General features: G+C 35.8%; 1 protein-coding gene across 1 annotated transcript; it reads right to left on the bottom strand.

The window, feature by feature from the left end:
• Positions 1 to 6113: 6113 nt before the first annotated feature.
• On the bottom strand, positions 6114 to 54474 carry LOC131028941 (1-acyl-sn-glycerol-3-phosphate acyltransferase PLS1). Its single transcript, XM_057959319.2, has 12 exons — positions 54252 to 54474; positions 54020 to 54139; positions 32391 to 32513; positions 32073 to 32112; positions 31893 to 31966; positions 31594 to 31653; positions 11456 to 11533; positions 11202 to 11360; positions 10347 to 10472; positions 10008 to 10100; positions 9737 to 9823; positions 6114 to 6714 (listed from the first exon to the last, which is right to left on the bottom strand). The coding sequence occupies exons 2-12, from the start codon at positions 54098 to 54100 to the stop codon at positions 6475 to 6477; spliced, it is 1161 nt and encodes a 386-aa protein (XP_057815302.2). The 5' UTR covers positions 54101 to 54139; positions 54252 to 54474; the 3' UTR covers positions 6114 to 6474.
• Positions 54475 to 63201: the final 8727 nt, after the last annotated feature.

Here is a 63201-nt window from a genome sequence, read left to right as displayed (position 1 = left end):
TATAAGATCAAGGTTGCACTTGCAAAAGTCTCTTCATCATTTAAGAAGTGATTGTAAGCCCATGTACATTTGGAGAAGACTTGACTTCATTGAATCTAATGCACCTCTTTTGACCAAACTTGACTGTTAAATTATAAAATGTGTTTTGCCTCTAAGAAAAAACTATAAATAATTGTCCCTATCCAATATTTCTCATGTCTTTCAAAAATTTCAAAAAAAAACTTTAAAAAAATCTAATAATTATATCTTGTAGAAATTTTTTAATGAAAATAATAAAATCACAATAACTTGCAAAAGAATGACCACAACAACATAGTTTTTTTAATTGCGGCTTATTTAGATATATTAGTCACAACCTTGAAAATGTTATTATCGGTTTCATAATGGTGTGTAAGTTGTGGGAAAAAATAAATTACTACCCCAAATCATTTCTTTAATACCAGTTGTTATATATTTCTAATAAATAAAAGGCAAAAATCAATAAAATATCACATCATTTTGGATTGACCTCCAAAAACCAAAATATGAATTTAATCTTTCAATCGAAAGTGTTTATCTCTTCTTAATTAATAAACATACTTAGGTATAGACACACCACATTATGTTACTGTGATCTATCTAAAGAATTAACTAAAATTAATAAATAAAAATATTAAAATTAAACATATCACAAATGCTTAACCATATTACACTTTAAAAAGATGAATGTTAATAGCATTTCTCAATTCAAACCAAAACATTGAACATTATCCAATTCCTACCAGTCAAAACAAGCACACTCATCAAGCTCAAACTATCAACTAAAACTAACATATTGCTACATACCTACTTCAACAACAATGGGTAAAAAAATTGTGACATTCAATCTTCCCAAAAGTTACCAACTAGAAAATACGATCAATGTTATTCAAGACAATTTGCCAAATATGAAAGTTGTGCCCAATCTTTCAAACCAATCGAAGACCAAGGAATAGAAGACAAAAATTATTGCAATGAAAAAACAAGTGCGTTTTAAAACCATACAATAGTTTATGAGTAATTAAATACACTATCAACATCCCTACAATTTATATTGTTGTCCATTTGTATTGAAAACAATGAATAGGTTCTAAAAATTGAAGGACATGTATTCCCAATTGTTTAAGCCATTGCACACTCAAAACTATATTTCCAACAATTAATGCATTGTCCATAAATTATTAAAAAGAATACCTATAGTTTATTGCAATGAATAAACAAGTGTGTTTTAAAACCATACAATAGTGTATGATTAATTAAATACACTATTAACATCCCTACAATTTATATTGTTGTCCATTGAAAACCATGAATAGGTTCTAAAAATTGAAGGATACTTATTCCCAATTGTTTAAGCCATCACACACTCAAAACTATATTTGCTCCATCAATTGGGATGACAAATTTTTTAATCTAGTCGATAGTCTCCCATTGTGAGTCTTATATGATGGCATTTAGCACCACAAGAGAGTTTGAATCCTATCAAATATCATGTCTTCAAATTTAAGATTTTTTATACATGAAACAATTTAGATTATTAGCCAATCTTTTGTCATTGAAGTTGTTTAAGCCATTGCACACTCAAAACTATACAATAGTGTATGATTAAAAAGAATACCTATAGTTTATTGCAATGAATAAACAAGTGTGTTTTAAAACCATACAATAGTGTATGATTAAATAAATACACTATTAACATCCCTACAATTTATATTGTTGTCCATTTGTATTGAAAACCATGAATAGGTTCTAAAAATTGAAGGATACTTATTCCCAATTGTTTAAGCCATCACACACTCAAAACTATATTCGCTCCATCAATTGGGATGACAAATTTTTTAATCTAGTCGATAGTCTCCCATTGTGAGTCTTATATGATGGCATTTAGCACCACAAGAGAGTTTGAATCCTATCAAATATCATGTCTTCAAATTTAAGAGTTTTTATACATGACACAATTTAGATTATTAGCCAATCTTTTGTCATTGAAGTTGTGCATACTACCTTTATCAAGCAACACTATAACCTTCCACCTTCTCATATAACCAAAAACTTTTTGTATTTGTGGTATGCTTAGGACATTCAATCCATGTAGGAAGATTATAGAGCTTTCTTCCTCTTCAAAATCGGTGCTCAAGTTCCACATTTGGTTCTTTTATAGCTACACGCCCCCTCTTATTTATATTCATTCTTGATAATCATTAGTCCTTTCTCACTATTCACACACTTTTGACCTATATGACCATTTGTTATTATAATGCCAATATAGATCTTTTTCTTGATTATTTACATCCTATTAAGGAGAGAGCTTAATAATTTGTCTTGGGTCAAAAGAAGTTGGTCATATTTTTTCCAATAGGATTAATCACACTTCTATTTTTATTATTTGATTTGACCTTCCATGGATCTTATGGTGGCAATATTTTGTATTTAATATGAAGTACTTATTGCATAGTTTTCCTAACTATACAAGGTTTCAACAAAAGGAACGTCGTGCTAATCTAGTCAATCAACTAAGAATTATATTCATCTAAAAACTTTATTTGTTTCAATTGTCAATTGGGTAAAATAACTTACCTTTGATGGTTATTCATAGTGGAATGTTAAATCATTAGTAAATTCAGTCTAACTAAGTGCATGCCCTTGCATGTTACTCATCCAGTAGTACCACCAATAAGGTTCATATTCTAAATTTAGTGAGACTATGTCAACCAATGTTATTATTTCATGAGACTTATCCATGAAGTTACATTTGAATCATCAAACTTGCAAATGTTTATTTTGGGTATGTTTGATTTTGACTTTGAAAAGGTCATCCTATTTCTCAATTTCTTAGGGTTGTATATGCCTAGATAGTTCAATTGGGGCTTCAATTCTAGCAATACTTATTACTTAAACCTATGAAAAGCCTCATTGTAGAATTTTGCACAATAGGTCAAAATAAATTGTTGTTAATACAATTTACCACAATTTGACATCCTAGTGAAAATTTCCCCTCAACTTTAAGCGATGGACAATAAATAGTCAAATAAATATTTGTAGAAAATTTCTCTAATCCAAAAGATGACTCACTGAATTTATTGTACCTCTTTTAACAAAAATTAAGGTATTTGAGTGTTGGAATTAAACTTCAAGATCCATTAGAATATCTAACAATTTTTTTTAATAAAATGGCCAAACTAGTACAAGAGGAGATTGAAATGATGATAAAATTGAAATCAATAAAGTATTCAAGGACCAACAATATTTGTGTTCAACTATTTTTTAAAAGTCCTTTAATGGACGGTTCTATCAACTCCTTCATTAAGTAAATCCTTTGTTAGGTTTATAGTGAACCTAGAAATTCCTATGTTTGAGGAAACTTAGATCAATTTACATGTGTTAGCTAATTGGTTAGATTAGTTATAATTATATTTCTCCATTGATAAATATTTTGATGAATATAATCTATCAAGGTTGCAGTTGCAAAAGTCTCTTCATCATTCAAAAAGTGGTTGTAAGCCCATGTACATTGGGAGGAAGACCTGACTACATTGAATCTAATGCATCTATTTTGAGCAAACTTGATTGTGAAATTATAAAATGTGTTACACCTGTAATAAAGAACTATAAAGAATTGTTCCTATCCAATATTTCTCAAGCCTTTCAAAAATGTAAAAAAACTTCAAAAAATCCAAAAGTTGTCTATCTTGTGGAAAAAGTTTAAGAAAAATAATAAAATCACAATAACTTGCTAAAAAATGATCACAACAGCACAATTTTTTTCATTGTGGCTTCTTTAGATATATTTTTCAAAACCTTGTAATGTTACTATCAACTTCATAATGGTTTGTAAGTTGTGGGAAAAAATAAATTACTAACCCGAATTATTCTCCTGATACCAATGTTATATATTTATCATAAATAAAAGACAAAAATCAATAAAATACCATATCATTTTGAAGGAGTGACCTCCATAAACCAAAATATGCAAATATGGTTTTAAACTTTCAACTAGAAAAGTTTTTCTCTTCTTTGTTAATAAACATACTTAAATATAGACACACCATTTTATCTTACTTAGAACCATCTAAAGAATTATCTAAAATTAATAAGTAAAAATATCAAAATTAAACATATCACAAATGCTTAATCATATCACGCTTTAAGAATATGAATGTTAAGAACATAACACTAAATCCTCACACAATTCTCAATTCAAATCAAAACATTGAACATTATCCAATTCCTACCAATCAAAACAAACACTCTTAATCTTACTTAGAACCATCTAAAGAATTATTTAAAATTAATAAATAAAAATATCAAAATTAAACATATCACAAATGTTTAAACCATATTACACTTTAAGAAAATGAATATTAAGAATATAACACTAAATCCTCATACAAATCTCAGTTTAAGCCAAAAACATTAAACATTATCCAATTCCTACCAATCAAAACAAGCACTCTCATTGAGCTCAAACTATCAACTAAAACTAACATATTCCTACATATCTAATCTTCAACAACAATGAGAAAAAAAAAAAGTAGAAAATATGATCAAGGCTATTCAAGACAATTTCCCAAATATGAAAGTTGTGTCCAATCTTTTAAACCAAACAAAACGTTCTAGCTAGAACCATTGCTCAACATGACTCCTTTGATCGTTGGGTTTTTTGGTTGTCTCTCTACCTATCTTGTATAGGGTATTTTGTGTCATCCATAGATACCAATATGGTCGTTTTCTCATATTCTCTATATAATATTTATGTTTTGCTTTATTTTCAAGCAGGTGACCAATAAAATAAATAAATATTTGATACTGAAACATGAATAGCTTTGATCCCTTAATAGAGGTAGTTCATTCTGAAACTTGAAAATCTTGATCCCTTAGAAGAGGTAGTTCAATGGTTATAATTAATTTTTTAAATCATAATATTTTAGGTTACAACCTTTTAAAATGATCAAAGTCAAATAGTAAAATGGTAGGGGTATATATGTCTTGAGAATTTATCTAGATGTCTTAAAATCTACTTATAAATAATTTTGAAAAAATTCAATTCATCAATTGTTTTGATTTAAAAAATTTGTTTTTTTTTTAAGATTTCTTAATATTTAATAAATAAATGTTCATTTTCAATTTTTTTTTTTTTAATTTATTATTGTAAATAAATTAATTTATATATAAAAATTTAAATTTTTTATTTATAGATTAAAAAAAATCAATTAACTATTTTACAAGAATTCAATCTACACTATTTAAATTAAATTAAATAAAAAATTAAACTATTTCACTAAAGTATTAGACATTAAATATTTCTATCAAAAAATGAACCCAACTAGTGTATGTATTTATTCTTTATAATCATAATTTTATATAATTATTTTTTTTTTAAATATCAACTTTTTAAAAATCATTATTTTCTTTTTAATTTTTTAATATATACAAAATAATTTAATAACTTTTAATCATAACTTCAAATATTTTTCATTTAGTCATTAAAAAAATATTGATTTTCATTATACAATTATATAGTTCCTAGAAATTATTTTATTAAAATTAGTTATAATTAATATTACATAAATAATTAAAATAATATAATCTAAAATTAATAATTAATAATTAAATTTAAAATTAATTTTATTATTATAATTATAATTATAATTTTTTTTTAATAAAATGTATATTTTCATTGTAATATTTATATTATATTATAATTATTAATACTAATTTTATTTATTTGATTTAAATAAATAAAATTAAAATAATATAATATAATATTAAAATAACTATGTTTCAAAATTATAATAATTAAAAATTACAACAAATATTTTTATTAAAAAATGTTTTTGAAAAATTTAGTTGCTTTCAAAGAGTTTAAGTCTTTGGAGCAGCATCATAAAAAAGACTACCTAAAGGCACCATTCATTCATTCAGGGAAGTACTAGCCACTACGTGGCTTATGAAAGGGGAAAAACGTATTTTTAATTAATTGTACGCGACAAGCTTTAATATTATATTAGTTGAAGGGACTCTCACACTCCAGAACAGCATGTAAGATTTGCATGGGGACACCTCCCTCAAGCGCTGACAATGCTGTGAGAATTGACTTCAGTTTTAACTTATGTTCCTCCGATCTTATAAAACATATGACATGGCCACTGTCAACCATGTTTTGCAGACTTCGACGTAAGAAATGAATTTTCAAAATTCAAAATAATGCTTTTAGAATGTTCATGTCATTACTTTACAATATCACCAAGTGTTGGGTTTGCAGAGCAAAATAATCAATAATCTACCAACGCTACAACATATAAGCCTTGCACATTGCCTCCTAAATATCTAGATTACCTAATTGCAAAATCTATCAGAATCTGTGAGCAAGAACATTTCTCGAGAGTACTTTATTTCATACAAAATCAAGTTGTACGAAACCCTGACTCCAAATATATAGATAAGTTCCTCAATATCTTACTCCGGTGCACTTATCGTGGTTATTGACGGTTCAGTTTTCCCATTACTGGCTCTTGCAGGAGTAACTTTTGCAGGCGTAGAACGCTCTGACTGGGTAAAGCGTATAAACACTTGCATGACAAGTGTTGTCAATATAATGCCCACTGCCAACCAAATAGATCCTTGTCGACTGCTTAGAAGATTCCTCACAATTTTATATGCAGACACTGCTAGAAGAGAAGACCATGCCAATGTCACCTACAAGCTTTGCAAAGTCAGTATTTACTATAAATCAAAATATGGGGAGAAAAGAATGCATAAATACAACTGCAAGCTTGCTCAAACATAGTTATGTTACAAATAGTAAAAGAGCGATGTAAGCTTAGAAAGAAGTTGACGTGAGAAGCAATCATGCAAAATTTGTCAATTATATAAAGTTGAAAATCATGTACAGCAGGCTCCCTGGTCATTAAGCTTTCATTGTATTTCCAAAGAATTTTGATATGTGAAAGCTTTTTTAAATACTTTGATTATATTCTAACAATCAGGAATGCACTACACATGGATTCTACCTTCATCGCATCAGGAAATTATATCAATGTTACACCACACAAAAGAAGTAAAATAGGACAGTTGAAGTATTTCGAGCTAATGGAAAATCAGGTTAATTTTGTTATATATTGTACTAAACAAGAATGCCATATGGGAAGGCTTCCAAGAATAACTTTACCAGCTATTAGTATATGATGGAAAAACAGGTTAATTTTGTTCTATATTGTACTAACCAAGAATGCCATATGGGAAGGCTTCCCAGAAGAACTTTACGAGCTATTAGTATATGGGCATATATTGTGATTTAGATTCTTTAATCTTTTTATTCGTAACCATGCATAAGAGGCTAAGAGTAGAACAAAGTTCAGATCATGAGCAGAAAAATAATTAAATAAGAAGATATGGATCAGCAATGTCTAGTGTTCTAATCCTGCCAACAATGGAGACTCCTAGTAATTCGGAGTGCCAACAGTAGTTGATTATGTACTCGCAAATTTTCTGAGGGCATGACAAATTGACAGGAACCTTGCAACAGTAAACATGATTGAAAACACATTTTAATTTAGACTGTTTAATAATTTATCGTATGAACCTTGCAAAAAGAGGATTTGTTGTAAGAAATCGGCTAGAAGCTCCCAGCAAAACAGCAATGTTCATGAAAATCCCACAATGAAGAAACACTATTTCAATGAAAATTTAAGTTCTATTGGTGAAGTCACTTGGAATGTTTGATCTACCAAAATTCCTTTCACCTACAGAACTATTAGAGAAAGGAAACGAAACCCTCATCTACCAAGTCCATACTAGTACAACCATTGGCATGTTCCTTCATAAATTGGGCAGTATATTTTGTCCTTGGCATTTTGTAGCGTGACAAACTAAGCGATAAGTTGAAAACTTACAATAGAAGAAATAGATTTTTGAAATCAAAAGTCTTCCTAGAAAACAAAACTAACATATTACTTTCAACTAAGAACTCCTAAGAAGCAGTCATGGGGTTCCTGCATGTTTCTCTATGTAGGCGTCTTATGAAAGAAGTGCCTCTTTTCACAGCTACCTCTGAATTGCCCGACTAAAAGTAAACTCTCATAGACACAAATATCCCAGCTCCTCATCAAATTGAAAATGTAAAAGGACTTTACAGGACATTAGACTTGTTATAGTAGAAAGAAAGGTAAAAACTAAAAAGGTAGCATTATAACCAGAAAATCTTACAAAGACATGATAACATATATTATTAATATATCTGAATTCACTAAACCTTATCAAATGATCCATAAAAATGTTGGAGAGTCTCCTAACAATCCTCAATTACAGAACTAAAATAAAAAAAACATTCACTTCCCAAATACTCAAATCCAAGCTCAAATTGTTTTATTCAGTTTAGTTAGTTCGTTCCCTTCTGAGATGCACCTAGAGAAACTCATGAGTGGGAAAGAAAACAAATCCAGAAGAGTGAGTAAAAAATCCATATGCAACTATTTTTTAGTCTTTTACAAGTGTATTTATTGTCTCAAAGATATTATAGCCCATAAAACATGTACAACGAGCTCCTATACCTGTAGATGGTCACTACTCCATGGAAAACTTCTGTTCCCCATTCAACAGTCCAGATTTGAATTTATTGAAGTTAGAAATGAGAGCCAACCCTTCCACCAGACATCAGATCCTATTATGAGTCCTTGAAGTCCCTTTTTTGGCAGCAAAATAGGTTTCAAATGCTCAGAAGGACAAGAGATGGCATTCCCTTCAACTTGTTGTGTTGCCACTTGTCAACAGTTTAGCAATTATGAAACCACCACTGGATAAAAACATGTGCGTTTGTCACTGACTGAAAACTTCAACTTTTTGGCCCCCGCTCCTCTGTTCCTTAGCTTCTCTAAGATGTTCTGGACCATCACAATGTTGTCTTCTGCACTGAAGACCAAGTCATTGGCTTTCAAATCACCATTGCAAGGATTTTTAAGTTATTTATGTCTTACAGCTACTCGTCAACTCATAGTGGCGACATTTTGACACGTTGGTCACGTTCATAGATCCAATTTTTAACCATTAAACCTTTGATTCTTTTATCAATTTAAAAGGGCCTATTCATTCAAACTAAGAGTCTATATAATGTGTACACATTAAACCATATTATTTGTAATAGATTTAATGTATTGATAAACGTCCAAATAGCAAATCTGTTGCCTTGCTTTTCCTCTCATTTCTTAGTAGGTACCCAGCCCATAGATAGCATGGCAATTGGTATATCAACATCCACAAGTCCCACAAATAAAGAAACTTATATGATTTAGAAATACATTCTTTCCGTGACCTAAACCTCACTCAGTCTAACTTTTAGAAGAATCAGAATCTTATTTCAAAACCAGATAAGCCTAAAACTTTTAAGGTGTGTCTATATATGTAGAAACACTATGATATGACAATAATTTGCTGAATTGATTAATTTTATCAGATTTCCACAATCCATTAGCATATCACATAGCTGCTTCTGAATTTGATTGTGCTTGCTGAATTGAATTTTGATGTTTTGCCTTGCAGATTTCCAGAACCATTATATCAACTTTATACTGATTTCCCTTACACTCATCTATTTACACCAATTATTCAGTTTACTTGGCAAATTCGATGAGTAATAGACTTGCACTTTGTAGTGGATAAAACTAACAAAAGAAAATGTACATCACATAAACAGCATTTCTGGTAAATCTAAATTGCATATTACCAACAGTGGCTTCACGGAACGACCAACTGGTTGATAGAGTTGCTCTCCAAATGAATTTTCACTCTTGTGTCTATCTAATAAATTGTCCTGCTCATCATCAACAACAAACGTGTATTAGCATGAGCCACTATCTCTGAAGCTACCTCTTAAGTTCACAATAGCATGTCCACTTATTATTGCATCAATATTTTGGCTGAATGTACTGAATTTTTTTGTAGTTATCTGTGCAGCGCAAACAAAATCCTTTTCTGTGTAAGTTTTCAAAGCATACCTTTGCAACAAATGCATCTTTGCACCACTGTGCAACTCCATCATCTGTATTGGGCAACTCACTCATGGGATGTCGCTTGATATGGACATGCAACTATATAACAGTAAATCAAGTTCAATAAGCAGGAACAGCTTATAAGGTATGATACCTAGACTCAGAATCTGGGATCAATATTGTTCAAATACAACATAACGATATAAAACAATAGGGGTTCATATAATTAAAAAACTGTTTAGATAGAGAACTCCAGAGAGAAGTACTAGTTAGGAACATCCCAAAATGTTAAAGACCATTTGATAACTTTTAGAATGCAAATATTCAAAGCAGAAAATACCCCACCACAGATGGTTGGCGCTTGAAAAGTCGTAGCATTGTAGGAGAAGCCTCATCAACAGGAACAGCAACAGTAACATCATATATGGCAGGAACAAATGACCGCAAGTTACTAACAGCTGAAACAAAACCCTGGAACCAAACACAATACCATCTCAGAATTGGAATGGTAATGATGCTAGTTCAGGAGCTATTTCTTACCATACCACATTCTGCTAATTGTATAAAGGCAATTTCTACAGAAAAGGTTAGTACTAAAGAAATAGAATCCAATATATTTGTATATAAAAATGATATCTATATTTCCAGATGTATGTATTTGTTGGTAATTGAAAAGAAAGTGGATATTTAACACAAGAATTTGGTTCTTCAATGTATTCTTTTTAGAAACATTTCATGCCCAGTTACACAAAGCATAACTTTTGATGAAAGCAAATAACATATAATGCCCGGTGGAGATTTAAAACTACCAGATAGAAATAAATTTTAAATATGCATTAGAAGATCATAGTGATCAAATTAAGAGAATAAATCTCGACACTTAGAAACAAACAAGTCACATTCACAAGTCAAGTGAAACAATGTAATATTGTGATTTCTGATGCCTAAATTAGAATTTTGTAAGAAAATGTAAATAAGGGGAAAATATTTATGGCTGACACACAAGCATGCTGCAGATAAGATTTTGAAATAGAATGCATGCTAGCTATATTACATCTAACTAATCAAAAGGATAAAAGCTAAAATGACCTGTACAACCATGTTAGTCACAATTGCAAACAGCAAGGTCACAATGAGTAGGTATAATCAGATTGTTTACTATTAAGATAGAACCTTGAATTTTTTATGAAAGACACTTGCCTTAGTACGAGGGATCAGCACATTCCTTGGAACTGGCAGCCCTTTAGATGCTGCATACTCCTGAGCTGCAAGCAACTTAGCATTTGTAAAGCGTGTGCCCTCTACAAAAAGAGCCAGCCAAAAAGGCTGAGTAAAATCTTTCAACCGCTGTAAACCTGACTGAAATTGCAATTTACAATTGATTAGCTATGGTCAAGAAAGTGAATGAAGAATCAGCTACCCGGTTCAATATTCTACACAAAGCCAGTGAATACCTCCAATCTGGCCTCATCCCTTGCCCAGCTACGCTCAAGGAATACATACTCTGAAAACCACATAGACCAGCCCATCACCTACATAAAATTAAGCATAAAACAGGAATCAATAAAGTAGAATAGAACAGTGAAATACAATGAGGGATTACAATGGAAGTACCTTAGCCTGTCACTGAATTGCATTTTTTTAACATATCCATGTATAATCATTCTGAAAAGGAATTGTTGTAACTAAAGGTCTCAAATGCAGCAAATCAAAAATAATACAATGTAGCAAACCTACAACGTTTTGCCCTCTGATGGTAACTTGTCCATTGGTTGGGAAATCCCAGCTTTTAAAAGAGAAATTACTAATTGACTTGTAATTTGAACTCTGACCACATGGCTACTCAATTAAAGGACTAGAATGATACCTAACTATGGCTTTTACTACTAGCAGGTCCTTCCTAACTTCGTTACAGGAAGAACCTAAAGGCCAGAAAGAATAGACAAACCATAAGGCACCATTTGAATACTTAATGGGGCCTCAAAGAAAAATGTAAAGTTTACTAGCACTGGAGAATAACCCAAGCAGTTAATATAAATTGTATATATTTGTAATGCTCAAAATTGCATACCCATACCCTTTTATGAATTGACTAGTGTGCAAAGATGGCATATTTTGCATGTAAATTGGTGTAATTATTTATTCATGTACATGCATATCATAGTAGTTTGGGTATGAAACACTTGGGTGTTTGTGCCACATTGAGATAGTGTGTTGGGAGATTTCCACCTTTTATGGTGTGATCTTGTTATTACTTTATCGTATCCACTTATTGTCGGATGATAATTCCACCTTCGGTGGGTGATCCACCTCATGTGGAATATTTTATTGTTTCTCGTACCTACCACACCTATTTCCTACCTACCCTTGTTTCTCATTGAGCCACATGTTATGTCTATGTGCTCACATATCCATATAGCCTTGCCTATATAAGCAGGCTCATCTTCATTGTATGTAACAAGAACTTTTGATGATCCAATTGATCATTATTTTCATCTTGATAGAATACAGTTTATTCCTATCAATATTTTCTCTCTCTATTTTGTACTTTTCCTTGAGCTCTTGATCTTGGTAAAATCTCACATGGTATCAAAGCCTAAAGGGCTTCTTTTATTAGTCATTTTTTGGAGGCTTCAAATTTCAGAATTGGGGATCTACATTTTTGGCGGGCATCCTACAACAATTTGGACATCACTATTGAGTCTAAGAGGCCGTTTCCATGAAAATTAAGTATAAACTCAGCCTATTTTGGAAAAAATCAAATTTGGAGGAAAAATTTAGCCTATACGGCTAGGCGGTACGAATTTTGATAAAAAAAATATATTTTTAATTTCTGTGAATTTATTTTCATTTTTTATTTTTCATTAATTCGCAGAATTTTTTTTTTGAAAAAGTTCAAAAAACAATATTGTGCAAGGGGGTCCCGTGACCACCCCCCCTCCCGTACTCTACAAACCTACGTTTTGCAAGTGTACAGCCACCGTACACGTGCGCCGCTGCCGTTCGGTCGAGCGCTGACGCCGCCATTCGTTGCCCCCGCGTTCTGTCCAGTGACCTCTCTTCGCTGACTTCTGTGCCCCGGCCGCCGTTGCTCCGGTATTTCGTCGTGCTCCCCTCGTGACTCGGGCGTCATTGCTCCGGTCATGCTTCCACCGTACTCCCGTTGGGCCCCGTATTTATGCTGATCCTAATGCTCAAATTGAATGGCTCACTAAGAATGCTATGGCACTTGGAACTTTGAGAAAATATGTATCAGATGACCTCATTTGTCACATTGATAAGTGTATTACAATCAAAGAGGCTTGGGATATTTATGACAAATTGTACGGCCAAGTTGATGAGATTAAGAACTACAACCTTGATAGTGAACTCACAACATTGGATCCCAAGGATTTTGATACAATCCAAGATTATGTCACAAAAGCAAATGAGCTAAGAGCAAAGCTAAAGGATTGTGGAATTGACAAAAAGGATGCTCAATTGGTTTATAACTTGTTGGACAAGCTTCCATCAAAGTATGCAGCCTTTGTATCTAGCTTTCACACCCATAGGTTAGCTCAAGGTTCCTCATGCACTTCTCCCTCATTTGATGCATTCACGGAGATGTTGATACTTGAGCAATCTAAGTTGACCAAGATGGGGATTCTCAAATCTTCAAAGTCACAAGCTTTGGTGGCTAATAAAGGGAATCAAAGCAATCAAGGAAAAGGCAACAATCAAAAGCAACCTAAGTCAAAACCACAACAAGATGGAGTACAATCCTCCTCTCCACAACAAGGTGATTCTACATCCTCACCTAAGAGGAAATCATATAAGGACAATCTTTTTTGTGCATATGGCAAGAGGTCAGGACATGATGAACAACATTGTTACAAGAAGGATATTGATGAGTTGAAGCATCTTCTTGAGAAGAACAAAATCAGTTTGCCTTCTAGAATGTCTACTTCGGCTTCCAAAGAAAAGGATAAAGGAAAGGATCACTCTTTTGGGACAAATAAAGGAAAGGGAAAAGCTCTTTGTCCTACTACAAGTCATGATTCACGGAGATGGCTTCTAGATTCAAGGGCTTCTCATCATATGGTATCTTCGCAGTCTATGTTCTCTTCATTTGAGCCTTGCCACATGCCACAGATTTTGATGGGCAATCATACATACATGGATGTGATTGGGAAAGGATCTATTGCCATTGGGGATAACTCCTTCAATGATGTTTTGTGTGTACCCCACTTGACAAACAATCTTCTTTCCATCTATCAAATCACACATGGGGCAACTAGGAAAACTGTGGAGTTCACACCTGATTCAGTTATCATTAGAGACTTGGAGACTAGAGCTATCATTGCGACTGGGGTAGTTGATCATGCATCTCAGTTGTACTCTTTTTAACATTTTGGTCCTATTGATGAGGTTGATTCTTCCTATGTTGGTGATTCAGATTTTGAGGAGAACTTTGGGTACTTGAACTTGGGGATTCTCACATGTGACCCCGTTCTTGAGCCTTGCATTTCATCTCCTCCTATTGACATCACATCACCTATTGCACCTGACAATGTAGCTAGTGCGACAGTTTTTCCTTCTTGTGATTCAGTGCAACAGGATATTCCATGTCTTCTAGCTTCAGTTGATTGGGATGCCTACTTGACATACATTGCAGGTTTGTTTGTGGAGTCCTACATTGCAGATTTGGGAGACATCATTGATGATATTCATCTTCTCTTTGATGAAGATGATCCTTCTTCGATTGTTGCGAGGGAACACTCTGACCGTCTTGTGCATTCTCTACATGATCATTCTTTAGAGGTTGACATGATTGTGGATACTTTTGTACAACAGTTGGAGGTCTCTTTATTCTTAGAGGAGACATGTGAGTCTTTGGATATTGTCCTACATTCATCTCCACTAGATCTTGGAGTACCTTTTTCAGCAGTTCACCATTTTTGGAGGGGGTATCTGTTGTGACCTTTTTCACACATCGCCCCATTGCAAATGGGGACCCTCTCTTTTCCTACTTTCTAGGGTTTTGTTAGTGTCCTATGACCTTTTGCTGCAGTTTCACCAAGCCTTGTCCAGTGCAGAGCATTTCAGGCCTAACGATTGAAAGTTAGTTTTTGCAAGTTATGCGATTCCGAAGTGTGAACACCACCAGAGTGCTTAGAGAGGCCAAAGGACGAAGATCGCAATTGATTTGGACGAATTTGGACAACTTTCTATTTTTAGAAAGTTTGCTTTTTTGCTTTTTCCTATTTTTTAGGAAGTTTCGTTTTTGGCATTTTCAGCCCGATCCCCGGTATGGCTATTTTTAGAAAGTTTTTCCTATTTTTTAGGGATGTCTGCTTTTTTGCTTTTTCGGGATGCAAACCTAGGGTTTACATTTGTACCACTGACCAGCTTCGACCGGAACTCAAAAATTCCAAGTTTTGACCTAAAAAAGCTAAATCCCTAGATTTTAGGCTTTTTGCTTTTTTGGGATGCAAACCTAGGGTTTACACTTGTACCACTGACCAGCTTCGACCGAAACTCGAAAATTCCAAGTTTTGACCTAAAAAGCTAAATCCCTAGATTTTAGGCTTTTTGCTTTTTCGGGATGCAAACCTAGGGTTTACACTTGTACCATTGACCAGCTTCAACCAAAACTTGAAAATTCCAAGTTTTGATCTAAAAAAGCTAAATCCCTAGATTTTAGGCTTTTTTGCTTTTTCAAGATGCAAACCTAGGGTTTACGCTTGTACCACTGACCTGCTTCGACCGCGATCCAAAATTTTCAAGTTTTGACCCAAAAAGCTAAGTTCCTATATTTTAGGGGGCATTGGCACCTTCAAAGGATAATCAACTCGAAAAATCATCCTGATCCTCAAATGTCCTGAAATTTGGCTAAGTCTGGAATGTCATCCTGATCCTGAAATTTGACTAAGTCTGGAAAATTGGAGAATCCTCCAAAAACTAGATCTTGCATTATTAGTCCTAGAGGCCCGAAACCACTCTCAAACATCCTGACAATATATATGAAAAGTATAAGCCACTTATACTTAAATGTTATATTTCATATATAGTCTGCCCTCTTGAGAGCCTCCAAAAAGTCCGCCTTGAAGAGCAAAGGTCTAGAAGTCCGCCCATGTTGGAGATGTTTAAAAGTCCGCCATGTTGGGAGGTAGACCAAAACTCCGCCAAGATGGGAGAGATGCTTGAAGTCCGCCCAAGAGGAGGGATGCCTAAAGTCCGCCCTAGGAGGTGTCTCCAAAGTCCGCTCAAGGTGGGAGTGTAGCCTAAAGTCCGCCCAAGCATGCCAAGTGATGAGAAGCCAAGTCTAAAACTCCGCCATAGGTTAGAGAGCCATGAGGAGGTGTCTCCAAACTCCACCAAGATGGGAGAGATGCTTGAAGTCCGCCCAAGAGGAGGGATGCCTAAAGTCCGCCCTAGGAGGTGTCTCCAAAGTCCGCTCAAGGTGGGAGAGATGCCTAAAGTCCGCCTTAGGAGGTGTCTCCAAAGTCCGCTCAAGGTGGGAGTGTTGCCTAAAGTCCGCCTTGCATGGAGCAACTCCAAAGTCCGCCATAGGTTGAAGAGGCCATGGTGGCCAACACTCCAAAGTCCGCCATGTATGTGTAGGGTGCATAGGGATGTAGCCTAAAGTCCGCCCAAGCATGCCAAGTGATGAGAAGCCAAGTCTAAACTCCGCCACAGGTTAGAGAGCCATGAGGAGGTGTCTCCAAAGTCCGCCCAAGGTGGGAGAGATGATAGAAGTCCGCCCAAGTCAGGGACACCACCAAAGTCAGCCCAAGATGAGAGACCACCAAAGTCCGCCCAAGATGGGAGCCGCCACCAAAGTCCGCCCAAGATGGAGGTCATGTAGGAGCCCTCTCCCAAGTCTGCCAAAGTAAGAGAGCAAGGTAGGAGGGACCTTCAAAGTCCGCCCCATGCCTTAGCCAAAATTTCGCCTTGATGGAGAGCCATGAGGAGAGACCTTCAAAGTCCGCCCCATGCCTTAGCCAAAATTTCACCATGTAGGAGTCAACACTCAAGTCCACCCCACCTAAGGAGGTCATGTGGGTGCTAAAGCCCAAGTCCGCCAAGGTTGAAGGGGGCCATTAAGGAGACCATGTAGGTGCCAAGCTCCAAGTCCGCCATGTTGATGGAGGTCACATGGGTGCTAAGGCCCAAGTCCGCCAAGGTTGAAGGGGGCCATGAAGGAGGCCATGGAGGAGCTCACTCCCAAGTCCGCCATGTTTGAAGAGACCATGGTGGAGCTAAGCCTAAAGTCCGCCCCACTTTGATGGAGGTCATGTGGGAACAAGGGTCAAAGTCCGCCCCAATGCCTTAGCCAAATTTTCACCATAATGGAGGCCAAGGAGGAGCTCTAGCTAAAGTCCACCATACCTTGGAAAATATCCAAAAGTGCGCCAAAATTGAAGTAAATTGGAAATTCAAAATTCAAAATTTCACCGAGGCATTGAAAAGTCAGAAACGATCAATATGATGTCATAAAAAACTTATCTAAAATTTCGAATTCGAAGACCAAAATAGAAAGTTTTTCAAAATGGAATATTGGAAGATTAATAAGGATTTTGAACTCCAAAGCCAAAATAGAAAGTTTCTAAAAAAGAAAATTCATGGATTGTTAGCTATTTTCCAACCTCAACCAAAATAGAAAGTTTCCAAGGAAGAATATTGGAGGATTAATTAATATTTCGAACTTATAAACCAAAATAGAAACTTTTGGAAGATATTTTCAAAATTGGAAACATGGCGAAAAAACTTTCTAAAAGAACTAGAGATGAAATTAGAAGTATTATCTTAAAGATTTCTACTTGAGAATTTGACCTTGCTTACAAATACTTCATTTTAACTTCATTATTACATCAAAGAGTTTGAAATTACTAAGGAAAGCTTGGTGAAAGTTCAGTTCGAAGAACATCTGGACAAGGATTTTGACATTTTTTGGAAGCTGGATAATCGCTTTAGACCAGATTTTTCGCGGATTTTTGGAAAATAATCAAGTGTGAGAAGATTATAAAACCTTAGCTGAAAATTTCTGAATATTTTCGAGAAGATTTCTAGCCCTGTTTCTGCACATTCAAAGGTGAAATCAAATTCATGATGCAGATTTATGTATTTTCTGAGTTTTTCCAGAGTTTGAGAGATGATTTTTAGTAAATTTGTTCGAATTTCTAAGGGAGGAAAATCATTTTTTTGGCTAAGTATAAGAAATTTTCGGAGTTATAACACTTGGTGTTGGATTGTGATCACAATTATCTTGAAGGTTGGAGAATTTACATGTGAAAATCCCATTCTCATGGCTAAGTACGAAAATGAAGTGAAATTTTCCAAACACTTAGCCGTTCGCAACCTCGATTTTCTTTAATCCAAGATAGATTTCTAACTTATTTTCCTTTGGTTTTACAGGTTGTGGGAGGAAATAGAAGCGGGATCATCATAGAGATCACAGTTGGAGTTCACAGGCAAGGTTCATCCGGGCGTGAAGATAGCCAAAATTTGGCTAAGTATGGGAAATGTTGAAGGCATGTTAGGGTATCAAGAAGAAGGACATGATCACAGAGAATGCCTGAACAGCTTGACCCCATCATTTCATATTTGCAAGGGGTTACCCAGAGCTTTTTAACCCTCCTCCCACGCAATAGAAAGTGGCAACTAAAGGCAGGATCATCACAGAAAACACAAATGGAGTTTCGAGCCAAATTCAGAATTGAAGACGGGAGCACGAGCAAGGTTCGTCCGAGTATAGAGAGGGCCAAAATTTGGCTAAGTATGTGAAAAACTTCACGAGGGGATTTCTCCTCCAAATTCAAGGCACTTGAAAGAATCTCAAGGCATCAAAAAAGAAAAGTTCTCAGACTTGGTGAAAATATGGAAAAGTTAGATAAACTTCCAACTTCTTGAAGAATTTCATCTCCTGAAGGAATTAAAAAAGACAAGCTCCCAAGCAGAATCAAATGGCGACAAGAAGGAATCAAATTTCCATACTTAGATGATTTCTTGACACAAATTGGGAATTCAAGAAAGACATCCAACACGTTGAGGTGGCGCCTCGTCATTTTCCAACCAGTCAGATCGCTCCAAGTCAGCATGTCCAGGTTCGATGAACCTGACTTATCCAAAAGCTTCTAGAAGGGCACACTTCACAATGCAACAACCTTCTATTTTCATTGATGGTTCATATTTAGCAAGAAGAAGGACAAGTGTCCCAAATGTAATTGGTCGAGGGTAGTTAGTTTTGGGAAACCCTAATTAGGGTTTATAGCTTTCAATCTGGGCCCTTGATCACTGTTTGATCTCGGTCGTTCATTTATTCTTGAAAACTATATAAGGCTACCTCCTCTCATTTGGAGGGTGTGAGGTTTCTGATGTATTGTTGCTTAAGGTCATTTCCAGATAATATATTGCATGTGCGCTGCTTTGTAATCTCTATTATTTGAATGATTTGCATGGTTTCAATTGCCTCAACACTTAGTTAGAATTAACTTAGATTTGCTTTCATTGTTGTTAATTTGAATGAAGTATTTGATAAGTGTCAATTAACGGTGTATCTCCGCTCATACTTTTGGTAAATGGATGATTTTCATTCTACCATGTAAAGTTAGTCTGAGCCCATCCCCTGTGCATCCCAACATCTCGATCATAAGCACAACCCATTGAAGATTGCACCAGCCTTGTGTAGTTGTCCCTAGTGTGGCGAAGTAAGGTTTGGTTTCTTGAGGGCACCCAGTTGATACCGTCTCCAGAATTTGTAGGATTAGATTAGCCTTCCTGAACCCTATCTCTTTTTCCCTTTCTTTTGAAAGTCTAAATCCCAGAAAATCCCCCAAAAAAAGAAGAGCCTAAATTGTTAAATCCATCTAAGTTCATCAGTTCAAAAGAATACTTGTCAAACGTAAGTCCCCCTTGAAAATTTCAGCATACACTACCCAAGAAGCTATTCCACTAAAGTTGCTTGTTCGCACATATAGACCTTGGAATCAGTAGTGATTTTTCAGGAGAGGATAGAATACCTTCGGGTATCCTATCCTAATGTTTGGTAGATGATAAAACAGACACCAACAGTATCTTTCAGCATCGACATGGAGACACTTGAGCAGTTTTCAGAGATTCCATTCATCATGAGTTTTTTTCCTACATCTTCCCTTCATGATTAGGGAGACTTCATGGATACACCTTTGGTTTTGTTTCTTCCTAAGGGGAGGAACGTTGTTCGACGTTCGTGGAGCAATTTCTTCATTCATCTTCGAGCTTCTACCATTGGTGCAGAATCTACATTGAGGGGGGGCTACCTAGCTTCTCTTCTTCTCTCATATGGGGGGGACTTTTTCCTCACATGGGGTTTTGTTTCTCATACTTCTTTGAGAGTTTCCTTGTATATAGTTTTCATCTCTTTTTTGGGGGAGGGTTTTTCCCCATTGGGTTTTTCTCTCTTTCCCCGCTTTATGAGAGATTGCATTGGTTTGTGTGCATTTGCATTTGTGCATGGGTACCATAATGGCCTAGTAGCCAGGACCCATCTTGGATTGCTAAGTTGCATTGTAGACTTAAGTGCATTCCCCTAAGTTGCACGTAAAGGGGGGTGTTGGTGTAATTATTTATTCATGTTGGATATTATTACACCTTCCTTAAGTTTACTTAGGTACATGCATATCATAGTAATTTGGGTATGAGACACTTGGGTGGTTGTGCCACATTGGGATAGTGTGTTATAGGAGATTTCCACCTTTTATGGTGTGATCTTGTTATTACTTTATCATCTCCACTTATTGTGGGATGATAATTCCACCTTCGGTGGGTGATCCACCTCATGTGGAATATTTTATTGTTTCTCCTACCTACCACACCTATTTCCTACCTACCCTTGTTTCTCATTGAGCCACATGTCATGTTTGTGTGCTCACATGTCCATATAGCATTGCCTATATAGCAGGCTCATATTCATTGTATGTCTCTCTATTTTGTACTTTTCATTGAGCTCTTGATCTTGGTAAAATCTCACAGAAATTATGCAAATACTTTTATCCTAGCTTGTCCCCATCATCTCATTCATCCCCAAGATCCAGATCCAATTTTCCCATTTGGCCATTCATTTCCCTAGTTCAGATCTACAAGTGTATTTAAAGGCTAACCTCAAAACTTTGAAGCTGAATTTCTTAATTTCTAGGTTACCGGGTTCGCCTCTGGGTACGGGTCCGGGTTCGACCGGGTCCGTGGTACGGGTCCGGTTCGAACTGGGTTTGACCAAGGTTCGAAAAACCCAGAGTGGGCTCGACCCTTGTCGAATCCGGGGTCAAACCCAGTCGAACCCGGGCGGACCCAGTTGAACCCGGGCAGCTGGGTGGCCCGTAAAGTCAAAAAACAATGCAAATTTTTGTTTTTTTTCAATTCCGCCTTGTAAAAAGTGAAAGTTATAACCTAAAATTGACTTCTAAAACATTTTATTGACTCCTTTCACCTCATTTGTGTTGCAAACAAAAATTTTATGAGAGCAGGTTGAAGAAAGGGTGAACAAAATTTGGCTTCCAAGATCAAAGAGGAGGAGTTGAAGACTGATTTTTGAAGCTTCAACAAGTGTTGCAGCATCATTTCCATACATTTTCAAACTTCCATTGGCTACAAGAGGTAGGTTTTTAAACATTTTTTTCCAACTATTTTTGTTTCACAAATTGTCAAACATGAAACTTGAATATTTTTTTTCATTATTTAGTTTTTGTTTTTGAATATGTTTATATTATTTCTTGCCATAGGAACTAGAATGGCATCTACATCTTCCTCCATTGGCAATGAACAAATAATTGTAAAACAAAGAAATGATCCAAATTCTCCCTTATGGAAATATGTGGACATTATTAAAACAACTTCCGAGAGGTGGGGGATTCCGTTGGAAATGCCATGGATGTGATATTGAATGTAATAGTTCATATTATCGGGTGGTAGGCCATATGTGTGGAATAAAAGGAAGAGGCATCAAAAAATGCCCTGGAAAAAATGGTAAACCTATACCAGATGAGACAATGATGAAATATATTAGGGAGCATGAGGCGGCAGAAGAGAGGGAAGCCCGTCGATTGAACCAAACCGCATCAAAGAAAACAAAGGGAATGCAAGGCCCTTCTAATCCCACTATTGTAGTAGAAGACCACCCCTTCTTTGCCACAAATGAACCTCAAAGTGAACCACCCTTGACACGTAAAAGAACAAAGGGGCCTTTAGAAACCGCATTCCAAAATGAGAGTAGAGACAATGCTGACGAAGATATAGTAAGGTGCATTTATGCAAATGGGTTGTCATTCAATGTTGTTCGCTCCCCATATTGGAAGCAAATGATAAAAAGTGTTAATGAGGCTCCAAGAGGGTATAAGGGCCCCGGTTATGAGAAGGTACGTGGAACATTATTGGAGAAAGAGGTGAAGAGGGTTGAAGATGCATTGAAACCCATAAGGGATTCATGGGTTGAGACAGGTGTAACAATTGTTTCAGATGGATGGAAAGATGCTAAAAACCGTCCCTTGATCAATGTCATAGCGGTGTCCCCTAAAGGGGCAATGTTTTTGAGAGGTGTGGATTGTGAGGGCCAAATAAAAGATGGCCAATTTATTGCAGAAATTCTCATCTCTGCCATTGAGTCTGTGGGACCCCACAATGTTGTCCAAGTCATAACGGACAATGCAAAAAATTGTAGAGCTGCTGGTTTGTTGGTTGAGCAACGCTATGATCACATCTTTTGGACTCCTTGTACGGTACATTCACTCAATCTTATGCTACAAAGGATTGGGCAAAAAATAAAATGGATCAGAGATGTGTATGCAGAGGCTGAGGAGATCCAGATGTTCATCACAAACCACCACATGTCTCAAGGGATTTTTAGAACCTATTCGAATTTGGAGCTATTGAAGGTAAGTGAAATAGTAATTTAATTTTACATTTTCTGATTTTTTTTTATTTTCAATGTTCATAATATCATTGTGTAAGCTATATTGTGTATTCTTCTTTAAAGTTTGGCTTTATTTATTAATCATTTGGCATTAATTTGTGTTATAGATTGCTAAGACCCGTTTTGCATCAAACACAATCGTCTTAAGACGACTTGTGAAAGTTAGAGTGGCACTATGCAATATGGTGATCAGCACCAATTGGGTTGTATGGAAGCAAAGTAGCACTAAGAGGGCAGAAAAAATTAGGGATAGAATATTGAATGAGAAATGGTGGGATCTTGTTACATATCTCTTAACTATCACTGAGCCCATCATGAGCATAATTCGCTATACAGACATGGATAGGCCTTGCATAGGTGAGATTTATGATGGCATTGACTCAATGCTTGAAAAAATAAAGGTCACTATAAATGAAAAAGAGAATGATCCTTGAGAGATTCTTCAAAGAACTGGAAGTAATTATTGTAGAAAGGTGGAATAAGATGACCACTCCTTTGCACCTTCTTGCCTATGCCTTGACACCTAAGTACTATAGCAATCAGTTTCTTGATAAACCAGGAAGGATTCCACCATGGAGGGATCTAGAAGTATCTAATGGGTACAAGGCAGCATTTCTTAGACTATATCCTGATGATGATTTGCAAGATGTTGTTACAAATGGGTTCATAGAATTCGCAAATGGGAATGGTCTAAGTGTTGATGCACTTCGTCATAGATCCAAGAAGGATGCTCACAGCTGGTGGTACTTCCATGGCACATGCTTCCCACACCTACAACCCCTCGCTATAAAAGTTTTATCACAAGTAAGTTTAATTAATTAAAATTTTTAATTTACAAGTTTTAGTTTATTTATAGTTTACTTTGTCTTCATAGGTTGCTAGTAATTTTATTTTTATTAATGTATAACTTTAATTGTTTACCTTGTCTTCATAGGTTGCTAGTAATTTTATTTTTATTAATGTATAACTTTAATTGTTTACTTTGTCTTCATAGGTTGCTAGTTCATCTGCTTTAAAAAGAAATTGGAGCACATACTCTTTCATTCACTCAATAAAGCGCAATAGGCTGCTATCAAAAAGAGTGGAGAATTTAGTATATGTGCATTCCAACCTACGTCTTCTTTCACACAAACAACATGACTACACACAAGGGGAAACAAAGATGTGGGATATAGAGCCAAAGCATATTGATTTGGATGCTCCTGCTTCTCAACTTCTTGCATTGACACTTGATGACTCGGAAATTGAGCCAACTTATAGTACAAGTGCAAGTGGCATTGGCTCATCTAATGTCAATGTCAATGAGGAGGAGGAGGAGGAGGAGGAGGAGGAGGATGAATTAGATGATCCATTTGATGATTAAACAATGATACTTGAATATTTTGTCATTTTGATATTAAACTTGATGTATATGATGCTATTATGGTATGATCATGATGCTATGATTACAAGTTTATGTTTGTTTTCTTGTTTATATGATGCTATGTGACATGCAAATTTTAATTCATGCTTATAGGCTTCATAAATATCAAAATATATATATATATATATATATATAAAATTTACATGTTTTTGTACTAACGAACCCAAACCCCTTTTCAAAATTTTGCCGTACTAGCGTACCAGGTTCTTTGAACCTGATCCTGTGCCCGAACCCGAACCGGTAACTTAGCTTAATTTTGGCCCATGTCTTCTTCCTTTACTATTTATTATGAGCTGCCTAAAGCACAACTAATTTCAAAACGCACACTAAACTGTTGTATTTAAAGGCTAGCTCTAATTCGAAAGAATCATCAAGGATTAAATGAGAAATCTAAAGAGCACATTTAGAATTCTATTTGCAAGTGGATAAAATGAATTATATCAGAGCATTACATCATCATCCTCGGAACATACTTCATGCTCACCTGTTGTCCTCGATCTTGGTTCACCACCATAGAATTATTCTATCCACGGGTTTAAGGAGAACATGACTCACAATTCAAAAGATTCCTGAAGATGTTTCTAAACACTGCCTGTTCCTTATCAGATTTAGAGTGCATACACAAATGCAAAACAGTTTCAGACGGCAGAGTTCAGCCAGATCAGATCCACAAGTTATACATTCATTTCCATGGATGAGTTCAGCTCTGCAATCTCCTTCACACTAGCAAAAGTGAACTAAAAGTTATCACAATAAGAGTTCTAGGTCAGTGACAGTCAACTAATAAGCCCTTATTTTCAGATATCTTGGTGAGTGAAATTCTAGCATCTACAAAGTGCGATCTTCATCCAATCTAGAGCTAAGTACCTTGCATTTATTTTATTTTATTTCCAAATTATTTACAATATGTATTTCATCTATCTGATATTAGTATGAGATTGCTTCAATTATTTAATTAGCCTAGATTGTTTATGTGAGTGATTTTCCCCTTAAATAAAATAGTGAGCCCAACTTACGTACTTTGTCCCTAGGGTTTATTCCTTCTCCATAAGGGTTTCAGATCTAATGGTTTTCAATAATATACATTTACTTCAGATCTGAATTGGGTTTGGATCCACCCTTGAGTGTTTATTATTACTTTATTTATTTCCTTGGTTTGGCTTTATTATGAGATCTATTCAATCCCTAACCCCCACTCTTTGGATTTGGAGTTTAATCTTCAATTTCAGATCTGATCTTAACTGAATTTCTGATTTCATATCAGATCTGACATCTATCATGGACTCTCTTTGTGCTTTGATTATTATTATTCTTTTCTCCTTTGTGATGATACTATAGCCAATGATAGAAACGATGCATTTCTTGAGTACAACACTCACTATTGTTGAGTGCTGCACTATCACAACTGCAACGCCTTCACCAGGTCGTCTTGGTCAAAAAGTCATCCTTTACATCACACATGTTGCACGGCCTCCTCGACAATGTTGCCGATTCTAGTATTCCCCATCTTCACATGCTGGTGCTGTAAACTGTTCTGCTGGACACTAGAGAACTAACAAAAAAAAGTCATTCCAATGCTGGAAGATGTCCACAGAAGCCTGCACACCAACAGCATTACAAAAAAAATGTATATCTGCACTTCTCCCTGGTGCTATACCATGCTGATCCAGATCATGGCCAATGCACCTTTAATCTCTGTTGCAGCTGAAAATAATAACCGACTCTGATACCATATTAGAGCAATAGATTTCAGCAAGGGCTACCAACTGGCAGTACATTGAATTGTAAATGTACCTATTAAAGAGACTTCAAAGGGAAGCCAAGTTGGCTATCCGTGCAACAAGCTATTCTAAACAAAAAAGAAATCTCAAAATTTCTCCTAATCTGAGTGCTAGTTAAAACCATTAATTCCATATGCTAATATGTCTAACAATGTAATTTTTTGGATAGCCCTTTGTTCCTTAAATACAAAAAAAGAGGATAATAATTATCATTTTACAAAGGTCTGCCCTACAATTATATTAACTCTTATTTAATTATCTATTTATTTATTTTTAAATGGGTTTATTATTCCTAAAAGTAAAAAATTAACACAAGTATTCGAATTATTACTATGATAAATCTATTATCATTAAAAATGTTAGTTGTGTCACTTTATCAAAAAAAAAAAAATGTTATTTCTGTAAACAATTAAGTTCAAATTAAGAATGAAAAAAAACTTATTAAATTTTTTGTTCTTATTATTGGCATTCTTATTTTATTTCTTCTTATTTATTAATTTTATCACTATTATTGTTATGCTCTTTTTTATTTATGTTATTATGATAATTATTATTATTACATTTAAGATTATAACTTAGGGGTCTCCACAAATTACTGTTCATCCATCCTCCATCTCTGTTGATATTGTTAGCATGTTTGTAATGTCCCCTTTTTGTAAATGCCCTAATGTTTTGCCCTTTATCAGATCTGCTCTTATTTGATGCTTCTGTTTTTGGAATGGACTGCTGTATCTTACTGTGTGACAAACTCAGTCTATTCTGCTCCTTTTTATCAGATCAGATTTTCCAATTGATCATTCTCAAATCTGAAAGAAACCTTCACAAAATTCTGTCTTAGGACTGCTACAAATATGTGTCCGATTTCTGCTCATGAATGTCTGAGATTTTCTTCTCATAGTGTCTTCACATATCCTCCTTAAATCTGTTCTTAGTCTCAAACTTGTAATGTCCCTTTCCTGGATTGCCTTGTTATCGCAATGGTGTAGATGTTATTGCACAATCGCTTTGCTGCTTGCATGATTATTCTGGATCCCCTCTAATTTAGAATATGAGGGGGATATGATACACAGCCAATCAAAATTGCTGAATATTAATATCTTATCCAATATCCGTCTGAATCCCTTTTCTTATCCTTGAATGCATGGGTGTCATTCTCTTAAACCCCGTCATCAGCTTGGAAGGTTATGTCTTCTCCCAAAGTGGTGACCATTGATTATATGCTCTCTGACTCTGATAATAACTAAGGCAACCATAACTTTTCAGAGATTAATAACAACACCTGTCAATATCATTAGTAAACACTATTCTTATTACTTAAATAAATAATGAGATCGCTTCTATGTATGATTTGTTCTGAGCGCAGTGAACTAAGTTAATATTTATGTTCATGTCTTATGGTTCCCTGTCTTGTTAACCAGTGCTTCTCCCTAATGATCGCTGCCATGAGGGATTGAGTGCAATACAAAATAGCAAACACTGTTTTGTTATGAAAGACGATTTCCACCCATCCTGTTCGCTGTCGATCTGTAGACTTAGTGCTATGGTTAACTATGAAACAAAGGAAATTGTGAAGTCTTACTGTTCGTAAGACAATTTCCAAAGATCACTCGATGGTTGATTTTAATGTCATGACGGGGACATGACAACGTTGCATGATTCAGTGGCTTCTCAAGGGTATCTCTAGAAGTCTTCTCGTAGTTGGAGGAAATTAACAGAAGAAAAAGGAATAAGAGTACATGAAGAAATTATAAGCAGAACTAATCTTTCCTCGAGAATCATATAGACGATTTCTTCCAAACACGAAAACTGATAATTGAATCGATGGCCATTGTATCCCTATCCAAAAAATATTTTAACCTTTGGTACAGAAATGATAAAGGAGGGAAGCAAGTATTTCATGGGATTTAGTGAAAAGAATCTATTGGGCAAGTTTTAAGAAATTCAAATAGCAGAATCCAAAGCCATTAATTAGATTAAGAGACAGGCATTTGAGATATAGTTCTAGTGAATTACATAGACCAAAAAATGGTGAAATTCAGATTGATATGGAGACTTTGATCGCTTCTCAAGTCTGGTGATTACAGACGATGTAGAAATTTAACTGACTTTGCCTTTATCTAATCCCAGTGCAAAAATTGAAGAAGTCATGAAAATAAAGATTGAGCAAGCAGAAATCACGTAAGAAATAGCTAACAACGCTAAATCATGCATTTGTGATTCTGGTCATATTCTGATGGTAGAAAGCCTTTAAAAACAATAATTTACTTATTTCTAAGAAATTAAATTCAGAATAGTTAAAATTTCATTTTCTAAGAGAGAAATACATTGGACAGCACATTTATAATGGCAGACACAGAAAATCTCACTGTAAATTTGCTTATTTTCCACAAATTTTAACTCGCTATCTAATAAGGCCTAATTTCAAAACTATAAAATGGATCCCTCCAAACAAATAAAGCAAAAGTTGCAAGTTGCAACCACTTTGGTGTACTGATCCAGCCTGTAAATATCTGCTAAACAGATCTTTTAGGCTTCTATAGCTAATCAGCTTTGAATATATTTTAGATCATCCTATTCTAATTTTTGCAAGCCATTATAATCTTGTCCATCTATCTCAAGTTTCCAAATCTCAGCATTGCATCTTAAGCACTGGGACCTGAAATATATTTGGATGTAACTCTGCCCACTATGTTTCTCATACCCTAGCTTATGAAAAATAAATTGAATGAATGAGTCAATAGTCAGATAATGTATTCAACAATATACGAGCATATATATAGAGATTACAAGACGACATAAAAAGTTAAATGCTAAATAAAGCTTAAAAGCTAATTAACTAAAAAGCTAAATGACCATTAAACAAGGAACTAAATATAGGTGACTAAAATATAATTAAATATTCTAATACCCTCCCTTAATGGTCATTCTATCTGCTAACTACCCTACAAAAGACACTGCAAGTCTTTTGATCACAAACGAAAAGAACACTCTGCTGCGGTGGAGACCCTCCCTGGATCTGAAAAGTGTTAATGACCAAGAATAACATAATCCATCCAACCTGACGTTGGGTAACCAAACTGAAACCTGAAACCATGATTTTGAGGAAAAATCAGCAAACCCTCGAAAACTGAAGATACAAATCATCATTTTTTGTAGAAAAAAAATGGTAAAAAAAACTTGAAACGATTTTTTGTGGAAAAAATCGAACAAAACCTTGAAACTTCACATGGCAAGACCAAAAACACCACGTGGTAAGACACAAAACATCACGTGGTAAAACATCAGACATCATGCGCGAAAACACCAGACAACATCACGTGGTAAAATACCAGACATCACGTGGTAAAACCCTGATTTTTAAGAAAAAAAATCAAGCAAAACCCTCCCATGATTTTCTATGGCAAAAAATCAGAAAACCCACGCAAGCTTTGCAGATGACAGATAATAATTTTTAAGGAAAAACTTCTAAACCCTGCAAACAATTTTTGAGGAAAAAAAAATGTGAAAACCCTGGGACCTATAGGACGAGGTCTGGCCTAAATCAATCTGATCAAGGCAACAATATTCAGATATCGTGAACATGCACTGTTTCCAAGTGTTGTGGCAGCTGTTGAACTTCTGTCTGTGTTCCAACATGATGCTAGTCAAAGATGCCATCACGGAAACCGAGGTTGATCGAGGTCAACTGAGTGAAAGCAAGAGATAGAAGAATCTGATTTTTTTTTTAAAACAATCAGAATAGAAGTAGCTGCACAAAAAAATTGAAACCCTGGAGGAGAATTCTGGCACGAATTTCAAGGTGCAAAATTCGATGTTTGAAAGAAACCTAGAAATTAAAATTTTCTGCAAACTTAAAACCTGAAATTTTTCTTGAAAATAATCAGAAAATAAAATAATAATTTACAGAAAATAAAAAATGCCTCTAATTTTTTTGTAAAAAAACCAGAAAAATATTGACGATTTTTTTCCAAAAAAAACGCAAAAAAAATAGGGGCAAAAAACCTAGGTCAGATGTACAACATAAACGGCGTCCAGAAGACACCAAAATTCCTGACGTCCACAGAATTAGCAAAAATCGCCGACTGTTTTTAAATTCCAAGGCAAATTTGCTGACACAAAATTCGAGGAATGGAAAACGAGGCACCCAAGAAAATTTGAAACCAACCTAGAAAATCTCTTGAAAAACCCACCAAGAATCTGAAATCAAAATGCAGATTTGTCAGCTCAAAAATTGAGGCACGGAAAACGATGCACCCATTAAAATATGACGATGACCCATTTGAGGTCTCGAAAAACCCACCAAGAATCTACAATCAGAATAAAATTTCGACTTGAACTGAAGGGTCAAAACCCTAGTTGAAAATTGCAGAAACCCTAAGAAAATTTTCAATCTGCAAAAAAAAAACCCTCCAGGTTGCAAACCCGAAAATCTCCAAAACCCTAAAAAAACATGAACTGCTGCCCAGCACAAAAAAATTCGCCCACGAACTTGAAACCCTCAAAAAACAAAATCGTTTTTAATTAAAAAAATCTGGAAAATATTCCAGAAAGAAGGCCATGAATTTTTATTAAAAAATTCGCCAAACTTAAAAGAATCCGCTTTGATACCATGAAAAATAAATTGAATGAATGATTCAATAATCGGATAATGTATTCAACAATATACAAGCGTATATAGAGAGATTACAAGACGACATAAAAAGCTAAACGCTAAATAAAGCTTAAAAGCTAATTAACTAAAAAGCTAAATGACCATTAAACAAGGAACTAAATATAGGTGACTAAAATATAATTAAATATTCTAATAGCTTACCCTTTATAAAGCCCAAACTAATTCAATGGAATGTTTTCCTAGGAGTCCACCTATCAAGACTTTCTCATATAGCTGCAATTTGAAATGTACAAAATCCCTTACAAATAATACCTTTCTAAAATTTGTCCTTTGTTTTTATTTTATCTGTTGTTGGTGAATTTACAGTGGCTTATTTCATTATATTTTCTTTGATACAAAATAGTCACTCTCCTCGTACTCACTATCTGTTGTTAATTAGTATGAATTGTAGGTTGTATCAAAAATATCCCAATTATATGACCATGCAGCAGAAGCAATTGAAACAATATTTAAATCATCTTTGGAAATTGGAACTCGATTAATTGTATTTTCAATTCCTTACAACTTGAAACTCCATTTATTGCAGTTTCAATTTGCCTGGACTTCTAAAAGCTAATTCCCAATCCCATTGTTTTGCTTCCAGGGTACCAGACCATTCTCCAACTTAATTCCAAAATAATTACCACATAATTAAGCCAACAGTTTGTAAATGAACAAAATATAAATGTCACTTGCAAACTTAGACCTTTGATCAAAAGTTCCAGACACAAATCAAAGACGAGGTTACAGATCATTCAAATTTTTACCATAAAACAAGAAATGTTTTATCAATATAAAAGGAAGAAACTCACAGGAAGAAACTTTGATGATTTCTTCATAACAGCAAGTGCACCACCAAGGCAACCAGAACGCTGCAAGACAAAACAAACAAAGAATAAATCAAAAAGAATCACAAATACAGCTCATAAACCATAAAAAGTGCCATTAAATTTATTGCCAAGTCAAACCTGACAAAATCACAATTAACAGATCTTGCTACAAGAAATAGTGTAAAACTTCATAGCTCTTTACTGCAGCCAGCACTCCATCCTATCTGTAAGTCATGTTTTTGACCCTTCATGTGAAGCAATACAATTTCAAAGATTCTTACCTGAGCTAAAATCCATCCCACAAGCCAATCAATATCGCTACGATGATTAGAGATTACAAGAGCATGTTCTTTTCCTGCATAGTTGAACAAGATAATCATAAAAAATGGTTTTGAGGTCATCTTAAAATCCATTCTAGCAATCTACAATACCAACACTGAATTATTACACATGCTACTAACCCATGCACTGCAGTGTACTAGGCTCTGCATATATACGTATCTGCAAAGTACAATCCAATGTTCATATTAACAGAAGGACTAAGAGTTTTATGTGCCTGTCCACGAATGAACATATCCAATCACATCATGCTTGATTCTTAAATCAAATGCAAAAAATAACCTTACTGGATATTTGATTTAAAACTGCCTATATCAGGACGGGGAATCATGATGAATTAAGCTCCAGATGATGTGAAAGATCAATGTTTAAAAAAGCAAAAAAAATTAACTCCAACCATTTTTGCATTCTAAAAGCCTAAAGCAAAGCAACGGCAACACCTTAACACCTGCCCACCAGTCAACCAGCCACACAAGCTCTGACCAAAGTAACTCTGCCACAACTCTATTGGCCATCCGATATAGACGCTTTGAAAATGGCCACAGAATGATATAGCATAGAGCCTGCAAAATAAATAGACATGTTAGATACACTCCAAAGGAAACAGGAGCTTTTCCACCTCACCTCAAAGGCAGCCATGTTAGTTCAAAGAACCATTTAGGAAAGAAAAACATATAAAACTGGGTTAATTGAAGTTTCGAAATATTTTCAGCAAAGGAAGGTTGACCTAGGAAGGACATTCAAACATTTCTGCCAGAGATCACCCTAAAAATTTTCCAGTTAAGTGGACCTTCTAAGTCTCAATATAAACTGATGTTTCCGGAAATTCCTTACCTTGTAACCAAATCCACCTGTGCTCACCTGCCAAGTCTCGTTTGTAACTAAAAGAAAAAATTGTTTGTAAATCACATTTCACTTCTAAATATGGTCACTTAAAACTGCAAAGTTTTCTTAAACCCATAGCATCTTTCTTACTGGCCCCCTAACTTCAGTGCTTGTGAGATGCCAAAATCAAACATTATTAATCTGAAAGTAGGCAACATGTATTTGGCCAGAAAATTAACTGCTAGCAAAGTTTTGTGATTATATTGATCTTTGTCTCCATGTTTCTGTTCTATTTTCTACTTCTTTTGTCCATTCTTCACTTTCCTCATGTAAGGCATGTTTTATAGTAAAATTATTTTTCAGGATGCTGCTTCTGTGTTTTGTTTATGGTTTCATATTTCTTTAACTTTTTTTTTTTTTTCATAAATTGCAGACTTCATCTTACTTTTAGATTTGTGACTGTCTGACATAGAAGATATGGTATGGTAGCTTTTTGTGGCTTTTATCAATGTTAGAAACAAAAATCTAAGAATTAAAGGATCAAAGCAGATGATGTGTCCATTGCTCCCAATAAAATGCTCTGGCATGATAGGTTACAAGGGAATACTGCCAACAGAAATCCTACAAGATATGACAGTATTACATGAGAAACTTAAAATTTTGATAAGAAGATTAGATATATAGGACCGCTTAAAGCAAACAACTTTGGCTCAGGTGCTTGGAGTAGTTTTTCTAAGACTTACTGCCAAAGTTCATTTATGCACAGACAACGACTTCACTTCACAAATAGTTCAAGTCAACAACTCTTTCTGCTACATCTTGTCAATAATCACCTTGAGAAGCCCCACTTTCACCAAGTGAACCCATTATCCATACTGGTAAGTTACTCATGCAGGCTGATCCAGAAGACTTGCAAATTAATAAACTGCGAACAACCTACTCTTAAATAAAAAATCTCATTTGGACTTTGAGATGGAACAATATGATTGGCATTTGTGGAAATAAAATCCAGTATAGGACTAGTGATCTTCCAAACAAACAATTAACATTAGAAGACGAGCTTGAATTCACAATCAACCCTTGGTCAAGTTAAGAAAACAATTGAATCAAAAATGTTGGATAGAACCATGGATTCAATAAAGTGCCTAAAAAAATCAAGAGCAATAGTGACACTTATTTGTAGCACAGGACCATGATAGGCCTGTTGGAGCTCAATTTTGTGTTGCCCTTTTTCGCTCCAGTTCCCCTCATTGTGTATGCCCATAAAATATGATCCCTTGTAAATAGCTGATTTAAGATATTCTATATGGGCACCAGGTGTGCCTTTGGGTGGTGGGTTTCTTTTACTTATATTTCTCAATTACTCAATTTCAAAATCCAAAAAATTGCCCAAGTATAAGGGATCTTTAAATTTACCATCACATATAATGTCACACTAGGCTGCTGAAGGTTAACGCCCAACAATGCAAATATATCACGCCTGCACAAAGGATACACTTGACCAACCTAAGCATGCTCCAATGCCTCATATCTGCTCCTCAAACTCAACAGCCAGCATATCTCATTAAAGTTATCCAAATTGGCCCCCAACACGATGCCTATCCTCAAGCCTTGTAATGCCTAACAATAATTGTCATTAATGCCCAACATTAAACAAATTTGGCACCCAGGAATGGAAACAATTATCACGTCTTGTTGATAAGATGTATGGTGGCTAGCATATGGAATACTATTTACCCAACTCATTGTATTCTGGAAATTGCCCACTAGCAATGTCTTTCTTGTTAGCAATGGCGTCCAAACAGTTTACTGTAAGCCTCTCACAAATAATATGATAATTTGTCTTGCCTACAAGATTTACCTATATGATTCCACCTGAAAATTGGATAGGGTAGATGTCTCACCATCGAAACCAATCCAATCCAAAGGATGTGCCTATGAATCTTGTGTAAGTGCATCAAGGTTGGCTGAAACGAACTTTCATCCAATCGACCAACAAGCCTAAGGGTTTTCATCCTAGGGTTTGTTGAGCCAAAAGAAAAAGCTCTCCAAGAAAATAACAAGTCAAGAATGAATTGCTTTTTGGCTCTAAACACCTTTTATATCCATCTTTGAGAGAATTATTTAATTTTACTTTTCTTTTATTTCTAATTTTATTTTTCTTTTATTTCAATTTCTTGCTCATAAAGTGACCCATTTTATATTTTTCCATTGACATAAAATATACTCTTTATTTAAATAGCCAAGGTTAACCATTTAATTAATTAAATAATAATAATAGTAAGAAGCTTAAGACTATTTAAAATTTAATCAATTAATTATTCCCTTAAAACACCCAACTTAGGCTATAGGATAGGCTAACAATCTTTGATAAGGGACTCATTCAAAAAATGGGAACATTACAATCATCCCTTCCCAAAGAAGGCAGGTCCCCAAGCAATCTGAATGTGTGTGAATACCAAGATCCCAAATGAATATGAAAATGCTCCACTATATCCCTGCTACACTATTATGATACACCTAAGCTCACCATCTCTTTAAATCTCTATTACACTATGAAGCAATCCACCCATCATACCAGTTATTGGATCCCAAAGCCAAATTGGGAGTCTGTCATTCCCACTATCTGATAACTTCTACTATGCCACTCTAATTACAATTGGAGAACCAATGTGCCAAGTCTCTTTTTCCTTATCTTGTATTCCAACATAATATCCATCCTATAGGAACAAACTAGGAGATCTCCAAGACTCGGATTCTTCTTCCATAGAAGGGAGCACCTCATACTATTGTGTTCTATGTAATCTATTATCTATCTTACTCTTATGTGTCATCAGAAACTTGGCCAAATCATTTGTATGTAGGCTGAAAGAAAAAAGATGAGCATACCTCACAATGCCATCAATGTGAAATTCACCCGCTTGCTCCATTGGAAATCCCAAACAATCACTTGGATTCCAAATATGGCCATTCTCAATACATGAATCAAGAGTTGTCCCACAATCAAATCATGACAAGATAATTTTGCATCAGAAATGGAAGATGTATCATCATGCAAGATCTGCTTATCAAGGTCAACGCAATTGCACACGTGATGCTCTTCCCATGTGCTATCAAAATATTGAATCTTTGTGATAGCAGAGTTGTAATCACTGAGCAATTCTTCATCACTTCCTAACTCATTAATTCCTTCAATCATTCGTTTGACCTCCATAGTCCCTGTAACACATTATTGTCCCTTCAATGTGGCTACAATAGGAGACTGATTTTCTGCCTTGTATAGACAAAAGTAAGCTAAACTAACTCAAGGATAAGTTCATCAAATTCTTTCTTCTTTTTTTGTGAATGCTCTATTAGTCTTCTCTGCCAAATTGATGGCATGGTCTCTATCTGAAAGCAAATGTAGGCAATCTGATTTTATTACTTCTAGAGTATGTTTGGTAGTCTACAGATTTGATACAGTGGCTCCAATCATCAAACCCTTCTGTCTTTCTTCAAGTTGATTTGTCCAAAGGAGGTATTCAATGAACTTGTGTGTGCTATCAAAACGAGTTAAGGTTTGAACAACCTTTTCCTCAATGACCAATAGTCGATCCTTCAAATTTTGCAATGTACTAGGCCCTTGATCAAACTCAGCCAAGAGATTTGGCTCTTCACAGAACCACATTTCTGAATTGTCTTCATTAGTATAATTTTCAAAATCAACTACATTTCTATCATCACCTTTTCCAAATTCCTACATCAAAGTTGCGACAGCTCTATGCTCAATCAGTGAGTCATCAAATACATTCATACCTTCAAATGCCTTGTCATTAGTTGCTGATTTAGAAAACTCCAAATCAGCATATCCTTCAATCTCTGCATTGTCATGAGGACTCACGTACTCCTCCTTACTTGTAGATGCACTTTGAAAATTAGTTTCATCCTCATTTGTAGAAGCAACATTGGATTCCTCTTTCTGTGTTTCTTTGCAAACTTCCAGAAGAGATGGCATTAAAGCACTGAGATTTTCAGCATGCTCCTCCCCTAAAATGTCTAGAAGAACAATTTGGCAATCTTCTTGTTCCATCTTCTTGCGACTTATGATTCTCCCTCTGAAAAATTCACTTATTTATCTTTGCATATTTATCTTTGCATAGGTGGCTAGGCTCCCAATTCCTTTGCATGAGAAGCAAAGATTTCTCTTTCTTAGTTCATTCCTGCTGCCTTCATTTTCCCTTGCAATATAAAAATTCTTTTCCTTTGTCCCTTCTTTCTTTCCAAGCGATAGATAAGGTTCCGAAATATCAGGATGCTCTACTTAAGTGGTTAGATTCTTCCAATATTCTGAAAGACTTGCGAAATTTCTATCATGAGTTCCTGATTTGTCTTCATCTTTCTTTAGCCAGTAAATGCAAGCCTTGATTCCAGCTTACGACTACTGAAATTGAAATGTATCAGTGCTAGTCACTTACAGAAAGCAATCTGAAAATGATCTTTCCACTGTTAACCCCTCAAAGTGGCCGGATGCACAGCTCTGACACCACTTTAAGATCCCCTACCAATACACTTCACCGATTTGGAGTTTCCACAATATTAACACTTAGGCATTCCATCAAACAATTGGCATACAATCAGCTCTAACGATGTTTTCAACTCATTTTCTTTGGAGAAATATTATCATTGTTCATCACATATCCATTTCCTCATAATCATAACTATAATAACTTCATCTATACAAGAATTAATGGCAACACATGAACATAGAGAGAATTATATGTATCAATTGTATTGTTGTTACAAATGAATAAAATATAGAAGAACAAGCTTCTTGACCTTTAACAACAGAAACAACATTAATATCTCGACTGATTTTAATCTCAAGACAGCACGAACTGCAAAAGGTACCGAGCATTAATTACACAGGATAGCAGTGGGTGAGCATTGAATGCACCAGAACAAGCTTTTTAAATCCCTCTTTTATTACTCAAGAGCTTCCACCGAAAGACTCATTATACCAAGAAAAGGAATACAAGAGAAGATGCAGGCGCAGTAAGCAAATTAATCTTGCCACCATTGATGCAGGGAGAGGTAAGTTTTTCAGAACTACTGAACAGCTGGTCTTGTTTAAGTAAGGGTTTTTATACTTGAAATTCATAAAGTAATCAAAAGGATAAAGAGGGTTTAATTGAATTATTGCTGGAATTTTCATTAGAAAGCAGGAAAACATGAAATTCAAATACCTAGGGTACGAGCACCTGAATGGGCTCCAGTTTTCACAGCCAGAAATTGGAGATTCTAAGCTTGGGCATATAAATTTGGATTAATTTTGGACCCGAATCAAGAACCCGGAGCAACACCCCATAACCCAGAGATTGATAGAGAGTGGGTTGTCAGAGGCAGCTGCTTTTCCAATGGCAATACCATAGTTGGAAAACTCGGACTCGTCGTGGACTCGGCAGCCCAAAAATAGGACTCGGACTCAAACTCGACAAAAAAGAAAACCGTAGTTTTACAAAAAAACATTTGAAAAGAAATTAATGCATTTAAAGAACATAAGAGCCATAATTGAAACATTACACATGTCATATGATCTCCAAATACTCAATATTTGAAATTTTAACATTCATAGTTTCAGACTTTAAAATGTATAATAGCAGCGTAAGTTTATAAAAGTTTACAAAATTGCATATAATGATATGTCCAAATGTGAGAAATAGCAAACTAAACAGCAATAACAAATGACAAAAATAAGAAAAAGTGAAAAAAAACATGTTTTAACTGTCACTGGGCATTCTCAGCAAACGGCAAGAGTCCTCCATTAGGACTTGGGAGTCCCGACATCAAACTTGCGTGAGTCATTAAAAAAAACTCGAGAATCTTTGGCTTGGACTCTCCCAAACTCGGCTCGCAAGTCCATGGTGAGTCGACTCAACCCACCAATGAACTCACAAGACTTGGCGAGTCTGCAGAGTCTTCCAACTATGGGCGACGATAGAATGCATGGACTTGGTGTTGGAGTGTATCAAAAGATATGATCCTGACACAAGAGAAATCAAGACAAATGATAACAAGGGTCTCGTAACCCTAGACCGTGCCACGATTCAAAATTGCTTCCAGCTCCCAAATAGAGTGGAATATTCCCACTAGGATTGTACCTTGGCACAATGTGAATTCAACATGAAGAAGGGTCGCTACAGGAACATTAATGCGAAGAATTGGTTCTCCACACCCAAGAGGGGGCAATCTCACTTACCAAAGACTATTCAAAAATCATTTCTAATGGGAGAGATTGTAGATATAATTGTCCTATTAAACAGGCTCAGAGAGGATGAAGATGCTTATAATCTAGATGAATGGATGTTCTTCTTTGTTCAGGATATATGTGCTGGAGAAATGTACCTGGATTGGGCAGGTTTAATTAGCATGCAATTACATTCTATGATTACTCAGTTCAAGCTAAATAAGTCTTTCTACATGTCATCCTATCTTTTGTATACCCTCAATTATGTGGAGGAATATGACGATGACATACTAATATATGACTTGTACCCGGATTTGCAATTACAAAAGAGTTATGCTGCTAATTTTAGGAGAGTGGATGATGCATTCACTATGAAATTGGTAAGGGAGTTACAAGGGTATCTGGAGTGGTGAATTTCACCAGAAGAGACCACACTGATAAAAGTATATGGTAGTTATTTTCTACAGTTCCCTACCTTCACATACATAAGGGTAGGAGGCTATGATGGTTTCCCCCTAAAACTGCCCAGGCATGTGGAAGATAAGTTCATTTTGATTGAGTTTGCAAACCAATTTGTGAAGTCAATAAGAGGTGTGGTGAAAGAAGGAAAATAGACATTCAATTTCCCATTAGCTTAGGAATGTATAGTTGCAAGACACAGTCAAATGCCTTAAATATTTTAAAGGCGGCATAGAAATATACTATGGACACTTATGATGTTCTTAGGCTGAAATTTGACAGTAAAGATTTTGTTAGAAACAATTTGCACTTGGGTTCTACATTCCATCATGTACCTCGGCTAGAGGATTATTGGGAGGATTGCACAGATGATTTCAAGGTGAGAAAAAGGGATTGGTCAAGAATGACCTTGAAGCAAATAATAGATTACCAACTTGGATGGGATGTTGATGGTGTCATTGACGATGTGTCTGACATGGTCGACCCTACATATGTTTCTCATATACAGATGCAGCCCCTAGACCCTATTGATTGGAATCAACCTGAGGAAGAGGATTTGGATAGGACTGCAGCAATACTAAGAAGAAGTCAGGTCTAGGTGGCTAAGAAGAAAAATGAGGTCTCCAAGACCACCCCAACATCAAAGACAAGGAAATCAATAGGGCAGAGCAGCACCAGTAATGTGAACTCTTCTTCCACAGCTCTGCCTACACAGACAATACCCCCAGCCAACCTAGGAGGAAATGGAGGTGAAGAACCAAGCTCCTAAGAAGACATGTGGGTATGGCTCAGCACCAAACATTGGAACAAAGGAACAAGAGAAAGAGACAGAGAAGGAAAAGAAAGGAGAAGAAGATAAGTCGACAGAAACTGAGAAGGTTGGGGATAAAGGAAAGGAGCCTGTTCAAGAGGCAGGACAAAAGGATGTTGCTAGTGGTAAGCCTAAATCTACATTTTCTTTTAATTTGCAGAATATAGATAAAACCCCTGCAGTGAAGAGAACCCTTCTATTCAGCCCTGACGCCATGCAAAGTGTCGGGGAAACCCTATCCTCTCCTACATGGCTAGAAATATCCTTGTCCAAAAAGAGAAAAATTGAGTCCATTAGAGAACCACCCAAGGCTACTGTTTCACAGTTGCTGCAGTCTCCCCCTGTTCCTAAAAGCAAGAAGCTTAAGACTACTTTACGTTTGGTTGAAGATGAAAACTCAAACCACCTTTTCTTAGAGATTGCCCATCCTACTTCCCAAAAAGACCCAAATCAGGCTACTACAGCTAGCTTTAATCTCACTCACATTGATATAGGATCTCCAAGCAAAGACGCAGAACTGTATAATTTTCAGATCACGGTCACCAAAGTAATGGAGAGAGTAGAAAAGGATAAATTGGACAAGGAAGGTCTAAAAGCACTGGTTGAGACATTGTCTAAATGCCTAAAATCACTATTGAACCCGTCATCACAAGCTTCCAGCTCTTCAGAAGCAATATTGGATCTAAAATCCGATACCAATAAAGAGTTAGTGGCAAAGTTACAAACAGATAGCCATTTTGGCCAGATCACACGGGAATGGATAAAGAAGGTGAAAGTTAAGGGCATTCCATTCATTGAGAATTTGAGCAAATCTTACAATGAACTTGTGCTGGCAAGGAATGTTGTGGCCACCAAAATAAGCAAAAGTTAAAATGGAAGAGTTTTCACATTTGCAGGCTATCGAAGGGCTACAAGAAATTATTGGGATGGGTTTTGACGTTGTCACCAAAAAGATAATTCCAACTAAAGATACACCTTGCGGCACATGGGTCAAGAGTCTTAAGTGGAGGTGCAACTTTCTACAACAAGACATTAGAGAGCAGGGTAAATTGCTTAGGGAAGCCAATAAAATGATCGCACAAGTGATAAATAATTCACAAACATTGGCTATCAATTGAAAAAGAAAGATAATTCTAGGATTGCCCCAACCGATGAGCTGAAATCAGAATTTAGAAATAACATTGATGCCTTGTCTGACCCAAAGGCCTTTGATGAAGAAAAGCATGATAAATTAGCAAGAATTGACATGGACCAGATTGGTGTGCTAACCATGATAAGACTTTTACTGCCAAGAACGAAGCCATCAAGGCAAGTAAGGCCTTGTGGAGGTTACGAACAAGCAACATCATCATTCCATGTGAGCCAAAAATCGCAGGGGTCATCAAAGCACTGCAAGATTATAGAGATAGGCAAGCCAAACAACAATCTATACAACCAAGAGGCACCCCTACCGAATGAGAAGAAATAGCATTCCAATCTTAATGTTGCCACTTGTCTATTTTCAGTTTTATCTATTGTTGTTTCATGAACTTAATTATGTTTTTAAAAGGTTCTTTCAAAGAATCAGTTTTCTCAAGATACATTGGCATTTACATTTTGAAAGCTTTACATATGTATGTAATAGACATTGAAAGGGATCAGCAATTTTTTTGGTCGCCCTTATGCTTGGACATATGAGTGTGAATCGATCAAAATTTTGAAGATCAATATATGTTGTTGAAGTTCTGAATTTCCATGTCTTTGTGCATTAGAATTTGAAAGTTGTTTATGGTGTTGTTGTAAATCTATGAGTTTATGCAATTTGGATGTCATGTTCTTTGAAATGTTGATATTCACATGAGTGACTTTTCATCTCTTTCAGAATTCAGTTAATGTCTAAAATCAACTATTTCTTTGTTAGTAATCAATCGTCAATCGTTGAGTCGATATCGGTGCTAAGGATTTTCCATGAGTTTTGATAATCTATGAGTTAAAAGTTATTGTTCTAGGTTATTTCAATTTTGATTCTTGTCATTGCATTTTTTTCATAATGGGCAAATGTTAGAGACCTTTCTTACTTTCTTGTTAAAAGTATACCAAAGTTTTTTGTTTTTTATATCTAAGAAAAATCAAAATTTTATCTTACAAAGGGAGCTGTACCTTTATTCAAATTAAGAGGGAAACTACTTTTAGATTACCCAACTGTTGTTAATAGGTTAAGTCTTGGATCGAGGCAAAGAGCCTATGTTTTTATAACATTTAGGAAAAGACCAATATGCTAACCAACACATTGAAAATGCATGTAAATTGTGGCACCATAGATTGGGTCACATTGGTTAAAAAGGTCCTTAGAACATACTAGATAAAGAGTTGGTTGCTGGTATTTCTCATTATTCTATTGTTAAAAATGATTCCTATCACCTATGAGCATTGTGTGTTTGGTAAATAGAATAGATCATCATTTCCTAATGGGACTAATGAGGCTAAGAGATTATTCATTCAGATGTGTTTGGACCAATGAATGTTGACTCTTTTGGAAAATCTCTCTATATGTGTTGGCGGCATATATAAATTTCCATTCTATATGTCTTCTTGTTTGAGTTATGTCCCCATCTGGTCCGTTGGTCGAGTCATTTGATTAGAATTCTCCATGTAGTTCAGTCTTTGCTGCTTTCCTTAAGTTTCACTGTGTTGAACTTGAACCTTAAACTTGAACCTTTTTGGTTCAAGGTTCAAAGTTCAACGGGCGTTGTATTAAAGTTTTTCCTCCGGCATGGTTTTAAGTCTTTCCTAGTCCTTGTCGGCGTTTCACCTTCTTTGAACCTTGAACTTGAACCTTTTTGGTTCAAGGTTCAAAGTTCAAAATTTGTCATGTTTATGTTTTATGTCGGTTTTGTTTCTCAAGACTCAGAGTTCAATGTTTATACTTCTTGGAGATCATGTGACTTGGCATGAGGTGGCGGCGCGGATTTTAAGGTATGATAAACGGCAGCAGAGAAGAGGAATATTCTTTCTTTAATGATTTGAAATCTGTCATTTATAGCAAGTGTGGAGTGGGGATCCGTATTGTCAGAGACGAAGTGACTTGGCATTTAATGCATGCTCGAACGCGATCATTTCAGAGTAAGGTCGCACGAGAGAAGAGTAATGAGGACAGTTCGTAGTAATCATGGGTAAGATTTTCTCGGCTTTTAAATTGGGTAGTTGTCATGTCGAGATTATCATTTTTTTGGTTAAGTGTTAAGAAGAGTTTGTGGAGCGGGAAGAAATTGACTACGACAGGGGTTTGCAAATGACAAAGGAAGGTATGTTCAAACAACTTTCCTAATTGTTGCAGTTTGTTTTAGAAAAGCTCTGGATATTTTGTTAGCTGTTTGTTTCCGTTTCCCTTTCTTTGTTTGGGTTAATTGGAGAAAATCACGGGCTAGACATGAGGCCCACTCTACCTAAATTAGTGAATTCTTCTTCCCTTGTAAGTTCCTTACTAGAGCTGGGTGATACAGCTTTAGTGCAACTAGATTTAGATGATTTCCTAGAAAGAGTACGGAACCCAGCCGCTGATCCTATGATGAGAGATATTGCGCAGAGCGTTTTATTAGAAGCAGCTGCTCCTTGCCCTGAATTGGTTTTAGAATGCATGAACCACTATGATAAAGTCAACAGATGCATAAGGAAAAATAATGGTGAAGTTTTGTTGTCTATTGATAGACAAACAGTAATGGCTGCCATGGGTATCCACATCGGGAACCCTATGAAGATTGGACAATTGGAAAATCTTACGGAATTTATTCTGAGAAAAAGCCGTATTACAGTTTTGTCATTGCGCGAAATTGGCTTTTGAAGTTTCAAAAAGGGGGTTCAAGGCTGCCAAGACCCTTAACCCGTAAGCATTTGATCCCTGCGATTAGAGATTTGGTAATATTGTTGAGCAGAGTCAAGGGGAATTCACACTCCTTCTATTGGGAAGACTGGATGTATTTCTTCATTCAGGTAACTCTAGATAAAAATCGGTTCATTGACTGGGGAACTGTTATTGCAGAAAGATTGCATGAGGGTTTGAGCAATTATCTTGGGATGCCGAACTTTTATATGTCTTCATACTTGTTATATATGCTAGTCTGTGTGAGGGAATGGTCTGGATTATTCCATGCTAAATGGGTCCAAGGTATTAAAATTTATGAGTATCACCCCCATTTGACTTTAAAAGGACATGTTGATGATTATCTTCGCTGGAACGACATTTTTGCTGGGAGGTTGACCTTTGAATTACAGGATAACTTGCATAGGAGAATGTCTGCTGAAGCGGTTGAACTAGTTAAAATCTATGGTAGTTTCTTTACACAGTTTAATCACTTCACTTACATAAGAGTTGGAGGTTTTACAGGTGAACCCTTTAGGCTACTCAGGTATGTTTCAGATTTCTTGTATCCTCATTGAAGTTTCCAGGCAGCTAGCCTATGTTGCGAAGGATTATGGTGAAGATACTGACACAAGTGGAATTTTTCCCATCCATTTAGGCCATTACAGTTGTAGGTCTGTCTCTGATGCACTAATTCTTGAGCTAGAATTCAAGAGATTTCATTTGAAAACCTTTGTGAAAAGGGATAACTTTGATAGTAAAGGTTTTATCGCCCAATATGTGAAGAAGATAGTGCCTAGTCAACATGTACCCCTGTTGGAGGATTATTGGGAAGATTGCCCGGATGAGTTTGAAGTGAGAAAGAGGAGTTGGTCCAAGTTAACTTTGAGACAGATTCATGACATGAAATTGCCAATGGCTACTTTAGGTGTCACTACTGATAATGAAGATGTACTGGATTCAGAGTTTATGAAACAAGTACATAATGAACCTCTCCCTGAAGTTGACTGGAATAAAAAGATGGAAGATAGCATTCAGACACGCACTTTCAGCGTAATTCGCAGAACAGAAAATTGGCTTAGGAGTTGCCGATTTCATCCAGCGAGAGCAACCAGTTCAAGAAACAAAAATGGAAAGAGGAAGGCCGCAAGCAAAACTTCTGTTTTAACTAACATCCCTGTTTCTGTTGCAGGAAAAAGGCAAGCTAAGATTAAAGAAGAGAAACTTGATACTGAAGTTGCACTTTCTATTGGTGGTCGGGTTACCAGGTCAAGGCACAAGAAGAACTTTCAACCACCTGCCGCTCATCTCATTCTCGACTTGGACGCCGAGGAAGTACAGTGCGATATGGCAGCCCCTGTTTCGGATGCTGATAAGGTCTTAACTGACTCAGATGCTACTGCTCAAGATTCACATGTGCTTGATATCCGGTCCAATGCAGACAATGTTACACAGTCACCTTCAGGAGCTATGCAATCTAAGGAACTGACACTGGCTCCTAAATGGTTAAATGACTCAATTATCAGGAAAAGAAATGTGGTTCCTATTTCGATGTCAATGGAAGATGTTGTAAGTAAATGCTTGGGAAGATCCACGAAGCCAAAGTGGTTAAAAATGGAGACAATGATTGGTTTTGATGAAGACAAAGCACTGGACTGCAGACATTGCCAAACCTACATCTGATGAGGATGCCGCCACTGCTTCAGAGGCAGATTACACCATTGAGCAGGTTGATTTGGGGGTCGGAAACAAAGCAGTTGATGTAAAACATTTGGAGACTTCGACTAAACGAATCATCTCCCGCACCTGGAAGGATGAGAAGGACAAGGTTGAGTTGAAGCAGAATTTAATGCAAATGGCCCAATACATTCATGCCCTGCAGAACAGTCCATTGCCATTGTCTCAGAGCTCAGTCCCCTTTAGTTCAAAATCCCCAAGGAATCAGAAGTTCTTTGATGAGGTTCAACGAAACAAAATGATCGCAGAGATTTTCTCTGAATGGCTCACCTTGATCGTGCATCAAGGAACCAATTACATATCAGATTTAGTTCAGATTTTCAAGGAAGCTAATGAGGTTACCAAGGAACTGGATGCCAATTTAATCTCATGGCAAAAAGAAAAGACTAAATGGGCGGTGATTTCAAAGCAAATGCGAGATATCCAACGCTATGGCTTGATGAACTTTCTTGCCGAAAGACAAGTGTCAGGGCTGAATGAGGACATAATGTTTATATGCAAGGAAAGCATAGAGTGGCGCAATCAAATCATTGAACAAGGTCATAGCGAATCCGCCAATCTGCGAGGTGAACTAACAGCCTTAAGAACAACTATGCAAAAGGATTTGCGCTGTGTGGATGTTCAATTGCTTAAGGAAGATAACCAGACTTTGGAAAATACTGCAGAGATGATCAATCAATTCAGCAGCCACATTAAACAAATTAGAGTGGAGAAATCCTTAGCTGTGGAAGATTTTATGAGGGTTTCCAAAGTGGAATCGATGCTCACGGTTTGTCTAGATCACTTGGATTCACACAGGGACAAAGTACAGATGGTAAAGAGGAAGAAAGAACTCTGGAAACAAAGAGTAATATACATCAGCTTGCCGCACGTTACAGTAATTTAGGAATTCTCGAAGGTGCATCGTGAGTGGAGTGCGGCAAAGGCGGTTATGGTGTCCATTCAAACCAATGACTCGGGCAATCCAACGGAAACGGAATCGACGGCATGACTAGCACTACTGGCAGTTGTCTGCTAGCGAGTCTAGTCGTTTGTTTTTAGTTTTAATTATGCAGTTAGGGTAGTTTCTCATTAACTCTTTCGAGTTAATTTTATCTTTGGTTCAAACTATTGGTCTGGGGACCTATTTATATGTTTTGTAATGACTTTATTGGGGTTCACTAAGTTTTTGAAAAACTATCTCTTGAATTTTGTTGAAAGACTCTGTGTATGGAAGGTTGATAATCATCTATGAATGAAAATCGAATAACAGTTATCTTTGACTTCGAATCTGTGTGTTTGATGTCTGAAATTTGATTTCTATGAGAATTTGTTTCAAGTAAAGATTTGCTATAGCTTTCTATGTGCGCAAAAAATTACCAGCGGGATTCACCTTATAAGCTTTTCATTTTGTTTTAGTGTACATGTGAAGTCTGTCGGCTTCATATAAAGAGTTATATATAAATCAATGCTTGCGTTCATTTGGTATTGACTGGTGAATGCAATAACCATGCTTGCGTTCATTTGGTATTGACTGGTGAATGCAATAACCTTTTCTATGCTTTCTGGTGAAAAGTATAATATTGGTTGTGTGTAACTTGAAGTTGATTGAACATTTACTAGAGGGAGTTGAACCTTAATTCAGAGGTTAATCAATATAATGATTTTCCAACTGTCTGGTAAAATTTGTCTTTCATTTCTTGGTTTTAAGGGTATTCAAATTAAATAAAGTGCAAAAGACAATTCTGTTTACCAACAATATGTTACTTTCATTGGTGATATCTCAAGATACACCTGAATTTATTTTATGGATTCAAAATCTAAAGTTTTCACAAAGTTAAAGGAATTCAAGGCCTTAGTAGAAAAGCAATCAGATTATAAGATAAAAGTGTTGAAATCTGACACTGGGGGGTAAATACTACTCTAAGGAATTTGATGAATTTTGTAAGCATTTAGGAATTGTTAGACAAAAAACTACACCTTATACTACCCAACAAAATGGGGTAGCAGAAAGAATGAACTAAACCTTAATGGAACGAGCTAGAAGCATGTTAAGTGGTGCTAAGCTAGATAAATGATTTTGGGTGGAAGTTGATGGTACTGCTTATTAGTTAATTAATAGATCTCCTTGTTCAACTCTTGTTGATAAAACTCCTTATGAAGTGTGGATAGGTAGAAAGCCTTCTATTTCACACTTAAATAGTGCACTTCAAAACAAAGATAGATAAGCAGGAAGATGCACATGTGGAAGAACAATTAAATGGATTTGAGGATGGAGAAGAAAAAGAGGGTTCCGAGTTCAAAAAAGAACAAGTAGAGCCCATTACTCCTACTTTGAGGAGGTCCACAAGACTATAGAATCTATAGTTGACAAGTATAGTCCACCAGATTTCTTTTGTAAATTTTCTTTGTTGAGTACTAAAGATGAACCTAGATCTTTCAAGGATATTCTCTTTTTCGAGGAAAGTGAGTTTTGGATGCAAGTCGTGCAGGAGGAGATGATGGCCTTGGACAATTGTGACCCCTGGGATCTTTTTAGTTTGCCTAAATGAAGGAAGCCCATTGGATGCAAGTGAGTATTTAAAAAAAAGTTTGGTGCATATGGTCATTTAGAGCTCTACAAGGCTAGACTGGTGACCAAGGGCTACTCCTAGAGATGGAGTTGATTTTGGTAAAATTTTCTCTCCTATTGCTAAGATAACCTCTATTAGATTCCTATTATATATTATTGTTGCTCATGATTTTGAAATAGAGCAAATGGATGTTAAAACTGTTTTCTTGCATGGGGATCTTGAAGAAGAGAGTTATATGCGACAACCTGACAGTTTTGTTGTGAAAGGGAAAGAACACTTGGTTTCCAGATTAAAACGATCATTGTATGATCTAAAACAGTTACCCGGGATGAGGTACCAAAAGTCTGATTCCTTTGCATTAAAGTTGGGTTATGTTAGAAGCGAAAATGATCACTATGTTTATATAAAAGTTTTTGATGATCAAATACTGATTATTGTCTTGTATATTGATGACCTGTTTATTGGTAACAGCATATAAGGGCCTCAATATTATTATAATAACATATTACACAAAAGTGCAACTAATGGCTAATGGACATCCCTCATAGCGAGTAGAATAGAGGCATGATCAATTTGACAAACTCAACAAATTCATTTTGTACTTATCCTTCAATCATTTCATGACCTGATATCTCATTGAGTTGATGTCTGGTATAGGGTTATATTATTGTTCTTTATAGAAATAAAAAGGATAAATGTAAACCAGATTATAACTTGATATTGGAATAGTTCCATTCTTGAGGCATTTAGGCTAAGATACGTCAACAATAGTCAACTCTTAAATTAACTACACGATGTCTAAGAATTGAAATTGGAATAACTTTAACAGATTTTAGTTACTTTCTCCCTATATTGGAATTAACTATATGATTGCGAGAATCTTAATGTTGACTTTATCTTGATAAGGAAATAAGCAAGATATTTCATGTGTTAGAAAATTGATGATATTATATACTATGGTTGACTTCCTGTAAATAAATCGTGTTTTTGGAATCACAATGTAACTCATGAATGAATATGAGATGTTGGACATTCTTTTATCACTTAGGTAAATTCTTTATTGACTCTAGAATGGATGTCTTTTTATAATAACTGTGATGAAGTCATATTCAAATAAGTAGACATGTGGATTTGCATAGAGTGATGCTTTTGTATGGGCTTGGTTGAGGTGGGCAGTCCCCCAGAATCTTATCAAGCTTTTCCATTGGATTCCTACTAATATTGACTATGGGCATAAGCTATGAAATTCATATTGATATGAATGATTTCAGGATGCTACTAGAAATTACTTGTATAGGGTCATAGATTCTTCATATTAATGCTTTGATGTTAATCAATATTGTTTATAAGACCTAAATTAGGATTTTTCTCTACAATGGCATTACATTTATGTAATCCTATCATAGAATTCTATTTGTAGATAAAATGCATTTGTTAGAATTGTTATTTTTCTTGCAAAAATCATGTATATCCCAAAAGGGGACATTACATGCCAGTATACCACTCTTATTCTAATTCCATGGGTGGAATACCACCATGTTTTCGGTTTAGAGTTTGTCTGTATTAAGGATATTTTCCCCTTTCTTTTAATAATCTTATTTTCATGTCAGTACAAATCTACACTCTTTTTCACCTCTCACCAAGGACTTGCATGTTGTGTGCAATCCATCGTTTGGGGATGCAGTTTCCCATCCTTGATTTATAAGTTATAACTTTATATATTGTAGAAGTGACATTTTCCTGCGAGCGCATTACAGGTGGTATCAAAGCCAGCTTCAAAACTACAGGAAAAAAAAAGTTATATTGGAGTGTTAGATTGAGACGAAAATAAAATTGGATTTTGTATGAAAAAAATACTACAAGTGTTGAAATAGTAGCTAGCTCGGATATCTATCTATTATATTTTAATGTTGTCAATGACAATTAAAATACACGTGTTATCTATTATGTAAATCGAATTTTGGGCTGGACCCAATCATGTAGCGTGGAGAAAATTAATTGTAACTTGTAACGTGGTGACACTAAATTGTTGCTGTGGACTGGGCCCAAACATATGTAACGTGTAGGCAATAAATGAAACTTAGGGCTGGGCCCAAACTCATGTAAGGTGGTCATTATGCATTGTAAAACATACCCCAAATTTGGGCGCTAAAATAAAATATGTATCCTAGCCGACTTGAAGGAAATGTAAAAGACGAATCTTGTATATAACAAGATTCATCTTAGATCTCAAATCAATAATACATACACTCAGCGAATACACTCTTCATTTAGCAGCAACCTTCTCCTAAGGTCAGCGAACATCATTCCAAGGTCAGCGAAGATTATATTCCTATCAGCAGCAACCTTCTCCTAAGGTCAGTGAACACCACTCCAAGGTCAGTGAAGATATACTTAAGGACAGCAAAGATATTATCAAGAAAAGCGAAGTCATTCCTAATGACAGCGACTTCATTCTAGGGTCAGCAAACTTGAAAGACAGCGAATATTCTCCTTGATCTGCAAGTGTGTTCCAGATAAGTTCTTATTGTGTTATGCTACTGTGCTTACCCTGCTGTTCTGAATACTTCAAGTGTTGAAGTACAGTTGTAAAGTCTCATACTGATTTGTCTAATAAAGATCTGGATTTAGTTGGCTGGGTTTTTCATCTCCAAGAGGGAGGTTTTCCCAGGGTATTTTAGTGTTCTTTGTGTTCAATGATTTGATTCTCTGATTTTGTTATCTATATTTATCAGTCTGATCCTAAAATTAACAACAAGGACATTCCAATGAGTGGTGAACAAAATTTTTAAAAGCGGTATTGAAGAAGATATAGGTTCCACAAGTTGTTATTCAGGAATCATTTGAAAAAGTTGTTATTTCTCATATGATGTCTTTGGAAAAGTACAACTTTCAATTCAAACGTTCAGTTGAGGTCTTCTTGTTGGAAAAGAGATTCAACAAACTTTCAAATGAACATTTTTTCATAATATTTTATAATATACAATGTGGAAACTCTGAAATTTGAATGCTATTTTGACCCTCAACGTCCTAACCTATATAAGTCAGTTTCAAACCAGGTCAGGAAGGGACTGAATGCGTCAGATAATGCATTCAGTTTTAGTCTTTGCATAATGGAATTGTTTGTTTATTGCATATTCCTGTTCTGGCATACCAGATATTGTGCTTATTAGTAATGGAGATTTTATTTTCTGTCATAGCTTAAATTATTTTTCAACTGCAACAAACTAGTAATAGATAGATCTGTTAATTCGATGGAATAAAAAAGAAGACTTTGGTAAATTCCTTCAGTAACAATTTGTGAGCTTATGTCAACATGAACAAATTTGTGACTCTGCCAGGAAAAGAATGCTAGAAGCACCACCAAGTTAATAACAATAGAATGTCTAGCAGACTTGATTTCAAACAATCATTAACATCAATATGCCAGGCAAAGTTGTGAAGTCGAATTTGAAATATATAACTGATAACAGACCTAATTAAGTCATTGTGTGTGTAGAATTTTGTTAGAGTCAGCTATTCAAACGACAAAATTGTGGAGAATACAAAGATTATAATTTTTTTCAAGACATCTAATTTGAGAAAGAATAATGACAAAACATAATTTGTTGCCAAGTTCAAGGCACATATGAGACGTTCAACATGGTTACCACACATTTCAATGAAGATCATGTCAGTCATGAAAAGGATGAACAAAGGATTATTATTAAAGAGATCTCCAACAAGTATTTTCAATGGGATCGATCTATCAATCTAGTAGGATAGCAGATTGATTTAACACAGAATCAACAAAGATCCCATCTTTTACTGTTCCCTTTCAATTTGCAATTGAATTAATGATGAGGATTCATTGGGTACATAGCATATCATGTCAGTCATGAAAAGGATGAACAAAGGATTATTATTAAAGAGATCTCCAACAAGTATTTTCAATGGGATCGATCTATCAATCTAGTAGGATAGCAGATTGATTTAACACAGAATCAACAAAGATCCCATCTTTTACTGTTCCCTTTCAATTTGCAATTGAATTAATGATGAGGATTCATTGGGTACATAGCATATTAATTGTTTTTATATATCTGCTCACATTTAAGACTTTTAATTTAGCTGGGCAGCTGCGAATCTTTTTAACCCGTGGAACTTATACCAATTTTTAGTGGTAATTATGTACATACTTATCTATAGAACATGCTAGTTGTTTCTAATATTTATGATTGACCTATTGCAACTTGACTGCTGCTTTTACTTAACTGTTAGTAAGTTTTACCACATTACGCCTAAGCCCAATATCAACTTAAAACAGTGAAAAAGTAACTCAAGCATATTGGATCTATTGTCGAAATTATCTGGTGAGTTATTGCCCAATATTCACGGGTCACTTACAAAAGACATAAAACATAGCTAGCACATTTTAGAGAATAGTGGCACATTTTAGGAAAAAGTCACATATTTAAATCAAGATTCGAGATAAAAAAACCATATAAGGGTGTTGCTTTTTATGCACTCCTTTGCAGAGAGCAAGGCACTAGTTCGACCAAGGTGACAAGACTTGCTACAAACTTCCTTGCATTGTAGACTCTTTGCTAACAAAAGATGAATTTGAAGTGTTCATTTTAAATGAGTGGATGGCATCTGGCTTCACCAATCAAAGAGTTGGCAAGATAGTGACAAAGTACATTTTTTCTACAAGCTTTTGGGGTGTGGCAAAACAGGTGATCATATTTGTTAGATTCTACAAGAAACGTGAATCTGAAACAAGATCTATTGTAGTCATAGATCATACACACTCAAATCAACAAATGATCAAAGCTCAAATAGCAAAATGGACAGAATAACCCTAAAAAGAGAATTCACAAGACAAAAATGCAAGAGAACTCAATTAATGCTCACATTAATCCATCTAACTAGAAGATATGAGAGGTGAGTGCTGTATATGTAGCGAAAATACAAGCATATAAAACCAAGAAAGTAGTGACTCTAACTGCCACAAATAGGTGGGAGTTTACCTACTTTGGTAGTTGCCAAAATACATAGTTGGGAAAAGGATCGGTCCATGACTTAAATAAGAAGCACAGTACAAACTTGTAAATCAGGGATATTTTAAGATGGACATCCAGAATTATTTATTTGAATGTCATAATTCACATCTATTTAATCAAATGTCTCTGTTACTAAGAATAGACACAATGGGGCTAAATTCAAATTGGTCATACAAATTCCAATCTGAGTTTCCGCATACCTCACTGCTAAAAATATGCAAGTAATATTTAAAGCAACATCACAGAATTCTCAACCCAACTTAAAATTTAAACATAAACGAATGTAAAAGCGCTATAAAAATTATAGAGGGCGTACCAATTCCAATCTGAATTTCCACATGTCTCTCCGGAAAAATAAAAGCGATTGACATTTAAACCCCAATCCAGAAATGCAGAACCCAATTTCAAATTGAAACATAAACAAATGATAAAGGGCAAAACATGAAAATCGTAGTGGGTATACAAATTCCAATCTGAATTTCCGCTTTGTTTTCTTCTTCATCGATGAGGTATGTACGGCAAAACTAACTAAATGAAAAGGGCCAAAAATAAACCAAAACAAATTGGGTAACTTCAAAGTACCTGTATACAATTGACAATAAGGCCTGAGAAAAGGAAGAGCATTCCCATGGGGAGCACCACCACTGCAGACGGAAGCTCCATTGCAATTAACTCTTTGTTCAATAAGACCTCCTCCTTTTCCTAATAAGACTCCAAAATAATCAGGGAAAATTTCGCCCAGAGAAATATCTTTTGCTTGTAAGATGCAACAGTAAACCTGTAAAATGTTCTGTAAGAAAAAAAGGCCAATTACAGTCTGTTAAAATGAGAAGCTTTTCTTCTGCATTTTTGTAGGGCCGTGTTCTGGATTCTTCATTCAGATGTGGAGATCACTTTTTTTACTATCAGAACATGGGCGGAGCAGAACCTGTTAGTTTGGGGTTGTTGACCAATTAGATGCCAAGTATAAATGCCTGCTAGAATATTTAATTGGGCACCATCCATATTTATCGGCATCCCCGTTAACGTGTACGTTTAGGAGAAATGTATTAAACGATTGGATTTATTATTGAGCTTCTCAATAAATTAAGGTAAGGCGTACATAAGGGATAAGGTATGTATGCCTTGTTTGTAGTGCAGTTATTATATCTCGTAAGGAGTACGAGGTAGTCCATAATATTAAGGTAAGGCGTATATAAAGGGTAAGGTATGTACGCCTCGTTTGTAGTGCAGTTAGTACCTCTCGCAAGGAGTACGAGGTAGTCCTATATGCTCTAACCCATCTTTGTAGTGCAGTTAGTACGAGGTAGTCCCATAGTCCCATATGCTCTAACCCATCTGTAAACCCATACATAGATGACTAGCATTGTGGACTATAAAAGACATTATTATTATTAATATACATTGTAATTATCTAAGAAAAGGTAAGAAATGCTTTGCTTTGTTGTTTGCTTTGTTGTATTTTATTTGTTCTTAACCTTAATTAGTTATGAACTTTATCTTTCATTCTTTTTCTTTTGACCTCTTACTTTATCTTTTATTCTTTTTCTTTTTATTTAAGTAATATTATTTGATTCATTAAAGTTCAATTAATCAATTATTTTGGTACCAATCAAAAGTGAGTATTATTTTTGTTTTCAAAATAAACTTTATTTTTATAAAATTGAAATTTATATAGAAATTATTTTTCTACACTATAATTGGTTTTAAAAAATTGATGTTATAAGATGGATTCATAGTAATTATAGATTTATTTTTTGATTTTTTTATAAAAAAAATCTATTTCAAAATATTTTTTATTTTTTACTTATAATATTATAAATAAGGTGATTTTTTTATATAGATATATAAATTTTAATATTGTTTATTTGTAAGTAATAAAATCAATTAACTATTTTTATTTTTATCGGAAAAAGGCCAATGCCAATTATATTTATATTATCAAAATCAAAATTTGCATATAAGAGCCAAGTGTTCAAGCCAAGCTTCAAGCCAACTACCAAGCCTAGCATAGGGGCAAAAAATAACAAAACCCCCTAAGAGATTCTACCCAGAATACCAAACTTGTCGTCTTATTTCATGACAGAATCTTCAACCAAGATCATCAAATTCAAAATACAAAAAGACCCATATATGGGGATTGATATATTAGGCCTATGGACAATCCCGGAAGAAAATGGACACAAATAAGACATTTAAGACATAATATGAGCACCTAAAGCACCGACGGGTGCTTTCCCTTTGTTCCTATCATCAGGAGTGGACAAAGGACCCATCATGCCCATGGCTAAGCCTTGTTGGATTTCTACTGAAGGAACAAGAATAGATTAATGCTCCTCCACCTCTTGTTCAGGTTCAGCATCACTAGAATCCTTGCTACCCAAACTATCCAAACATTCATCATACTTGTATTGGTAGACCCAGTCCTCCTCTTCATTCACAACATCACCCATTATATCTCTCAACAAACCATCGGGTGTGAAACCCATCAACCTTTTGAGAAATATCAGGGTTCGCTATATAATAGTATTTCTAATATCAAATGTCTTTGCCATATAATAGGCTTTCTAACATCAAATGTCACCTCATCCCAAACAATAAGCATAAGGAGCCTAGGGACTAGCTTTCCTGCATGCTTGACAATAAAGTAATGCATATTGTAGACACCTAAAATTGTCCAATCTAATTAAATAAATATTTAATTAATTATCTAAGCTTAATTCTTCTATTAATTAAATAAATCCTTATTTATTTAATTAATTCATTTATCCTCTTCTAGCCTTATTTCTCATTTAAATAAATACATTTATTTATTTAAATTATCATTTTCCTAAATTAAATAAATATCTTATTTATTTAATTATCCCACTTCTTCTATTAATTAAATAAATCTTTATTTATTTAATTAATTCATTAACCTTTTCTACCTATGACACATGTCATTCATCTCTTAATTCATACACTACCTATCCCTTTCATTATTTTATTATTTCTTTTACCTACCCTCTAATCATAGCCGACCTCCTTTTACACCTCTCAATCTTATCCCTCCATTTCATATAGTGTCTTTTATATAAGGAGATGCTTCCTTCATTATCAAACCCTAATGACCTAAGGAGCTAACTACTTGATTAATTGACTACACTACGATCCTACTTGCAACCACATTCCGTTCTTTGTTGAGCTCTTGTGCACCTAAAATCTGAGAGCAAATATATCAAGCAAGATCAATGGAGATAGGAAGAACGGAGATCAAAACCCTATTGGACATGTGATGGTATAATCTTTGTGATTTCATGTGATTTGCATTGTCTTAGGTAATCTTCATATGTTATGGTGGATCTTTGTTGATTGTTAGGCTAGGGTTTTGTGGTTGGATTCATTTAACCTTTCAATATTGTTGTTATTGTTATCCATTTTCACCATATACATTTTGGCACGCCCGGTGGGACTCTTGTCCCTTTTGCATTTAACCTTTGGTTGCAGATTTTGTGTTTGAAGTTGCAGATCTGGCATTTCCGACAACATTTTTGACATTTTCGCGTCTACATACTTTCGGATCGCGTTTTTGATTTTCTGGCGCGTCTGCGACATCTAGAATCGCGTCCGTATTTTCGATAAAATTTTATTTTGCAAGTTTCCGAAAGGCGCGTCTGTGTTACTGAAATGCATCTATGTCATTTGAATCCGCGTCTGAGTCTGGAAAGTGCGTCTGTGGTTTTTATCAGCGTCTGTGTCACAAAGGCACGTATGTGTAGAGGGTAACCACGTCTGTGTTCACCAGTTTTGAAATTTTGCATTTTTCATTGATTCAGTTTTCGGATTTTGCATTTAGGGTTTCAGATCTGGTTTATTTTTGGACTAACATTTTCAGATCTAGCTAACAAAATTGGTGCAGCTTGTCTTGGAAGCAAAATCGTTTGGTTGAAGGCCCCTATTTTTACAAAGTCTTTTGGGTTTTAAAATTTACCTAACTTGTGTGCATGCAGGGAGGGGTGATTATTTCAAACAAATCCAAACTACTAACAACTCTTTGTTGCAGGTCCTTGGCGAGGGTTTTTGGATTTTTTATTGTGTGCCTTGTTTCCATAGACTAGCAAACACTTCCATTGGTGCACTAAAATTGAATCATTGTCTTTTGTGTCTTGAGCAATAGGCTCTTTTTGTTTAAATATTTAGAGGGCATGTCTTCCTGTGTGGTCATTAGGACTACTAGTTAGAAGAGAACGACCCAAGTGGTAGCAAAAGAAAATCCATCTTCTTCCAAACCACTATAAATAAATGTATTCATGGTGAAAACTATAAATAACGTGTGTTGATTAGTTCATACCAACACTATGTCTCCCCATAAACCCGTTTGATCAAATTTATTTGATCAGTTGTAGGGCGTAACCCCTACCGGCTGGGAGCCTTCTGTATTTACAGAGCTGAAAGTGCCGCATGTATGGCCACGCGAGCAGATGCCCTTACTAGCACCTTTTTGTTTTAGAAGCCCAAATCCTTCTAGTTGTTAGGGCAGGAGGTCGGACCTCTGGTAGCGGCCCACACACATACGGTTCTTAGTAGAGATACAAAGTTCGCCATGGGGAGTTTTCATGGGGACTGATGCTTGGCTGACCCGAGAAGTGAGTGCCGAGGGTGGAGCCAGTGAGGTCAAGCATCTAAGTATCCGCTCTGAATAGCGTAGCCTCGGGGGTAAAACCCCATGTGGGATCAACAACTATTGTCTTGGCCAACCATAAGAATTGTGCTTGACTTATTTTAAACATTCAAAACATTCAAGACCAAACAACAAAACATTGTGTCTTTTGTGTCTTCAAGTGTATGGAAAACATTTTTTACATCAAACAACACACTTTTCTTGGTGTCATTTTGAGTTTAAACACTTGCAAACATTGAGTCCTCATCAACATTGTGTCCTCTTGTCACGAAAAACAGTCAAACATTCAGATTTGGTCACAATCAACAACTTCACAAATTGGAAAAATTTTACAGTCCAGCAAACAAGAGCAATCAGTTTCGGAATTCTTGAGCTTCCTAGGTTGTTTCTCCAGGTTTTCATCTAGCATTCAACTTGTCTTTGGGTCTCAGAAAATCCATCATTTCTTTACACCTTACATTACATTCACATTTGTCTAAACTTGAGTCAAAAGGTCACTTGCTTGTCCTCATCATACTTTGTCAACACACTACATACAACAACACTTTGCTAAGTGGTCCCTCATCAAGGTTTCTTACCTTTGGGTCTCATTTGGTTTTACTTAGAGTCAAGGTCAACTTACCTCATCAAGAGAAACTATCCTCTCTTTGGAAGTCACACCTACTCTACTACATACATACTTGGTCTTACACTTTGGACATTGCAAGTACACTTCAAACTCATTTACATTCCATTCAACTCTTGGTCTTCCATACTCTTTCCATTTTCATCTAGTCTTACACATCTTGGTCAATACCTAGTTCGTGGTTGAAACCCGTCTTCAAAAATCTAGGAGAGAAACTAAAGAGGCTCAAGAGTCCGCAAACATGAGTTCTTATGAGTATGACAATGATATCTTTTTCAATTCTGATCATACTACATTACCTGACATGGATGTCTATAGAAACATTCCAAATGTTGAGAACATGGACACTATAAACAACAACGCTACACACAATGACAGTGTGGACAACTTTTCAGTACATTCAGCTGATGTGGAAGAATCCATCATGAATCCCCATTTCAATCGATTGGTTGAGGAAATAATGAGGAGGGATAGACAATACTTCTTACAAATGATGGCACAAAGTGGAGCCAAGATACCTCATGATTTTGACATGTCTCAAATAATGGAACATAGACCTTTGCAACAACCTCACTCCAATATGGATCAAAGGAGACCTAATAGTGGAGGAAATAGAGGACCACACATGGTACCTGAATCACCATCAGCTTTGCTTCAAAAACAGAGGTCCCACATACACATGGTCAAACATATGATACTCACCTTCGCAGACCATTATGGAAGTCTTATGGAGAAAAATATGCTCAATCACATATCAATGCTAAGGATCAACCACCAAAACAATTGGATGTTCAAAGGCATGCTCAAAATTTGGACACAAGGAAATCTCATGTCAAATTTGGGGGCAACACAATGGAACATGACATGCCTGTAGAATATGGTATACATGCACAAAATAGATATGGTGTTCCTCAACATGAATCTATACCAAGTGGTCCATATACGCAGCATCATTATAGGCCTCCTCCATATGAACATGTGTATGATCAATATCATCCATACATGCAACATGCACCTCCTCCAATGGGTACCTCAAACATAGGATATGGTCCAAGAGGTCGATCTCCACCTAAGAGCAATTTGGAGCAACAAATCAGGGACTTACAAAAGAAAATGGAGGACATAAGTACACCAAAGCCAACATACACAATGAGAGACATATGTCCTTATCCATTTGACAAGAGCATTCCAATGCCTCCTTTTCCTACACACTTTGTGACTCCTAAATTTGATAAGTATAGAGGAAAAGGGGATCCTAAGGCACACATAAGACAATTTTTCACAGCTTGCATTGAGGTAGCAGCAGAAGAGACATATTTGATGAGATTATTCCCACAAAGCTTAGGTGATCAAGCTATGGAATGGTTCTCCCAACTTCCACCTGGAATTAAGTCATGGGGTGACTTAGCAGAGGCATTTATTCAACATTTCTCCTACAACATAGAGACAGACATATTAGTCACTACTTTGTGCAATACTAAGCAAAAAGAGGGAGAATCTTTTGCATCATTTTTACAAAGATGGAGAAATCTAGCCAGCAGATGCTCTTGTGAAATTCCACAAAAACAAATGGTATAAATGTTCACCCAAAATGTTAACAAAGAGATTGGTTATGACTTAAGGAAAGCTTGTTTGTCCACCTTCAAGGACGTCATTGAAAAAGGCTTAGCGACAGAAAAGGTCCTAATTGAACAAGGAGTCATTAAGATATTCAAGGAAAACAAAGATGACTTTAAAGGAAAAGACAAGCCAAGATTTTGGAATAAAAACAAGAACACGGTCAATGATGGTGTTGTTGATGCCAACACAGTGCGACCCAAAGTCATCTTTTCGGGATCAAGTTCTACAAACAATCAAGTGAATACTCAAACAACTTCTAGATCACGAAGGAAGTACACCCCATTGGGAGAACCACTTGAGTCAGTCTTCAAGAAGCTAGTGGCAAACAAAGTGATCACAATTCTAGATTTCCCGCCATATGAACCAAAGGTCAAACCAAATTGGTGGAATGATGATGAGTATTGTGAATTTCATAAGAGCAAGGGTCATAAGACAGGAAATTGTCATCGACTGAAGAACATCATACAAGATCTCATTGATAGAGGTGATATTGAGATTGAGGGACATTCATCCAATCAAGAACATGAGATGTTTAAGGAACCATTCCCAAAACATGACAAGGGAAAAGCTAAAGCCATAGAGGATCAAACCAACTATACCAGAGCATCCTATAACTATGATTCAACTATCAATCACATCTCGATGGACAATTACGTCTCTACTATTATCATCAAGGACAAAGCGTCTGAGAATTCTACCCAGAGACCCAAGATTGTCCTAAAAGGTGTTGGATCTTCTTCTGAACCTACCTCTGAATGTCATGTTACAACCCGCCGAGGTAAAATAACTTTGCAAGGTGCTCCAACTAAAAACGCCACTTCTTCATCAACCAAACCTGAGTATGACCTTGTAGAACAGCTAGGGAAGACACCCGCGCTCATCTCCATTCTTGAACTATTATGCATATCTCCCGCACATAAAGCCATTCTTGACAAAATCTTGAGAGATACTGCTGTTCCTACTGATCTGAACGTGGACCAGTTTCAAGCCATGGTGGGATACCTTTCCATTCCACACTCCCTTACTTTCACAGAAGCTGATGACGCCTCTGTAAGTCGGCCGCATAATGTGCCATTACACATTGAAGCCTTCATACACAAACATCGAATAAAATGAGTCTTGATAGATGGAGGAGTAGGTTTGAACATTTGCACATTAAGCACTATCACACAATTGGGATATTCTGATAAAGCTGTGAATTCTACAAACAAGATCACCATTAAGGCATATGATGATGAAGAACGTTCATCCAAGGGCACAGTCACCTTACCTCTCAGAGTTGGGCCGGTTACAAAGGATGTGGTTTGTCAAGTCCTAGACCTGGATCTCACATACAACATATTGCTAGGACGCACATGGATTCATGAGATGAACGCAGTCCTATCTACATATCACCAATGCATTAAGTTTCCTCACAATGGAGTTGAAGTGACCGTCAAAGCTGACCCAAATCCATTCATATATTGCAACAATCTACAACCTAGATCAAAAATAACAATCCCAGTCAATCGAGAAGCTATTCCATCATCAACATATGTGGATCCAGAATCATTGAAAGCTTCTACATCCAAACAATCAGAGTTGAAAGAAGAATTCAAGATTAAAGACCTAGGATGTGGTGAGTATATCTTCCATGTTGATCAAATCCCATTATCTCCTAAGGTATTCAATCGACAGGAACAATCTACAAACAATTTGCAAGGAATTGGATGTGAACCACCTAGTGTTGTGGCTACTAAGTTTGAATGCAAATCTCCTCTAGTGGTGCAAGCAGCTCTTGATATCAATAGTCCTAAGAGTGGTTCTAGCAAAGAATCTATTGAGTGTATCACCAACCCTCTTGCGAACTCACATAGCTCTACTATTTCATCCACTCATTCCATTTCCACTCCACTTCCAGACTTGGATCAACAAGAATTACAAAAGCCCTTACTCATTGGGGATCAAAAATCAAGCTTTGAAAAGAAAAATCTAAAAGTCAAAAATAAAGAAAATTCCTTTAGTCCAAATCAAAATCAAAAACTATTGGACTCTGCAAAAATCAAAGTCAAGGATAAAAATCCTACGAAAGAAAAAGAACAAGAGATGATCTCCCCTAATACCAAAATAACTAGGGGCAAAAGTTATAAAATTTCAAGTCAAAAAGCATACTTGTTGATCTTAAGTCTCCATCATGCTATCCTACTTTCACTTCTTTTCACAATCATAAGCCTTCATCACTCATCTACTTGTTCCACACATTCTTTCCCTTCTGGTGATACATCATGGACCTTTAATGGAGCTTCCTCAAGGGACTTTGTTATCAGGGATGCCCAAACTTCTTCAGGTGACACGCATACGGGCCTGTGTAGTCCACACGCTAATAATTCTATCTTAGTTCCTTCATCAAGGAAGATAGACACTCAAGCTACACATCATTCAATCAAGGAACAACGCAGTTACAATCATAAAGTCAAGCCTCACACATTTGAGGTAGGTGACTTGGTTCTCAGAGAAAATCCTAAAAATCAACAAGACAGAGAGAAGAAGGGCAAGTTCGAACCAAATTGGCTTGGTCCTTACATCATTACAGCAGCATATGGATCTGGTGCATATCAGCTCTCAAATACAGAAGGTGAACCTTTGGAGGATCCTATCAACAACATGCACCTTCGTAGGTTCTACACATAGCTCTTCAGAATATCCTAATTCAAAAATACAAAAAAAAATTATAAAACAAAAAAATCGTTACTTGGTGAAAACTTGGCAGACAGGCGCCTTGTGACACAAAAAACATTGAAAAATCGAAAAAAGTAAAGAGAAATAATTTCGTCCAACAGTGAAAACCACTTCGGTGGCGCCCTGGGCAAGTACCATGGT

The sequence above is a fragment of the Cryptomeria japonica genome, chromosome 7 (genome assembly GCF_030272615.1).
Source record: "Cryptomeria japonica chromosome 7, Sugi_1.0, whole genome shotgun sequence".
NCBI lineage: Eukaryota > Viridiplantae > Streptophyta > Pinopsida > Cupressales > Cupressaceae > Cryptomeria > Cryptomeria japonica.
This window is presented reverse-complemented; position numbering and strand designations above follow the sequence as displayed.

Coding starts and splice junctions, on each gene's coding strand:
- LOC131028941 (XM_057959319.2), bottom strand. CDS start 54,100: ATGGAGCTTCCGTCTGCAGTGGTGGTGCTCCCCATGGGAATGCTCTTC. Junction 11,361..11,455: donor GGGATGAGGCCAGATTGGAG/GTATTCACTGGC, acceptor TTGCAATTTCAG/TCAGGTTTACAGCGGTTGAA. Junction 10,101..10,346: donor TCAAGCGCCAACCATCTGTG/GTGGGGTATTTT, acceptor ACTGTTATATAG/TTGCATGTCCATATCAAGCG.